Genomic DNA, 72,089 nt, shown 5'->3' with positions numbered 1-72,089 from the left:
ATCCAAATTATTTGCAAACTACCACAAGTCCAGGATATAGGAAAGCTAAAGGAGTGCAGGAAAAAAAAGAATATCTGAAATATTTCTGCTCTTTGAGATTAGTGACAGCACATGTCTTAGGAAGGAACAAAAGAATACAGGTAGAGCTGCCTACATGCCAATGATTGTTATAGTAACTGACATAGATTTAAAGCCACTGTCCTCTATCCTGAGTAAGTATATTGAATGACACTCCCCACCATCGCCATCCAGCATGGTGAGCCCCTTTCTGTTATCCCTTATAGATCTTAAAGACTTGGCTGTTTCTTCCAGACACTGAGTTAGCTAGAATAAGTGTCCCTTGAGTGTTATTGTGTTGACTGCTGAGGTATGTCCCTCAATTATCACCTTTATTTTTATTATAAGTCTTCGAAGTGTATACCACCTAGAATAATTTTGAGTTGAATGGCTTTATAAAAAGGAAGGGAGGGGGGTACAACTGGATGTAAGAGATTCAATTTCTGAATAAAATTAATCTATAAAATGTGATCATTAATCTGAAGTGATTTTGATAATATATAATTTCAGAATAATTCATATAGATTAAAAGCCTCACTTTTGTGACAAAAGTACTGTAGCTAGAATATTACCCTTGTTTTGGTATAAAAATAGTTTTGTTCATAATATCCATACATGTTCAAGAAAGCAAGTTCTCACTTTAGATTTGAAGAACATTGCCAATAGCAATCAAAAGGTGATAGAGATCATTTGTTATCTGAGCCCTCCATGGCAGATAATTTGCATATTTCCCTTGTTTTAATGTTAAATATTTTAACATGTTAGTTTTAATATATATTATTGCATTTAGTTGATAGGTGCCAATTATTTTCAACATATATCTACAAACAGGTTGTAGGCAGTCATTCTTTATAAAACAATCTAATAAGTATAACACCAAGTTTACCTCTAAGTAGGTTAAATGAAACTATCTTCTCATTAAATATCACAAATAATCACGTTAGAATCAAATAAAGCGGAAATAGACAGAAATACAAGAACCTTTGTCCTGATACTTCAGAATCATTTCTCCCAAAATCTGTACATGTGATCAAATAAAGGAATAGATATTTAGGCATGTACGAGTAGTCCTCAACTTACAAACATTTAATAACCATTTGAAGTCACAATGGAACTGAAAAAAGTGACTTAAGACCATTTTTCACACAACTTTTGCAGCATCCCTATGGTCATATGATCAAAATTCTTGGCAACTGGCATGTATTCATGACAGTTGCAGTGTTCCAGAGTCACCTTTTGAGACTTTCTGACAAGCAAAGTCAATGGAGAAGCCAGATCCATTTAACAACCCTGTTACTAACTGAATAACTGCAGTGATCCACTTAACAACTGTGGCAAGAAAGGTCATAAAATGGAGCAAAACTCATTTAACAACTGTCTTGCTTAGCAATGGAATTTTTGGACTCATAGTTGTAAATCGAGGACTACCTGTATAGCACAAAGATTCAGATCAGGGAAGGGTTCAGTAAGTAAGACTTTGCACGGCATGGCAAGAACTAGAATCCGCCCAACTGGTTTTGTCTGGCAGGGTTGGGACCCTCCTGGTTCTATCAGTTAATTCCAGGCCATCCTGTTGGGCCGTTGTTCTACTCTGTTCTTCTGCAAGACCCTGAGGAAGTGGAGTCTCTGTTGGGCCTTTCTGGCCACCTGGGTTGTATTAACTTTCCAGGTAAGATCTTCACAGAGGTAGACTCCCAGGAATTTAAAGGAGGAAACTCTCTCCCCCCATGTAAAGTGGGGCAGGTTCCTCTTTTCCTCTGGAAGTCTAGCACCATCTCTTTTGTCTTGCCGATGTTCAGGTGCAAGTTGTTCTCCGAACACCATATGGATAGTATTTGTACCTCCCCCCTGAATGCTGTTTCATCTCCACCTGTAATAAGACCCACCACAGTTGTATCATCTGCGAACTTGATTATCGCATTAGATGGTTCAGACGATACACAATCGTGTGTACAATGAATACAGGTAGGGGCTAAGCACGCAGCCCTGTGGCGAGCCGGTGCAAAGCTTCAGGGGGGTGGATAAAACAGACCCGACCCTCACTGTTTGTAGCCGGTCACTGAGAAAGTCTTTAATCCAATCACAGATGGAGGGGGAAAAATTCAAGTCAATAATAACAATAATAATAATAATAATAACAATAACAATAACAACAATAATAATAAGTTGGAAGGGACCTTGGAGGTCATCTAGTCCAACCCCCTGCTAAGGCAGGAAACCCTATACCATTTCAGGCAAATGTCAGGATCCCTGCTAATTGGTCGGCACAATTCCTAACCACTATCCCCAGCACCCCATCTGGGCCTGCAGCTTTGCTGGGATTCACAGCCTTCAGTACAGCTCTCACTTGGTGTTCACACAGGGTGAGCAGCTGAGAATCAGAAGGCCGGCCAGGAGAGGCTACGGGGTCTGGTCTTTTCACCTCGTAGCGAGTGAAGAAGATATTCAGCTCCTCTGCCAACGAGACATTGGTATTAACCATGTTCCTCGTATTGCCCTTGTGGTTGGTTAGGTGCTGCAGTCCCTGCCACACTTGCTTCGGATTGTTGTCTGATAGGTGGTTCCCACCTTGTATTTATATTGTTGTTTTGCCATCCTAATGCCTCTTCTGAGATTTGCCCTGGCCTCTCTGTATGTGTCCCTGTCCCCTGCCTTAAAGGCAGAATCCCGGGCTCTCAGGAGTGTTCGTACCTCTGCAGTCATCCAGGGTTTGCAAATGGTTATATATCATACAAATGGTTATATATCATAGTGATTAGGTTCAAACATTATTCTAGCTAACAAAACACTTCGTTGCTCAGTAAGATGTTTAAAATCAGCCCATGTGAAAGAAAGAGTGGAAAAAGTGAAACATGTAAAAACTGTTTGGAAATGTGAATTTTTCTTTGTTCTTCCTTAGCCCAAATTGTACATTTTTATTGAAAGGGCTAGAAATACACTAAGAGCTGCTCTGTACTTATTACCATAGTTTGTTATTTCATTGATGTATACAACATAAAATAAAATTGTTTTGGGTTGGCTTTTTATTTTCCCAGGAATTGAACATAGAAAGACATATATTTGCATCCTCTTAAATATGTTACTGATACTTCATACTACTTCAGCTAAAATTAAATATGACTGAATCAGCAATGGACTACAGAAGTTGTTTGAAAACACATACTGTACTTTAAGTGGGACATGCATCTAAAATATAGGCTGGGATCCTTGGCACATTCCTGATATGACAGATCTACTTTGTCATCACCACATAATTCCTAGATTCATACATCATGCTAAATCATAAGGACTAGTTTGTGAACCACAGTGGCTGGGTCCATACAGGTAGGTAATCCTCAAGTTACAACTGCAGTTGGACTGAAATTTTCATTGTTAAGCAATGCAGTCATAAAGCTTGATGTCATGTGACTACATCACAGTGGTTAAGCGAGGATCATGGTCATTAAGCAAGCAGGACCGTCTGCTGCCAGGAACGACTTCCCATCGCCCAGTACGCTCACACAGAGAAGGCCTCCTCAGGGTGCCGTCGGCTAGACAGTGTCAGCTGGCGACCCCCAGGGGGAGGGCCTTCTCTGTGGGAGCGCCTGCCCTGTGGAATCAGCTTCCCTTTGAGCTCCGGATGGCCCCGGATCTCCGGTCCTTTTGTCGCAACCTCAAAACATTTCTTTTCCATCAGGCTGACCTGGACTGACGATAGGTTTTTTTTTTTTAAATGTTTTTAATATTTTATCACTGGGGCTTGTTAGTTTAATCTTTTTTTTTAAACATTTGTATTATTGTGTTTTATTGTTAGCCACCCTGAGTCCTTCGGGAGATAGGGCGGCATATAAGTCCCAATAATAAATAAATAAATAAATAAACTTCTTTGTACCTTCGTTTTATCAACCAAAGTCAATGGGAAAGCTGGCAGGAAGTTGCAAGTCACAGAAGGTTCACAAGCAGGCTGTTAGACAGGTAAGTGGCTGCTGCCAGGTGGGAGAGGGAGAAAAGAGACACGTGGGTGACTGAAGCACTACACAAGCACTACCTGAGTTGGTTGCTGCTGGCTGGGGGAGGGTATGTGTGGTTGGAGAGGCACTGTATGAGCACAGCAGGGCTGGGGAAGGGTGTGTTGGTGAGTGGGTGAGGGAGACTTACTAGAGCAACTTATAACCTTCCTTACTGGCTTCCCAATTGACTTTTCTTGTGGGAAGTTAGCAGGGAAGATCACAAATGTGTGACCGCATGATGTTGCAACCATCATAAATGCAAACTAGTTGCCAAGCATCTAGATTGTGATCATGTGACTAGAGGAGTACGGAAACAGTCAGAACTTCAAGAATCACCTGTGACAACCACTTGTTCAGCACTGTTCAGACAGTTGTTGAATGAGTGGTCAAAGACTACCTGTATATCACAGTAAAATAAAACCAAGGATCTTAATGACTTAGCAAGGTATGTGAATTCAATCAAAGCATGAAAGAATTCTTAGAGAATGACAAAAGCAACACTAGTTAAAATCCAAAATGAAATGTACTGTTCCAGCTTCATTTGTTTCCTGTTAGGTGGCACCCTCTAATGGCTACATTACCCTACTATAGACTTCAAAGAACAGAAAACACATTTTATAGAAATGGAATGAGATTCCCACTTCCATTTCTCTGTGACCTCTGTGACAATATAAAGGAAAGGAAATATTTAAATCAGTCATAATAGCTTTAACGTTCGCAATTTCAATTTGCTACTTTGCCTCCTCTTTAGTAAAAACCCGTGTTTGCTACTATAATTAAATCAGAAAGCAAGAGCTACATCCTGTAATTGGAAGCTGCAATTCTACTTGAAGGACTAGTTCAAAACATACATGGTAGGCTAAGTCTAACAGTAACCTATTATTTGCATTAAAAATAAAATCAGTTAACAAAAGCAGTGTGAGTAGAAGAGGATCAAAGAATTGTACCGAAAAACATGATAATGTAAATCAGACTAACAATGAAACTCAGAATTCTAAAACAGCTTACAACTGAACTAGGACATATTTAATCTCAAACTAATAAGAAATTAATTTTGAAAATGACATAGAATTTTGGTACATACAAAAATTGGAAGAAATATAAATTCCAACAGTACATATTGCTAATTCTATACACAGTGGCATTCAAAAACTATGGACTCAATGTCAAAGACAGCATTATAGATCCAGATTCAAGTTAGTATTGCTTATACAGATAATCCTCAACTTACAACTATTCATTTAGTGACTGACGTTACAGCAGCACTGAAAAAAGTGACTTCTGACCATTTTTCACATTCTCAACTATTGCAGCATCCCCATGGTCATGTGATCAAAATTCAGACACTTGGCAACTGACTCATATTTATGAAGGATGCAGTGACCCAGGGTCATGTGGTCACCGTGTGCGACCTTCTGACAAGCAAAGTCAATGGAGAAGCCAGATTCACTTAACAACCGCATTACTAACTTAACTGCAGTGATTCACTTAACAACTGTGGCAAGAAAGGTCATAAAATGGGGCAAAACTCACTTAATAACTGTCTCACTTAGCAACAAAAATTTTGGGCTCAACTGTGGTTGTAAGTCAAGGACTAGCTGTACAAGAAATTTAGAATGACCTAATTAGCTCACTGTATAGATGTTCAATTTTGATGGGCAACTACTAAATGTACACTTTTAATTAAACTAGTAAATATACATGTTTCTGCCTTCTACACTGCCTGGGCTTTCAAGATGTGAAATGCAAGAGGATACTGTCATGGAATTTAGTGTCTATATTAGAGATCCTACTTTGTATAAAATAGTATGAGCATGCTTGGGGTAAAGCTAAGTTCTTTTCTTTTTCTACTTGTGTGCCATATTGGCTGAAATGTGCCCAAACTGGACCCATACTGTATTTACTATTAGTGGGGAAAGTTGTATGTGACATTGATGTAAAAGGCAATGTATGGACAAGATGGAAATAAATATAGTTTGCAAGGATAGAAGGTATAGACGCATATAGTGAAAGGAGTTGATGTAAACTAACTATAGTTATATTTCCTTATGTCATGACTTTAATTTCTTCCTTAGTACTATGATGGGTATTTATGTGTGTGTGTGTTTGTGTGTGTGTGTGTTGTTTGCATGTGTAGAATCTGTCAACTCTCTTCCTCAAGCATATTCTTGAGTCCTTGAGAACTAGTAGAGAGTGCGAACACTAATGGCATTGAAGAGTGCTGACCCCACTGAACAATTACACTGTCCCCCGCTGGGCACTAGGACTAGGGCAGGGGTAGGCAACCTCAGCTCTTTTATGACTCCTGGACTTCAACTCCCAGAATTCCTGAGCCAACTGGCTCAGGAATTCTGGGAGTTGAAGTCCACGAGTCATAAAAGAGCCGAGGTTGCCTACCCCTGGACTAGGGTAATCAGAAAAATGTGCCCTGGTGTGCTTTCCAAAACCCTGCTCTGCTTACTGTACTTCTCAGCATTTTTCTTGTGAGATTAACGTTCCGTTTTTTAAAGATACATGTAGTGGGTGGAAGTGGTTAGCAACTTTATCCAATGTTCTAAAAGACATGTATCTTTCATAATACCATTTGTTGTTAGTTGTGAAGTCGTGTCCAACCCATCGCGACCCTATGGACAACGTTCCTCCAGGCCTTCCTGTCCTCTACCATCTTCTGGAGTCCATTTAAGCTCACGCCTACTGCTTCAGTGACTCCATCCAGCCACCTCATTCTCTTGTCGTCCCATTCTTCTCTTGCCCTCAACCTTTCCCAGTATAAGGCTCTTCTCCAGTGAGTCCTTCCTTCTCATTAGGTGGCCAAAGTATTTGAGTTTCAACTTCAGGATCTGGCCTTCTAAAGAGCAGTCAGGGTTGATTTCCTCTAGGACTGACCGGTTTGATCGCCTTGCAGTCCAACGGACTCACAGGAGTCTTCTCCAGCACCATAGTTCAAAGGCCTCAATTCTTTGGCGCTCAGCCTTTGTTATGGTCCAACTTTCACAGCCATACATTGCAGCTGGAAAGACCATAGCCTTGACTATATGCACTTTTGTTGGCAGGGTGACGTCTCTGCTTTTTAGTGTGCTGTCTAGATTTGCCATGGCTTTCCTCCCCAGAAGCAAACATCTTTTAATTTCTTGGCTGCAGTCCCCGTCTGCGGTGATCTTGGAGCCCAGGAAAATAAAATCTGTCACTAACTCCATTTCTTCCCCATCTACTTGCCAGGAATTGAGAGGGCCGGGTGCCATGATCTTGGTTTTCTTAATGTTTAGTTTCAACCCAACTTTTGCACTCTCCTTCTTCACTCGCAACAAGAGGCTCTTTAGTTCCTCTTCACTTACTGCCATTAGAGTGGTATCATCTGCATATCTTAGGTTGTTGATATTTCTCCCGGCAATCTTAATTCCAACTTTTGATTCATCTAGCCCTGCCTTTCTCATGATGTGCTCTGTATATAAGTTAAATAGGCAGGGTGACAGTATACAGCCTTGCCGGACTCCTTTCCCAATTTTGAACCAATCAGTGGTTCCGTGTCCAGTTCTCACTGTTGCTTTCTTGGCCCGCATATAGGTTTCTCAAGAGACAAATAACATGGTCTGGTACTCCCATTTCTTTAAGAACTTGCCACAGTTTGTCGTGATCCACACAATCAAAGGCTTTAGCATAGTCAATGAAGCAGAAGTAGATGTTTTTCTGGAACTCTCTAGCTTTCTCCATGATCCAGCATATGTTGGCAATTTGATCTCTAGTTCCTCTGCCTCTTCAAAATCCTGCCTGTACTTCTGATAGTTGTTGATCCACATACTGCTGGAGTCTAGCTTGTAGCATTATAAGCATTACTTTACTAGCATGTGAAATGAGTGCAATGGTGTAATAGTTTGAACATTCTTTGGCACTGCCTTTCTTTGGAATTGGAATGTAAACTGCTCTTTTCCAATCCTGTGGCCACTGTTGAGTTTTCCAAATTTGCTGGCAAATTGAGTGTAGCACTCTTATTGCATCGTCTTCTAAGATTTTGAATAGCTCAGCTGGAATACTGTCACCTCCACTAGCTTTGTTGTTGCTCAGCTTTTCTAAGGCCCACTTCACTTCACATTCTAGGATGTCTGGCTCGAGGTCAGTGACCACCTCATCTGGTTATCAGGGACATTAAGCTCGTTCTTGTATGGTTCTTCTGTGTAATTTTGCCACCTCTTCTTAATCTCTTCTGCCTGTTAGGTCCCTGCCATTTTGGTCCTTTATCATGCCCATTTTTGCATGAAACGTTCCCTTCATCTCTCCAATTTTCTTGAAGAGATCTCTGGTCCTCCCTATTCTACTGTTTTCTTCTATTTCTTTGCACTGTTCATTTAAGAAGGCATTCTTATCTCTTCTAGCTATTCTCTGGAATTCTGCATTCAATGGGTGTATCTTTCTTTTTCTCCCTTGCCTTTTGCTTCCCTCCTTTCCTCAGCTATTTGCAAAGCTTCCTCAGACAGTCATTTTGCTTTCTTGCATTTCTTTTTCTTTGGGATGATTTTAGTTGCAACCTCTTGTACAATGTTGTGAACCTCTGTCCATAGTTCTTCAGGCACTCTGTCTATCAGATCTAATTCCTTAAATCTATTTGTCACCTCTACTGTATATTCAACAGGGATATGATTTAATTCATACCTGAGTGGCCTAGTTCTTTTCCCTACTTTCTTCAGTTTAAGCCTAAACTTTGCAGTGAGAAGTTCATGGTCTGAGCCACAGTCAGCTCCTGGTCTTGTTTTTACTGACTGTATAGAGCTTCTCCATCTTTGGCTGCAGAGCACATAGTCAATCTGATTTCTGTGTTGACTGTCTGGTGATGTCCATGTGTAGAGCCGTCTCTTGGGTTGTTGGAAAAGAGTGTTTGCTATGACCATCGTATTCTCTTGACAAAATTCTATCAGCCTGTGCCCTGCTTCATTTTGTACTCCAAGGCCAAACTTGCCTGTTATTCCGGTTATCTTTTGGCTTCCTACTTTAACATTCCAATCCCCCCGATGATAAGTACATCATTTTTTTGGTGTTAGTTCTATAAGGTGCTGTAGGGCTTCATAGAACTGGTCAATTTCATCCTCTTCAGCACCGGTGGTTGGGGCATAGACTTGGACTACTGTGATATTGAATGGTTTGCCTTGGATTCAAACTGAGATCATTCTGTCATTTTGGGGATTGTATCCTAGTATTGCTTTTCCTACTCTTTTATTGACTATGAAGGCTACTCCATTTCTTCTGAGGGATTCTTGCCTGCAGTAGTATACCTGATGGTCATCTGAATTAAATTCACCCATTCCTGTCCATTTTAGTTTGCTGATTCCTAAAATGTCGATGTTCAGTCTTGTCATCTCTTGGTTGACCAAGTCCAGCTTGCTTTGATTCATGGATCTTACATTCCAAGTTCCTATGGAGAAAAAAATCTTTACAGCATTGGACTTTCCTTTCACCACCAGACACATCCACAACTGAGCGTGCTTTCAGCTTTGGCCCAGTCGCTTCATTCTTTCTGGCGCTACTAGTACTAGCCCTCTGCTCTTCCCCAGTAGCATATTGGACAGCTTCTGACCTGAGAGGCTCATCTTCCAGCATCATATTGTTTTGCCTTTTGGTACTGTCCATAGGGTTTTCATGGCAAAGATACTGGAGTGGGTTGCCATTTCCTTCTCCAGCGGAACATGTTTTGTCAGAACTCTCTGCTATGACTTGTCCGTCTTGGGTAGCCCTGCATGGCATAGCTCATAGCTTCCTTAAATTACGCAAGCCCCTTCACCACGACAAGGCAGTAATCCATGAAGGCGTATAATACCATACCAAAAGCAAATACCAGATATTGCTGAACATACAGCAAGCCTTAAAGCAAGCTTATAACAGAAGAGCATTTTCCCCCCTAAAATAAGTCTCGTTCCAGTACGCAGCATGTACAGACTCAGATAAGACAGTCTTCCTAGTTTATCTACCAATGACATTGCAGTAGACCTAACAGAAGCAAGCCAGTGTTTGGGAAATCATTCAGATTTTTTCCATTTCTTTACCTTTAGCCGAGCAATTTGAAGGCAATAATTTCCCAGTTCACCTGGACTGACCGATTTTAAAACTGGGCTTTTAAAATTTGTATCTCAGAGCACCAAACAGCTTGAACAGTCAGTGTTGGGTTGGCTGCACCCTCTCTATTGCTTTTTTCATAGAATGCCATCTGGTTATGCCAAGTGCCAAGAGCCCAATGCATTTTTCTCCTCTCCACACAGGCATTTTAGGCAGTGACAGAGAATAAACAGAAGAAATTAGTTATCAAAACAAAAACTGGCAATATAATTTACATAAACCTCTGGCTAGCTGAGAAGGAAAGGCTTTCTCTTTCCACACAATTTTTTGGTAATAAAAATAACAAATCACAAAACAGTGATGTGAATCATCTACTTTCTTTTTTCCCCGTTACACAGTCTTTAATAATACCAATCCATGAATTCAGCCATTTCACATAGAGGTTAGTGCGCTGTTCTTTGACACCAATGTAAAGCTTTTTGAGTAGTCCCACATCCTCCATCCATTTCTCACCCCGCGCAAGAGAAAAGGGGACAGCGGGGGTCCTGAAGTCAAACGAGATGTCCTTCAAGTTTAACCGATTTAAAGAGGACAACTGTTATTTCCTTCCTTATAACCAGCCTTCTCCTAAAGCACGTTCCTTTTGCACCTCTGTAAGAAACTGGATGGCAAAACAGGAGCATTTATTCTTCTTTTGCAGACCATGACTTCCCCTGAAGCTTTTGAGGACTTCATGCCTGAGGAATTCAGGGGAGGATGACTTTGGCAAGGCTGCACTGCCGGATTGCAAGACTCGAAGGCATAAAGTGGAAAAGGAGTTTTGGTACAATTAAGGTGGCGCAGAAATTTGAGTTGTAGCAATTTTGCCAGTCTTGGTTTTCTTTGGAATAAAGCTTCCCGATGCAGCGGGCACTCTTGGAACAGGCTACTGAGCTACTCAAACATAAACCTGGGTGTGATACAAGCAGTAATGTTGCATCATAAAGACAATGTCGAAGATGATGGAGAAGAATCATCTACTTTCACTGACAGTTGGAGCATTTCCTTAAATCTTAAATACGGAAAAAAATCAATGCAGTCTAAAGGATATCATGTGCATACTTTTAGGAAAATAAAAGTTACTATTATTAAAGTCAATACAGGTGATCCTCGAGGCTGTTTGAGGGTTATCGACATTTTCCAGTGCACTTTGGGGAAGAAATCCCTGAGGTTGGAATTGGTACATTCCAATGACTCTTTGACCAACTGCCTTGCTCTGACTGAGGAAGCTGCCTCGATGGGCAGTGAAACATCTCACAAAAATTAGTCCAGTTTCAATGATTCGACCTTCAGATAAAATCTTCAGACAACTCTACTTGGATGACCGAGAATTTTCATTGACAGGTGATCCTCAACTTACAACCATAATTGGATCCTGAACTTTTGTCACTAAGCAAGGCATTTGTTAAATTATTGTGAATCATCGTTGACTTTGTTTGTCAGAAGCTTGCTGGGAAAATTGCAAATGGCAGTCATGTAACCTGTGGATCCTGCAACTATCATCAATACAAACAGCAAATGCCAGTTGCCAAACATCTGAATTTTGATCATGTGACCATGGGGACATTGGGATGGTTGTGTGAGGATTATTTGTAAGTTACTTTTCTCAGCACTATTGTAACTTTGAACAGTACTAAACAAATGGTTGTAATTTAAGAACAACATCTAGTTTGGAACCATTTTAAAAGGGCACAAAGTCCAATAAAGTAGTTTTCGATTTATGACCACAATTGAGCCCAAAATCTCTGTTGCCAAGCAAGGCAGTTGTTAAGTAAAATTTGCCCATTTTACAACCTTGCTTGCTTGTTAAGTGAATCACTGCAGTTGTTAAGTTAGTAACACGGGTTGTTAAGTTAATCGAGCTTTCCCATTGATTTTGCTTGTCAGAAAGTCACAAAAAGGGATCACATGACCCTGGGACACTGCAACCATCATAAATATGAGTCAGTTGCCAAGTGTCTGAATTTTGATCATGTGACCATGGAGATGCTGCAACAGTCAATAAGTGTTAAAAACATTCTAAGTCATTTTTTTAGTGCCATTGTAACTTCAAGCGGTCACTAAACAAACTGTTGTAAGTCAAGGACTACCTGTATTTTTTAAACTTTTTTTCTCTCAGGACTGCTTCCCATTTTTAAAAATTAAAGAACCCCAGGAGAGCTTTTGCTTATATGGCTATGTTTATCAATATTTACTATATTAAAAATTAAAACTGATGCATTCACTGCCAATATGCTTCTCATAATTTTTTGATGGGATTTTAATATTGTATTATTTTTCAGCATAGGCTGGCAAATTATTTTTATTTTGTGGACCTCTCAGAAGGACCACACCTTGATAAACACTCAGATGGGCAAACGTAACTCGATTGGCATCTACTAGATGACAATAAAGTTAACTGATAGTGTGCTTTCTGTAAGCTAAAGTGGTAATGAAGGCCTTCATAATCCAATGATTGTTTTTAAAAATGATGCATTTCAATCACACAAAAAATACCTCACCAGCAGGATTTTCCAAAGCTGTAATCTGCCCCCCAACAGCCTGCCCAGGCTTTTATAATAGCTACAGTAGCTGTGGCCTCATGAATAATTCAATCTAATGCTTTGCTCAATTCAAAGTTGTATATCCTGTTCCACAAAGATAGTGTTTTTCTCAGAAAACACTATTAAATGTATTTTTTATTTAAAAGACTAAAAGGCTATATCTTGATTATATTCAGATATATGGATATATGATCTAGGAATGTGATATTGACATATATAGGTATGCAAATGTATAGCGGATTGAGCATGATATAACATAATTTGTATAACAATTGTGCAGTTTAATTGCATACTATTATATAATTATATAATATGTTGAGTTTGGGAACATAAATTATAATTAGGCGTTGGTGCTACATTTTTTTAAAAAGTGCTCAATGTCTATAATAACTACATATACAATATATCAAATATTTGTATGCAACCATATTTAAATCCAAAATATTCAAAGCTCTGCCTTTTAGGTTATTTTTTAATGTCTGCTCAGCCATTTTATCTTCATGCAGTAAATCTAGACATTATAATCAGCTACAGTTTTTCCTATTTTTTCTCAGTTAAGTTTTTCTTGCCATAGGAAATCTATTTAAGAGGAGAAAAATAGAATACCAGGACATATCTGTACATGACATATATGGTGATAGATTAGGCCGCTATAGCTTCCATTGACTGCACTGGCAAATGACAGACTGATGGTACAGTAATAAATACTTAGCAATTTGTTACAAACACAATTTGCCATTTAATCTGTTTCTGATCATAATCTAATCAAATTCATTTATTTAGTTTCATATTTTTATTTATTTATTTTTATTTATTTTAATTCCATTTATATCCCGCCCTTCTCCGAAGACTCATCTAGGCTAGACATTTATTCCATTGATTTTACATGCTTGTCAGTTGGGCTATTTCTCCACAGGACAAAAGAGAAACAAGTGATAATATATGCAGCAGAAGTTAAAGGATTTCAGCCAGCAGGATTAGAATGAAATCTATGGAAATTCATTCAGAAAAAAAATGACACATAAAAAGTTCTCTAGTGCCTTGTATAAATTACACCGAAATTATTTGCATCAGTGCTTGAAAATGATAATATCCACCAACTATATAAAACTATGATTTATAATGAAGGGGGAATAAAAGAATGCCTTATGAACTATTGATTGCCTGAATTTTCCAAATATAGAAAAAAGATAATCAAAGAATTAAGCAACTTTGGCTTGTAAGGAATAAATAGCTCTCCAGCTATTTGGATATAGCTATGTAGCCCTTTTTACCGTAATATTGCAAGTGCACCAAACAAGACTTCTTTAGACTTTTTGATATTTAAATTGCTTGTAGTTATTTTATAAGAGTTAAAGTGCGATAGATTTAATATTTTATTGTTGTTTGCATAAGGTAGACTATGATTGTTTGTATTTTTATACCCTGTATTGAGCTCTGGGAAGTCGGGGAGGGGGGAGGGGGAGGGGAGGGAGGTGTTGGGGAGGGTTGGGGAGAGGGGAGGGGGTTGGGAGGGGTTTTCTTTTTAAAAAATGTATTGTAAAACTTTTCAATAAAAAAAATACTTCTTTAGACTTTTCTTAAGGAACTGAACACCTTCAGAAAAATCTACAGTGCGCTGGACTAAGCAGCAAATAAGTGCAAAGGCTTACAAAGGTTTTAAATGGTGGACACAGAATTTCAAGCTTGCAATTGCAAACTCCTTACCCTACTATTCCTAAATCCGTTCTACCTGGAGACACACAGGATCTCCTTTCTTATTTTTCACATCCCAGAATAGCCAGAATGCAGTACGTCAGCCCTTACTGTTGCCGTTGTTGGCCTTGTTTTCTCCACGGGGCATGACTTACTGAAGTGTTGTTTTTTTTCCTGCTGCTTTTTCTCTACCGCCAAATACCTACCCGAGGCAAAACAACTTGCTTCTGGTTCCGTCACATTTGTCACGTGATCCCTCTGCAGTGTACGCAAGAATCGCCCGCGGGAGGTTTCAAGCTCGCCCCCTCTCGCCTCGCTTTACGCGTCTTGTTTTTAAACCCACAAAAACATCCATTTTAAAGAGGCAGCGAAAGCTCCTCGAGCCCCTCGGCCGGAGAGACCCCAGAGCAGGGGTCTTCAAACTTGGCCCTTTTATGACTTGTGGACTTCAACTCCCAGAATTCCTCAGCCAGCAAAGCTGGCTGAGGAATTCTGGGAGTTGAAGTCCACAAGTCATAAAAGGGCCAAGTTTGAAGACCCCTGCCCCAGAGGCTGGGGAGGGGGGGGGGAAAGAAGAGTCACGTATTATGCAAGGGAACGTGAAATGTCACTGTGCGGCCCGCGATAATTTGGAAGGCGTCCTCGGTTCTCCCAAGTCCCCATTTCCGACTACGGTCGGCGGCGGCGGCGATCCATTCATAAAAGAGAGGGGCTTCGTCACGGGCATTCCGGGGTTAACCAGGAGGCTGGCTGAAGGATCAGATAAGCGAGCCTTCCTTCTCCCCCCCCCCCCCCCCAGCAATCGTCAGCCTGCCGGGGAAAGGCTTGGCACGGCTGTGGCGAAAGAGGGCGGGCCAACAGGCCGAGAGAGGGGCGGCTGGGAGTAGACCTATTTCCCAGCCGCCGTGAGCAAGGAAGGGAGACCGAGCAGGGGACGACCGTGTGTGTGCGTGCGTGTCCTGGGTGCCCGAGCGGGAAAGAAAACGGGAATCAGCAGCCCAGACGTGACAAGGGGCTCGGAACAGCCGACATGCCTGCCTCGGGAGGGGAGTAAGTCATCTGAGCGCCGGAGTCGGCGCCTTCTCCTTTGCCACCCTACTCTTGCTTCTTAAGGCGAAGAAGGCTGCGAAGGGGAAGGGGCGTTCGGGGAGCCGGCGCTGATATTCGTCGGGTCGCTTTCGGCAAACCCGTCCCCTCTGCGTCGCTTTGGCTTTGGAAAGAGTGACGGGGTGGATGGGTGGAGGAAGCGGACGGGAGAGAAAACATTCGGGAAAGCTCGATTTGGGGCCTGAGCCGACACTCGATTCAGCCCAGAAAAGTTTTGACAGGATCTGGAAACTTTCCCCCCCAAGTCGAGAGGTGTGAGCGGCTTGCTCAGCTGGGCTGGGATATTGGCAGCTTCTTATACAGCAGGAGTCTTCAAACTTGGCCCTTTGGTGACTCGTGGACTTCAACTCCCAGGATTCTTCAGCCAGCGTGCCTGGCTGAGGAATTCTGGGAGTTGAAGTCCACGAGTCACCAAAGGGCCAGGTTTGAAGACCCCTGTTATATAGGCTTGAGCGAATGCTGGTGGGGTATTGAGCCCTTGATTCTCGGGATGAGTAGGAGATTTTCTAAGCAGGTTGTGGGCCTTTTTGTTTTTTTTGTTTTCCTGCCTCGCTTCCCTCTTAAGTTGTTTGGGGAAACCCAAGCAGGGGGCAGCTGACGTTGATATCCGAGAATGATCACACAACAGGAGCACGGAGGAGGGTCAGCACGGTCCGGTTATTTATAGGTGCAGGAATGCGCCTTGGAGTTGAGACTTTAAAGTAATACGACCTGCCCCGAAGCCTTGAGGTTATTCTTCCCTCAACTTTTGCGGGGGGGGGGGGGGGGGGGACGGGACCGCACAAAGTCTTGTCAACTCCTGAAGGCACTTTAATTGCACCTACCCACCTAAAGTGAGATTTCACTTTATCTCAGTATCGCAGAGTGGACTTTTGTCCATAAGTGCTAAAATAAATATTTGTTTTTTTTAAGCTGTTGCTTCCATCGGATGGTGGTGGCTACCTTTGGAAATTTGCCATGAGAAGCAAATCTGTGGTGGTTTCAAAAGGTGGTTTATTTTGTGCAGTTGTCAGCCTTAGCTGTGGATTATTAGAGGGGCCCAGAAATATCCTCTTGTTCCTACCCCTTGTTTCCTTACTTTTTCTTTCCTAATGACAAGCAAACAAACAATCACTTATATTTGGAAAGAATAGCTGCACAAAACATTTTGACTGGTAAGCTGTACCTGAAATAGCCTATTCTTTTTGCTAGGTAACTAGTGTTTAAGCTGTCAAACCACTCAGCAGTAAGTGCTTAGTTTTTGTGACTCTTGTGCTGAATCCAATGTTTTTCTTTAATGTTGCATTTTTGGGGAGATAACTAATTTCCCTAGCCTTCAAATCATCATTCCAGCAGCAACTTTCATTGTTTGGATTGTCATATTGTATACCATCATATATTTAATTTGATTGATTAATTGATTTTAATAAATGTATAAACCCACTTGTGATGATTTATTGTTATGAAAACTAAACTATGACAGTCAAAAAATTGGTTAAAAATTCTGGCTTAGCATAATATATTAGATACATTGTGGTTATCAAAGTCATCTCTTGCAAAAAGCCTGCAATATTTAAAACATGAATTTGGTTGGAGAGGGGAGAATTCTCTCACAGACACATATCATTTGAATTTCAAGCTATATTTATTTCTTAGGTAAAGTAATAATAGATAATTGTTCCCCACCTAAGTTTCTTGCAATACTTATTGTGAAAAAATAATCACAATAAATATTGCTGAGATTTGTTGTTTAATATGTTGCTGTCAATCTTGCCTTTAAAAAATATTTAGGTCGTAAAGTAGTTAATATCTGTGTAGTGCCAGCTTTGGAGATTCAAACTGAAATCTACCTTCTGTCTTCATCAAAGTTCCCTGGTTGCCTCTGGGCCTGTCACTCTCCCTTAATTAGCTTTCTTCATTGTAATGTTGTGGGGGGGAAATACAAGAAGGTGCTGTACACGTTAGCTTGAATTCTGCATTGAAAGTTAGGATAGAAATGTAATGAATAACCAGACAAGCCAAGACCTATTGGGTGATCGTTTCAGATACACTTTCTTACCTAAACAGATAAACAGCATGACTGTGGACAGATAAAAAAAACAAAAACGAACCAGTGGGAGTGGGAGCGACTTCTGACTTCCCCAACTGACTTTGCTTGTGGGAAGCTGTCAGGGAACATTGGAAATCCCAATCACATGACTACAGTTGACAGCAATGGCACTGTAGCAGCCACATATTTGTCAATACAACTGTTCTGAAGATCCTTGAAATTTCAGTCCCGTGAAGTAATTGTCCCAGATTTTGGACACATTCTGTAAGTCAGCCCATTTGAGGTACAATGAGTCAAAAATATTGTCTATTTGCCCAATTGAAAGTTACAAACAGACAATGGGAGAATGTTATTACTATATAGAATATTGATGTGGTGGTGATGATGTTAATGATGATAAATAATGATCTTCAATAATGCATTTTATATCAGATTCCCACATGGTTTATGAGATCACAGGCTTCTGTGGTCTGAGTATCTCTTTGGCTTAGGTATTTTTGTAATTAAAAATCCATGACTACATTCATCCAACTTCATGAACCATATACTAGCCAACCACAGTTTTGCGTAGCATGTCATGCAAACCCAACCTGGGTGATTAGCTTATGATTAAATTAAATATGGTTTAGCTAACTCAGGATTATAGATTTATATAACACTGAACCATAAACTACCTATAATGGCTCCATCCATTCATTACGTGTGGACAATATGCTGAGTTAAAATGTGGTTGGCCAGTTTGTGGTTCAGCGTGATATGTGAATATAGCCTGCAGAGAACCTTTTCTCCATCATAACATCCAATGTGTGCATCTAAATCTCTTCTCTTCTGCAGCCCCAAGGGAGAGGATTATTCCACAGCCATCCTACGCCAAAAACATCGTCCTAATCGCCTCGTTGTAGATGAAGCAGCTAATGAAGACAATAGTATTGTGAGTCTGTCCCAGGTAAATTTAAATCCATTGTTCCATTTTTTAATGCCTTCAGTAGACCAATTTCTGCCCTATATTCCAATTTCCAAAATCATTCTAGACCAGTCTTCCCAATCTGTTGCTTGCAAGATGTGTTAAGTCAGCCCTTTCCCATAAATATTTACCTTTGGCCAAGATAACTGAGAATTTGGAAAGTGGCTATCCCAACATATGAGAAGAATGAAAGGGTGGGGAAGACAGTTCTATCGTCATATTTATAGCCTACCTCCAATATTCTACCCAACAAACACAACATAAAACAATCTATAAGATATTTAACTTTAAAGTTTATATTTTTTTTATCAAACTTGGTTGGTTGTGGTTAGATTACTCTTAACCAACCCTCTCTTAAATCTAAAATCACCTCCTAGCATTTTAAGCAAGTTATTTATCATCCCCATTGGTGTTTTCATCATGTATGCCCATAAGCACATACACGCATGCACACATATCCTGAAGTGTTTAACTATCCTCAGTATTTCATGCGTTTTGCAGTTCTTGATAGGCCTTGTTTTACTTCTCTTTTTTTCTTTTTACCTTAACAAAAGCTGTCTTTGCATGTCTGAAAACATTATCACAGACAGCATTACTGTAGCCATTACTGTCCAGCACAAAACAACAGCACTGAAAAAAATGAGTTACAATCAGTCCCTTGACTTACGATTGTTATAGCAGTCACATGATCAGAATTTCTGTGTTTGGCAATCAGCATATACGTACAATAGCTGTAACATCCTGGGGTCACACGATCACTATTTTTAACCTTTCCAGCCAGCTCCCAACAAGCAGTCAATGAGGAAAGCTGGATTTCCTTAATTACCATGTGGTTCACTTAACGACTGCAGAGAAGAAAGACTATAACATTGGGAATGACTCATTTAACAACCACCTTCCTTAGCAACAGACATTCTGGTTCCAGTTGTGGTTCCAGGTGGAAAACTACCTGTACTCAGAAAAAAAAATACAGAATAATTTTAATGATTCCTATAAGTTGCACTAGGGACGCGGTGGCTCAGTGGGTTAGGACGCTGAGCTTGTCGATCAGAAGGTCAGCAGTTTGGTGGGTCAAATCCCGAGTGCCGCGTAACAGAGTGAGCGCCTATTACTTGTCCCAGCTTCTGCCAACCTAGCAGTTCGAAAGCACGTAAAAATGCAAGTAGAAAAATAGGGACCACTACGGTGGGAAGGTAACAGCGTTCCGTGCGCCTTTGGCGTCTAGTCATGCCGGCCACATGACCACTGAGACGTCCTCGGACAAGCGCTGGCTCTTCAGCTTTGAAACGGAGATGAGCACCGGCCGACTAGCATGCATGTGCGGGGGAACCTTTACCTTTACCTTTATATAACTTGCACTAGTAGCTGCTGAGGTGCTACAAATAATTTCCAGGCACTTCTCAAGGTAGATCCATGTTCAGAACATGGCAACAGTTAAGATGGGCTATCACAAAAGCAATGCCAAATATTACTCAGTCCAATCCACTTAAGAAGGATCACAGTGATTACACCAGCTATATTTACGCAAAACCATTCCCTGACATAGTTGCCACTTGAAAATCTAGCAACAGTGGCATTTTAAAAAAGCACCCCCAAAATGTGCAATGTGCCCATTGAAAACAAACATCTCAGTTCCAAAATCCAGCCCTTTCTTTATCAATAACATCTCTATCTTGTCTGAATTTAGTTTCAGCATATTTTCCTTCATCCAGAACCATTCCTGAGATTAAGATATATTCAAGGGCATTGGGTTGTGGAGGGTTTTTTTTTTAGATTAATAAGATGCAAGGTAGCTTAGTGTTTTCAGCATTCTGGAGCTTCAAATGAATATTGTAGTGCAGGGGTGTCAAACTTGCAATATCACGTGACGTGTTATGATGTATCGAGACTTTTTTGCCATTGCCGGCAATGGGGTGGGCGCGGTTTCGCTATGATGCATCAGGCCCACGGGCCAGCAGTTTGACACCCCTGTCCGTTCATGTAAATGTTGAATTATGGAGCCAACAAGATCCAATCTGTAGAAAAACTATACTGTAGGTCAGAAATCTGATATTAACAGTATTTTCCCAGTACAGGTAGTCCTTGTTTAAGCAACCACAATTGGGACCAGTAACTTGGTCATCAAACAACACAGTCCCTAAATAAGAGTATAAGTTTTCCTTTTCTTTACAGACCTGTGAAGGTCATAAATGCATAACTTGGTCAAAAGTTACTTTTTCATCAACATCATAACTGTGAATCGTCACTGAATGGTGCAGCCACTAAACAAGGACTACCTGTATCACCTTTTGGAAATATCTCAATAAGAAAGATAGGAATCTGTGCAAAACAGCGCCTCGTAAGTTCCAGTTCAACTAGATATTTGTGGAGAATATCATGGCGTTCAAGGCTTTTGAGAAGTCCAGGATAATTTTGTCAATTCCCTAGTTAGTTTTCAACATAAATCAGCTACCAAAATAGTTAAAGCTGTCTCAGGATCATATCATGGATGAAATACTGGTTGAAAATTATTTATTTATTTATACATTGCCAATTGCCTCTGAGTGGGTTACAATGTAAAAACAAAACAACAATATGCCATAAAAAACCCACCTCACATTAACAATACAGGCCACAACACACATTTATTGACCATTCATAAAGGGCTCCAACCACCATAACTCGATGTCAGAGGTGGAGCCTGGTCTTTAGGGCCCTCCAGAATGCCATCAGGATCTCAGGGAGAACCTCACTCCAGAAGATGAGTCCAGAAAATCAGAATGTGGAGTTGCAAAGCCATACACTTGCCCTAGAATGGACTAACTTGGAGAATGGCCTAATTAGAGATTTTTAGTAATCAGGGGAGGACTTTCTCAGCACAATTCTTACAACAACCTTTTTCAAGCTATGTTTGGGTGACTTAAGATAACATAAGCATTCTCTGAATATGTTGTCTGTCCTATAGCACAGGGGTCTCCAACCTTCCCACCGTAGTATACATAGGATTAAAAAGGCGGACTTTTAGATTGGGGCTGTCAAACATCTCTGGACATTAGACTGCAATCTGTAAAGAAGGGAAGCCAGCCAGCTTTCCTTTTCCAGAATCAGCCAAATTGCATTCTTCCACCGGCTATCCAATTGCCTGTCACTACTTTTTTTCCCAGCCAACCTCTATTTTCCATCGTCCTACCATCTCTGTATATATAGCTCATAATGCTAAGTAACAATCAGGAAAATCAGCAAAGCGAGACAGTTCCTCATCTGCTGAAAACAGTGCTCTTAATAGTAGTATATAATGACCCACCCTCAGGAGCAGCCCCTTTTGCTTCTCTGCACTAGCAACAGCCCATTGCCCTAGGACAGCTTTTCTTTTAACTTTGAGATCACACAAGGCAACATCTCTGGGCAGAAAGGCTTCGGTGGAATTTTGAGCAGCCCTGAGTCCACAAAGAGCCTGCAACAGATATAACTTCACCTCTGGTGGATGCTTGTACATCCCTAATAGCCTAGGTGTGCAGTGATGCCACTGTGTGTTCTGAACTAACGACAGATTCTCATCGTTTCCCTTTGTCCACAAATAATGATTTGCCCTAGTGTTTATACAAAATGAGCACGTTATAGTCTTCTTTGTACCGGAGGGTCCAAACCCAAACTATTTTGGTTCTCCTCAGGCCAAAATGGAAGAACTGCACTTGTTCCGTGGAGATACGGTGCTTATGAAGGGAAAGAAACGCAGGGAGACAGTATGCATTGTTCTTACGGATGACTCTTGCCACAGTGAGAAGATTCGAATGAACCGTGTCACCCGTAACAACCTCCGTGTGCGCCTTGGAGACGTGGTCAGGTGAGGACATCCCCAAATAGAATAGTGGTGGGAAAGGAAAGACTGCCGGTGGAAGAGAAAGCTAAAATGCAAACATGCCACGGTTTCGTTTAGGCTCAGAAGGAGGAGGCATCAAACAAAATGTGGGAGTAAATATGGAGATTTCAACAATTTAGAAGGAAACAGCCTTAACAATAGTTTTCCTATATACTGTACGTGTGGTGAAGTGGAATGTTGGACTAAGATCAGGGATATTCAGATTCTCTTTTTAGACATTGAAACTTTTTGAATAATTTGGCAAGGTCACCATTTTAGTATAACATATCTCATAAAATTATCAAGTGGAAAAACGGGATGAGGAGACATACTCATCCATGCTGCCTGGGGGGTCTTGAAGAAAAAGCAAAACTACTGTATATAAATAAAAATATTTTAGAAGTTCTCCAGGTAGAATTTTGGGATATTGAATTTGACAAGAACACTCAATAAGCGCTATGGTGACTTGTCCTATAAATCCAGGATATTTGTAAAGCAGTGCTGGGCAGCCTACAGTCCTAATGCTGCCTTGGCTTTACTTGAAAGGCCTTGAGTGTGAAGTCAGCTGAGATCTTGGATAAGGGTTTCTTTTTTCTTCTCTGCGGCTTGCTGCTGGATAGAGAAATTGGGTGTTAGGAAGAGGGGCGGGGGGAAGAGTGATGTGGGAGAGAAAATAGATATCTAGATGTTCTGGTTCCATCTAATTCTTGTTTCAGTATCATTCATCATGGGAGCTTCCTTAGCTGAACATCGGGGGAATATGTGTAAGCAGTGGATGTGTTTAGCACAATGCTGACCTCAGATGAGGCCATCTGATTCTTTCTATTTTTAGTGTACAGGCCTGTCCAGATGTGAAGTATGGAAAGAGGATTCACGTCCTCCCCATCGATGACACTATTGCAGGGTTGACTGGGAACCTCTTTGATGTCTACCTCAAACCGTACTTTCTGGAAGCCTATCGTCCTGTACATAAAGGTGAGACTGACAGACTGGCAAGGTACGTTTCTCTGTTTCACTTGTGCAGTCGTACCTCCTTACTGATGGAGAAATGGAGCCATTTTCTCAGTCGCCTCTACGTTACCTATTGGATTGGCCTGAAACCAATCGGGCTGGCAAAACAGAAGTCAGAAGCACCCAGTAGAAGTTGTTCATACATCATCCCACTAGGCCTGTCCTGAGGGAAAGGATAAAGAGAAGTAGAGCTGGTGAGAGACTTTTTGAGATAGAGAAGACGAAAACAGTGGTATAGACACCTCTTTATTAACTGTTCCTGGTTTGATGGGATGAATGCTTTGCCTCACAAGCTACCAAGTTCCACCCAAAGTTTCGTTTGTTTGTTATTAGTGCTTTTGAGTCAGTGTTGACTCCTGGCGATTGCCTGGACAAGTCCCTGCAGTTTTCTTGGCATGTTTTTTGGAAGTGGTTTGCCATTGTCTTCTTCCTAAGACTAAGAGAGAGTAATAGACGCAAGGACCCAGTTGGCTTTGTTCCTAAGGCGGGACTAGGCCTCATGGTTTCCCAGTCTCTAACCTGAGTACTAGTTGTTTTTTTCCTCACAAGTTATTTTTAATTCTCAAGTACTGCTAGCTGCTGTAGTTGCAGTCAATACCGTCTTTATAACCCTCTTTCCCTTAGGTGTCTTCCTCCATCTCACACAGCATTAAGGGCTGAGGTCATAGGCCATAAGAATAATGAAAATGGCAGCAACACCTGCTTCCCCCATAGCTTCTCTTTACGACACTGGGCACATACACTGGAATTGCCCCCCTTTTCAGCTGCTCTTACTCTTATTTAGTCTCTTATTTATTGGTTACATTTATATCCCACTTTTCTCTCCGTACAACATTCAAGGCAACTTGCAGCAACCAAAATACAGATTGTAGAACAAAAAAAAAATAAAAACAATGTGCTGTAGTTAAAATCAGATAAAATTAAAATCAGTACTATTAAAATCCATCTAATTAACAGTTAAAAGTTTGATGGAAATGATTTTTGTCATTTTCTAGAATTATGAGGGAGCCTCACCAGAGCAAGAGTGCTTCCTACAACAAATAGGAACTGTGGACCTGATTTAGGTTTTGCAGCTGGTCCCACTTTAAAGTGCCTTTACTAGCTAAAATTTTACCTTTTTGTTTGTTTGTTTGTTTCACCCATGTCGCCAAGCCCTAATTGTTATCATGGGACATCACTTTGATTTTGTGGTTCAGTTCTGAGGAAGGTAATGAATTGAGCTAGCAATGTAATTTCTCTGCTCTTTCTAGGTGATATCTTCCTTGTACGTGGTGGAATGAGAGCTGTGGAATTTAAGGTGGTGGAGGTAGATCCCAGTCCCCACTGCATTGTTGCTCCTGACACAATTATCCATTGTGAGGGGGAGCCCATCAAACGAGAGGTATGTGGGAGAGCTAATGAAATCCATCTCAAGAATGGGAACCCTGTAGCCAGATCTTGATGCTGATCATTAGAGGCTCTTCAGCAGTTTCCAGTGGGAATAGTGCAGAGGTGTAATGGTCTGTGAGAATAACCTTGGGGAGGAAAAGCGACAACTTAGACCACTGTTGTGCAGAAGGTCTCTCAGCTCACAGAAGGAAAAGGGAATATGGGAACCACCTCACAAGGGATACTCCCTAATTTTCTGGAAAGTAAAAGTGAAGGAGGAGAGAACTGCTTTTAGCCTTGCAAGATTCTGTTTTATTTTGTTTATCAACTTCAGAGACCACCCATCTCATTCTCAAAGTGACTCTGGGCAGTATGCAATTAAAAACAATTCTTGCTGTAGCAAAACTGGTAGCATTACCGTAGGATTACCGTAGTATTTATGGCTTGTGTTTCTTGTCTGGACTATCTCGAAGGGCAGACAAGAGGGGTAAGATTTTAAGAGCAGCTCTGCAGTTCTTCCAAATGTTACCAGATAGGAGCATAAAGACTTTGAAGATATGAGACTCCAGTCCAATTGTGACTGTATATATGCACTGTTGTCCCGGTTGACAAAGAGAAGCTGTGATTCATTGTGAGGATCTTGTGGTATGTTTTCTGTGTGCCTTTTGTTAGGATGAAGAGGAGAACCTCAATGATGTTGGCTATGATGACATTGGGGGCTGCCGTAAACAGCTGGCTCAGATCAAAGAGATGGTGGAGCTGCCATTGAGACACCCAGGGCTCTTCAAAGCAATTGGAGTGAAGGTAGGTACAATGGAGGGCTAGGAATATCGCAATCTCCATATTATTGTTCACCGTCCTTGTTAGTTTTAAAATATGCCATAATATTTTATCCTTGGCAGATGGACATTCTGTTTCAGTTTCTATTGATTGTATTCTCTCCATCTTTCTTTCCAAGCAGGCTATAGGCCTTGTGATGTAAACTTTTATTGCTAAAAGAATGAGAGAATGCTGGGGGCCTCTACGGCTTTTAGTATATCCTCACCTAATTTATTGCCAGGTGAACCAATTACCTATTAGACGTTCATTTGATGTGATTCCTCTGCTTTCTCTCTTCCTTCTTCGTCAGCCTCCAAGAGGGATTCTTCTTTATGGCCCCCCTGGCACTGGGAAAACACTTGTGGCCCGTGCAGTTGCAAATGAAACTGGAGCATTTTTTTTCCTTATCAACGGTAAGAAACACGGCGTGATGTGAGTCTTACTGTGTGAGTGTCATAGGAAAAAAGGGGCTATCCTGGATATCCATATTCTCCTAGCTGCCACATTTCTATATGATGATCATAAAGGAATCATTGTATATTGTAGAGTAGCATAACGACATAATGGGAACCAGTGCAATGAAGTTTACAGCTCTGGGCAATGACCAAACAAGAACGAAAAGTGGCGATCCTAAAGCCAGGTAGCCCAATGGGTCCTCTTTTTCTGGACCCTGATGATTGTTCAAGAGTCCTTTCTGTCTTGCTTCTTCAGGCCCGGAGATCATGAGCAAGTTGGCCGGGGAATCTGAGAGCAACTTACGCAAAGCCTTTGAAGAGGCTGAGAAGAATGCTCCGGCTATTATCTTTATTGATGAGCTGGATGCTATTGCTCCTAAGAGAGAGAAGGTAAGGGGTGGTTTCTTGAAAGCAAAGAGGAAATCTCGAAGAAACACTCATGGTCTCTGAGACTGCATTATTACTTCAAATGAGTCCGTTCAGTTGCCCCCACCTCAGATGTTGGTAGAGACACAAAGATTAGCCTCGGAGATGACAACATTTCATCAATGGGTGAAACACTAATTTATAGAAAGTCCTGACCTCTTTCCTCAGTACTAATGTGCAGAGCCAGTCTTCTGAGAGATAATGCATCTTTTTTCTTTGGTGAGCTCCATGAAAAAGCAGGCGGGACTGCTGTACACACAATAAAGTTAGAAAGCAGGAAACCTATCTAGAGGAGAACACGGTCATAGGAGTAAAATTCACACCAAGGTGAAGGGGTTCATAATGGAGGACTGGGCTGGTAGAAACCTCTACCCTGTTAAGCGTTAAGAATAAGTGCTGTCCTAGTCTGATGACAACTGAAGTCATACTATAGAACAGGGGTGTCAAACTGCCGGCCCGCAGGCCGGATGCATCATCCAGAAGCTGCGCCCACCCCATTGCCGGCAATGGCAAAACTCTCCCAATACGTTGCACGACGTTACGTGATGTCACGAGTTTGACATGTCTGGTATAGAAGAACTAGCAAGAAACTTGCTATAATTTGTGGTCAGTGGACAAGGTGCAGCTGAACAAAATATTAGCTTCATTTATAAATGAATGAATGGATACTTGTAGTGTACTGTATTTTTCCTGTTCAGGGGGTGTTATATGTGGTTTTCTGTCCCCATGTTTTATTTTCACAATTCTCTGATTATAATTAGTTGTATTGGAGGACAGTGATGGCCCAAGGTCACCCAGTGAGTTCCTTGGCCAAGCAGAGAGTTGGACTTGTTCAACTCCAATATCCAAATAAGGCAAGACTGCAAATAATGCATCTCAGACTTTCCAAACCATTGTTCCTTTCTTACCTCCACTAACAGTCTCATGCAGTTCTTCCATTAGGGGGTGCTGTACTCACAATCTGAAATCTAGAATGGCTTCTCTAGCATGGCGTTATTGCTGATATTTGATGATTCCGTGGTACTTCTTTTCTGTTCCCATTTCAGACACATGGGGAAGTGGAACGCCGGATTGTTTCCCAACTCCTCACCCTCATGGATGGCCTGAAGCAACGGTCTCATGTCATAGTTATGGCTGCCACTAACCGACCAAACAGTATTGATCCTGCTTTGCGTCGATTTGGTAAGAATCTGTCCCACGTTTTTCTCTTTCTACCCCTGCCTTTCTCTTGCCTGAGATCTGGTCTTATATGCCATTCATAATGATATCATGTAACAAGTTGCTTTTAGCTATAAGCTAAAAAAAAACCCCTTCTGTTATGTATGGGGTGTGAGCAGCAGCTCTGCAGGTACCACCAGGTGGCGCTGTGCTGTGGCCGGATTGGCTGAAGGGTTTTCGGCGGGAGATACAGTGGATGGATTGGCCAAAGTGTCACCTGGCTAGGTATATAAGGGGTCCAGGTAACCCCCTTTGTTCAGTACGCGCCTACCACTAATAAAGAGCTGACATGCGGTACTCATCTGCTCATTCATTGCCATGCGGTCCAGAACCCACAACACAATACCTTCAGTCTAAAGATGTTGACTGTCATGCCTTAAAAGTGTCTGCCACTCATGCTTAGCCTATTAAACAAAGAGAAGGCAAGCTTTCTGCATTTGAGGACTGCATTCTCTCCACCTCTTTGTCTATCTAACAATGCCATTGTTCTCAGTCTCGAGCTTTGGAGTGCACTGGGGACAAGTAGGCATCATCTCTTTTCATCAGTCAGCAAGCCAGTTAATGCCTGATACATATAAAATTTGATAGTTGTGTGGACAGATTATCTGTTCAGGACTGGACAATTTTGTTTACTCACTGCTTTTATGCAGGGCGCTTTGATCGAGAAATTGACATTGGAATTCCAGATTCAGTGGGAAGACTGGAAATCTTACAGATACATACCAAGAACATGAAACTGGCTGATGATGTGGACCTGGAGAAGGTAAGGACAAAGAATAAAGGGTTCTAAGGGTTAAGGATAAGCAAAATTGTACTTCATTCAGCTTATTCTATGAATTGGGACTACATAACTAAATATCTACTGTACAAATGTTAAGGATTCCTTGATAGTAGCAATAACTTTTCTTGGTAATTTTATTCAGAAGGCACTCATGTTGTAGTTACATTGGACTGAGTTTATTTATCATGGACATGTAAGACTAACTACATATCTGAATGCACATTTTTATTTTGGGAACAGTTAGTAAATTGTAAAAGCTACATCGTTAACAACTGGCAGCGTAAACTGCTTCCAATAGTTAGAAAACTAAACATGCAGCTGTCTTGGATTCTGGGACCAAGGCCATGATTACATTAGCTTTATTAGGGTACACAGGCCAAATGAGTATCTCATTAAGAATTAGCTGGAATCAAAATTGAGTTATGGGAATTAGGAAAGATACATTCAAACAAAATTGCAGAAGGATGGGGCAATCAGGTGCCTCATCACTCTTACAGTGTTACGTTATTTTACAAAAATGAAGAGTGGAAAGAATGGAAAGGCTTAAAAATAGAAATTCAAACATGCTATCTTAAGGAGAAGTCACAGATTAAATACAGCAGCTGCAACTTTCACATAAGCTTGACCTTGCCTTTCATAGTTGTGATTTCTCCCCCAATCTGCTCTTAAAATAAAGCAATACCACCACAGTCAAAGAGCAATTTTCCCCTCTGAATTTTTTATCAGCAGAATTCCAGGATATTTGGGGGCTACAAATGGGATGCTGAAGCTCCCAACCGGTGGAATATCATCCCTCTCTCCTTTCCCCATGCAGTTGGCTCAACTCTCTTGGTCTTCCAGAGGGCTCTTAAACATGACCCGTACCAATCGGGTTTCAGGCCCGGGTACAGCACGGAGACGGCATTGGTCGCGCTGGTGAATGATCTCTGGAGGGCCCGGGACAGGGGGCATTCCTCTGTTCTGGTCCTATTAGACCTCTCAGCAGCTTTCGATACCATCGACCATGGTATCTTGCTGCGGCGTCTTGGGGGATTGGGAGTGGGAGGCACGGTTTTACAGTGGTTCTCCTCCTATCTCCACGGACGCTCGCAGTCGGTGTTGGCAGGAGGGCAGAGGTCGACCGCGAGGTCTCTCATTTGTGGAGTTCCTCAGGGGTCGGTCCTCTCGCCTCTCCTGTTCAACATCTATATGAAACCGCTGGGTGAGATCATTCGTGGTTTTGGAGTTGGGTATCATCAGTATGCTGATGATACCCAGCTTTTCTTTTCGACCCCAAACCACCCCAGTGATGCCCTCACCGTGATGTCCCGTTGCCTGGAGGCGGTTCGGGTCTGGATGGGGAGGAACAGACTTCAACTCAACCCCGACAAGACCGAGTGGCTTTGCATACCTTCATCCCGGGTTTATTCGGACATTCCACCTCTTGCTATGGGGGGCGAATTATTACCCCCTGTAGATAGGGCTCGCAACTTGGGAGTCCTCCTAGATTCACGGCTCACCCTGGAAGACCACATAGGAGCTGTGACTAGGGGGGCTTTCGCCCAGGTTCGCCTGGTGCGCCAGTTGCGGCCCTATCTAAGCCGGGATGATCTATGCACAGTCACTCATGCGCTCGTGACCTCTCGACTAGACTACTGCAACGCTCTCTACATGGGGCTGCCCTTGAAGACCACCCGGAAGCTCCAACTGGCACAGAATGCAGCCGCGAGAGTTGTGTTGGGAGTTTCCCGATACTCCCATGTCACACCTCTGCTCCGTGAGCTGCATTGGTTGCCAGTTGTCTTCCGGGTGAGATTCAAGGTACTAGTCATGGTGTTTAAAGCCCTACATGGCAGGGGTCCGGAGTACCTCAGGGAACACCTGCTGCCGGCGTCAACTTCCCTCCGCCCTGTGCGTTCCCACAGAGAGGGCCTCCTCAGGGTGCCACCGGTCAGAGAATGTAGATTGGTGGCCCCCAGGGGGAGGTCTTTCTCTGTGGGCGCCCCGGAGCTATGGAACCAGTTACCGGTTGAGCTCCGGACGGCGCCCGATCTTCGCTCCTTTCGCCGCGATCTGAAAACATACCTGTTCGAACAAGCCGGCCTGGCCTGAGGGGGGATTGGTGGGGTTTTTACTATCATTTTATTGGGGTTTTATTAATGTATTTATTGTTTTTATGGGCATGTATTTAATTACTTTTTAATTTTTGTAGCTTTGTGTTTTATTCTTGCCCTGTACACCGCCCTGAGTCCTTCGGGAGAAGGGCGGTATAGAAATATTAATAAATTAAATTAAATTAATTTAATGGTTTTGTCAACTAGCTTGGGCGTCCCAGGATAGAGCAGAGCTTGTTAGATGGTTATATGATGGCTAACGGCATGCACTCTGTGAGCATTTTCCTGCCATTTTATAAATTTGTTTTTAATCTGGTTTTTATTTTGATTTAAATTCTTTTGGTGCCTTTTATATACCTTGGGTTATTATTATGTATGCCAGCAGAGTTGCCAAGTGTGATTAGGAGTTATACAAATAAATACTGGGAGGATCCCAGGTGGGCTGCAGGAGTCTCCCCATTAAATGTTCTGATTTACCTGGACTGTGGTTGCAGGTGGCCAATGAGACCCATGGTCATGTGGGTGCTGATCTGGCAGCATTGTGTTCTGAGGCAGCACTCCAAGCAATCCGTAAGAAGATGAGTGTCATTGACCTGGAGGATGATACAATCGACGCCGACATCCTTAATGCTATGGCCGTCACCATGGATGATTTCCAGGTAGGCTGGTTCTGGACATCCAATGGCTGAGTACTTTTTTCTATAATAATTTACTTTTGCTTTTTTAGTTCTTGTCAACAGAGCCCAGTTTCTCAGAAAAACTAATCCCAGAACACTCTGCCTCAAATGCGGAGAAGATTGCAGTCTCACTCCTCCAGCCCTTTCCTTCAGTGTTACTGATTTATTACATTTCTGCTTTTTAACCCTTAAAAAAAGATTACAAACGAATGGACTCAACATTTTTCTAAATATACACAACAGCATCTTGATTTTTGCAAAGACCATTTCCTTTATACAGTAATTACTAAATAGCTTCCAACTGTGTTTGTTCAAAGTGCAGATGTTGATTTAATTGGTAGTGTGTGTCATTATCTTGTTACCTTGTGTTGGAATAATTTTGTTATTCATGTCATACATCTATGGCAGGCATATGCATGGTTCTTCTGCTATACATTCTATTATATATTTTGATTATAATAGTAAAATCTAATACTAAATGAAAGAAAAGAAAATAGAGAGGAGTAAAGAGTGCAGGAAAAAAGAAAGAAGAAAAAGAGAACAGTAAGAATATAGTAAAAAAACTATGGATATGATACTTCATATTTACTTCACCATTTGAAAGATGTTTATTCTCAGGGAACTTGCAAAGATACCTTCAGTTCTATTAAAAAATTTGGTATCAGGTTTTCATTGGAGTGTATACCCTTGCGGCCCCTGACCCGGTGCAGATCCCAGCGAGCTCCATGGTTCTCCGCGGAGCTCCGGGAGATGAAGCGTCGGAAACGGGGCCTAGAGAGCTGCTGGAGGTCCAGCCGATCTGAACCCGACCGATTGCGGTTAAGAACCTACATTAGGTCTTATCTCGCTGCGATGAGGGAGGCGAGGTGTAATTACTTCTCCACCCTCATCGCGTCCGCAGATAATCGCCCGGCCGCCTTGTTTAGGGTGACTCGCTCCCTTCTTACTCAGGAGGTGAGGGAGGATCCCTTGCAGGGTCGTGCCGAGGAGTTTAGTCAACATCTGTCAGATAAAATCGCTCGGATTCGGACCGGTTTGGACTCCAGCTGGGCAGAGTCTGGCGATCAGGACACGGGCGGTCCTGTCAATGTTATCTGGGAGGAGTTTGATTCTGTGACCCCTGATGAAGTGGACAGGATTATGGGGAAGCTGAGTTCCACCACATGTTTATTGGATCCGTGCCCTTCTTGGCTGGTTTATGCAGCTAGGGAGAGGACACGAGGCTGGCTCCAGGCGGTTATATCTGCTTCTTTGAGCGAGGGTTATTTCCCCACCGTCTTGAAGGAGGCGGTGGTGAGACCTCTCCTCAAGAAGCCTGCCTTGGACCCAGCTGTATTGAACAACTTTCGTCCAGTCTCCAACCTTCGCTTTCTTGCGAAGGTTGTTGAGAGTGTGGTGGCGCATCAGCTCCCTCTGGTCCTGGATGAAGCGGATTATCTGGACCCTTACCAATCGGGTTTCAGGCCCGGGCACAGCACGGAGACGGCATTGGTCGCTCTGGTGAATGATCTCTGGAGGGCTCGGGATAGGGGATATTCCTCTGTCCTAGTCCTATTAGACCTCTCGGCGGCTTTCGATACCATCGACCATGGTATCCTGCTGCGGCGTCTCAGGGGATTGGGAGTGGGAGGCACGGTTTTTCAGTGGTTCTCCTCCTTTCTCCTGGGACGCTCGCAGTCGGTGTTGGCAGGGGGGCAGAGGTCGACCCCTAGGACTCTCGCTTGTGGAGTTCCTCAGGGGTCGGTCCTCTCGCCTCTCCTGTTCAACATCTATATGAAACCGCTGGGTGAGATCATTCGTGGTTTTGGAGTTGGGTATCATCAATATGCTGATGATACCCAACTTTTTATTTCGACCCCAAACCACCCCAGTGATGCCCTCGCTGTGATGTCCCGTTGCCTGGAGGCGGTTCGGGTCTGGATGGGGAGGAACAGACTTCAACTCAACCCTGACAAGACTGAGTGGCTGTACATTCCGGCTTCCCGGGACACCTGGGATGTTCCATCTCTTTCTATGGGGGGGTGAGCTTTTACCCCCTGTGGATAGGGCTCGCAACTTGGGAGTCCTCCTAGATTCACGACTCACTTTGGAGGATCATATAGTGGCCGTGACTAGGGGGGCTTTTGCCCAGGTTCGCCTGGTGCGCCAGTTGCGGCCCTATCTGGACCGGGAGGCCTTATGTACGGTCACTCATGCGCTCGTGACCTCTCGCCTAGACTACTGTAATGCTCTCTACATGGGGCTTCCCTTGAAGACTACTCGGAGGCTCCAACTGGTACAGAATGCGGCCGCGAGAGTTGTCTTGGGAGTTTCCCGGTACTCCCATGTTACACCTTTGCTCCGTGAGCTGCATTGGTTACCAGTTGTCTTCCGGGTAAGGTTCAAGGTTTTGGTTATGATCTTTAAGTCCCTACATGGCATGGGTCCGCGATACCTCGAGGACCACCTGCTGCCGGCGTCGACTCCCCTCCGCCCTGTGCGTGCCCACAGAGAGGGCCTCCTCAGGGTGCCTCCGGTCAAGGAATGTCGACTGGTGGCCCCCAGGGGGAGGGCCTTCTCTGTGGGTGCTCCGGCATTATGGAACCAACTGCCGGTTGAGCTCCGGACGGCATCAGACCTCCGATCCTTCCGTCGCGGGTTGAAGACCCATTTATTTGAACTAGCGGGTCTGGCCTGATGGGGGTATATGGGTTTTTATAGGCTTGTTTTATCATTCTTGTTTTAACTTGGGCATTGATTTAATTGTTTTTTAATTTTTGTATTGTTATTTATATATGCCCTGTGAACCGCCCTGAGTCCCCTAGGGAGAAGGGCGGTATAGAAATCTCAATAAATTAAATTAAATTAAATTAAATTAAAGTCTATAGCTACTGTCATGTTTTTTCCCCATCCAATTTGAGGTGCTTCCTTCATCCCATAGTTCTCAAACCAAATGGCAGCAGTTATCAAAGTCTTCATTAGGCTCAATATCCACTTTTCCCAGACTGGCCCATTTCTATATTCAAATTTCTTTTTACGCTGGAATGAAATCCAGCTTATTATCCTCTTTAATAATTTGGCAGGTGATTAACTGTGCCAGTTTGAATTATCAGAAGAGAAATATGTAGGTCACCCAGGTGCAAAGCTCTCGGTGGTCTCCTTTACTTGTAATGGGGTTGCGGTGAAAGTTACAAGACTTAGATTTTGCAGAATCCATACAAAAGAGCATTTTACCATTTTTTCTGGTGACTGGGCCAATTAGTGCACACCACAGAATAGGGTTCATAATTTCTTGAATTATGCCATATTCGTTCACTTTTTAAAAGTTCTGTATGCATTTTTTAAAAAAACAGAGCACTATGTGAAGTGACATTGGGTTGTTGTGTGTTGTTCATGGCAAAGTTTTTTGAGTCAAGTATGGTCCATACACTTGCAGTACAGTATCTCTAGTTCATTTTTTTTAATCCTATCTGGATCCAAATGCAGGTATCTTGTACTTATTCCTTTATTACATATATATTAATAATTGAGGAGGTTCTTTTTGAATATTTACTGTATGCCTGAAAAAAATGTTTCATATAGTCCAGATTTCTAGTTGGACTAGGAAGAGTAATCTGTTTCTTTGATAATTTCTCTAAGGGCCTTTTTCAAAACAAATACTCAAGTGTCTTATTTGAAATTAAGGTTTGTACCACTGGTGGAAAATAATGTTTTCATATACAGTAGGTTCAGTTTCTTCACATACAACTCCCTCCCCACACCCGAACACTCCTGCCAATTAATCCTTACAAATCAGTGTTAGTTTATGTACCATTTACATATGGCATGCAATAGCAACATCTCTCACTTAGATGTTTCCTGTAGTGCGCTCCTCAGAGGTGGGACCCAGTTCTCTGTGTGGATGCCGCTTCCGGAAGTCCATTCTGAGCTGAGCAACAAAAAATCTGTCGAATTGGTGCGAATTGGCTGAATCCCACCACTGGTGCTCCTTTAGCATTATGAGGTTTACCCCATTGTGTACCAACAGACAAGGGAGCTGGTTCTTTTGTGTCTCCTTAGAATACTCTAGACTACTTAACTTGGGCCATCTTCAATTTTTTTTCCTTTTCAAAATGGCTACCATTCCTCCTCCTCACATCTTACGGAGAAGAGGTAATATTTTTTAAAATTATTCCTTGTATATCTGTTCTCCAAGCCACATCACTAAGTTACGTGCGATGATGACCGTTGTCTCACGATGGTAGGTTAAACTTAAGTATTTGATTTGATGTCTTGTGACAAATTCCAGAGCTTCTCATTTGGTGTCCTCTACAGATCCAACATAAAACAATTTTTGCACACTAGGTAAGACCTAGTGCAGACACCTAGTATTATAATCATTCCAAACTCCCTTAAGAGCTTCTGTGCTCTACAAAATAGAATTGCTAAGATTTTCATCATTTCCATCATTTTTCTGGTGAACTAGTTATTATTCATTAGATATCACCTGATTCCCAGAAATGGTTAGAAAATTCTTCCCAGCGTAGATATGAATATTAATGAATACAGTGAAACTATTAGCTCCTTGGTAATAGGGAGCCCTGGTGGCACAGTGGTTAGAATGCAGTACTGCAGGCTGCTTCTGGCTGCTAGCAGTTTGGCAGTTTGACTCTCACTGGCTCAAGGTTGACTCTGCCTTCCATCCTTCCAAGGTAAGTAAAATGAAGACCTAGAAGGTTGGGGCAATAAGCTGACTCTGTAAACCACTTAGAGAGGGCTGTAGAGCACTGTGAAGTGGTATATAAGCGCTGTTGCTGTTGCTATTGTATTCCTGTTGCACATCCGTGCCACCAATCTGAATATAGAAAGGTTTATTGCTTTGGGTGGGCATGTTGTCTAGCCTCATGGAGTGCTAGGCTTGATTACAGGAATGAAAGATGAGCAAAACGATGAACTCTCTAGGGGGCAGTCACTGATCTCAGGGCTTTGTGCTGTCATACGGACTGCGGTGATGACCATGCTGCCTTTTCCGCTTTCCAGTGGGCTCTTGGCCAGAGCAACCCTTCTGCGCTACGGGAGACGGTAGTGGAAGTGCCGCAAGTCTGCTGGGATGACATTGGGGGCTTGCAAGAAGTAAAACGCGAGCTACAGGAACTGGTGCAGGTCAGTCATTCACGCATGTAGTGCAAACAGCTCAGAACGTATGTGTATATAGTATAAAAAGATAAAGGACAATGCAAATACGTTAACTATGCTGCGATCCAACCCTTTTGAAAAAAACCTCAGTGTGTCTCGCTCGTAATAGCACATCCATTTTGGGAAATCAAGGCCAGGGAAGGAAAAGTTCCAAAATGGAGGTCTACAGTCTCAGAGAACCTTGAGGAGATTAATTCGGTTGAAAGCACATTATACGGCATTGCCATTAATGAGAGCTCTCACTGGCCTAAAGAGCAGCTCCGAGTTACAGTAATGCAGTGGCCTCCTTTAGCAACTGGAAAAATCTACGGATACATTTTTAGGGACAAAAAAGCAATATTTCAGTAGGAAACGAACAGACATCTGCCAGCATGTTGGATCATTTAACCTTGAAATCCCCCTTTAGTCCTTCCTTTAACAGGCCTCTTGATTGTAAAATCAAGGGCAACTTCAGTCCAAATATATCACCACTGAGATATGCAAAAATCAGTGATTCAGAAATGGAACATTCTGAAAAGCATTGCCTATGGAGCATGCCAAATTTCTTTTGAATTATGCCATTCCAGTGCATAATCATTTGAAAGTAAATTTCCTAAACTAAATCTCTGACACGGGCAAACAGAATGTGCTAGAATTCTCTAGAAAATTCCATTGCTGAATTTTATATATTTCCACACCACAGTATTTATACACAATTTCTGTACTCATTGATCCCATCTCTGCCCTGGGCAAAAAAGCAACTAAAAAGCAGACAAGATTTTTACTTGCTTTGATATATTAAGAGATGAGGTGGTGATAAGGTAATGCAGATTGCTTCCAAATTGGAAGCTTAACCAGAAGTTGTGCTCTTGATATCTCTCCTCTCTAACAATAATGAATTTAAGTTTTGGTGCTTAATGCTTGAAGGACACTGACAGTATCATTTTCATCATAGACATCCTTGATACTGCTTCTGTAAATGTAAAATATGTATTAAGTTCACATGCGTACGTACAATTTTGTCTGTGTATTTGAGACCAGCCATAAACCAAAGGGAAGAGTGTTGGTCAGCTACATCTTGTGTGTGCACTAGTCCTCTTGCTTTTTAACACAGACCTCTGGCACCTTTAAGAAGTTGCTGGACTTCCCCACCTATCCCTTCCCCACCTATCCCTTCCCATCAGCATGACCAGTCATAAGAGGAATTAGAATACTGTATAAACTCCATTGAACCTGTCCTCAGATTATGTAACTCCCATGGAAGTGAGATACTTTTTATGGTTCATCTCTGTTCCAGATTAATAATGGGTGGTGTACATATGGAGTAGGCAGTGATGACAGAAAATGAGGATAAATCCACTCTCTTTAGCTAGTCTTTACAACCCAGCCAATGAAGAAAAGTCGGAATGTACTTTTTCAAGCAGAAGTAGTACTAACTTTTATAAAACGAATGGCTCAAGTTTCTTAACTCTTCGCTCTCTCGTCCTCATCAGTTCCCAGTGGAGTATCCGGACAAGTTCCTGAAGTTTGGAATGACACCGTCACGAGGTGTGTTGTTCTATGGCCCCCCTGGCTGTGGCAAGACCCTCCTGGCAAAGGCTATTGCAAATGAATGCCAGGCCAACTTTGTCTCCATCAAGGGTCCTGAGCTACTCACCATGTGGTTTGGAGAGAGTGAGGCCAACGTCCGCGATGTTTTTGACAAGGTACAGAGTACAAAGTTGACAGGGGGTTTGCCATCAACTTTTTGTTCTAGTCTCCAAAGTAATCCACAAACCTGGTATTCCCTGGAAGTCTCCCATCCAAGTATTCACTAGCGCAACCTCGCTTAGCTTGAATCCAGACAAAAGTGGCCAGCTCTTGCCTTCTGTGAGGTCCAGCCACTCACAGGAGAAAAATGAAAAAGCGAAAGAGGTTAGAATGAGCTCCCACTTTATTTTGAAATTCTAAATGTGTTGTGGAATAATGGCACTCATTCCAGAGCTTTTATTAAAGAAAGCCATTGGAGAATATACTGTTGTTTGTCCTGGGGTAGACATCCCATTTTTAGCAGCTGCTCTCATTTCATTGTCTCAGGACACTGGTTTAGAATCCACTCGTTTTCCATGGCCCATTGGGACTATTCAGTCCAGCCTGCACTTTACCAAAGGATAGTCCTGTAATTCAGGCATCATAATTGAAATTCATTAGCCTGGAAAGGTGGAAGGCCTTAGAACACAAGACACGCATTTTGCCAGCCCTATACTTCATTATCTAACTCATGTTGGTCCTTCTGTTCCTCAGGCCCGCCAGGCTGCTCCCTGCATCCTATTTTTTGATGAGCTGGACTCCATTGCCAAGTCCCGAGGTGGCGGAGCAGGGGATGGTGGGGGCGCAGCTGACCGTGTTATCAACCAAATCCTCACGGAAATGGATGGCATGACCAACAAGAAGACAGTATTTATTATAGGTGCCACCAATAGGTGAGAATTTAAAGAAAGGAAGGTCCAGTTCTGTGGGCTGTGGAGATCTATGGGCAATACCCACCTCTTTGTTCTGCTGCCAGTTTAGCTATTCCTCCGCCAGAGTCCCTTTTACTCAGCTGGTCATTGAGTCGGGACTGAACTAAGAGGTCACTGAGAAAAAGTTAAATCAGGGCCCCTTTTTTGGAAACCAGGGTGACGTGACCTTCAGATCTGCTCTATGGTCCCCTTTGCCCATAATTTCTCCAACCTGGTAGATTGAATCCTGTCTTTGAGATAACAAACACAGGAAAAGTATCAGTATCAACTTATTATAGTTGAAAACAAAACTTCCTGCAAAACTTTTTTTTCCCCCCCCATGGAATATAGTCTCACCAACTTTGCAGTCTTTTGTCCCCTTGACCCCCTGTTCTTGCCCACTTCTGCTATAGGGCTGCATTCCTGTTAAAAAAGCATCTTGAGTTGAGATGCTGGAGCCATTCCTAGAGGAAAAGCCATCCATGAAACTTGCTGTTGTCTCTTTGCCAACTCTTTTCAGACCAGACATCATTGACCCAGCCATCCTTCGTCCAGGACGTCTGGACCAGCTCATCTACATCCCATTACCCGATGAAAAGTCTCGCATAGCTATCCTCCAAGCCAACTTGCGAAAATCACCAGTTGCCAAGGTCAGTCAAAGCAGGCAAAGAATTTATTTATTTATTTATTTATTTATTTAATTTGTATACCGCCCTTCTCCCGAAGGACTCAGGGCGGTGTACAGGGCAATAAATACCAAAAATACAGAATACAAAAATTAAAAACAGATTAAACCATTGTGCCTGAATACAATAAATTACTTAAAAACAGTAATTAAAACCCCAAACCCATCAGACCAGGCCGGCTTGTTCAAATAAATAAGTTTTTAGATCACGTCGGAAGGAGCGAAGGTCGGGAGCCGTCCGGAGCTCAACCGGTAAACGGTTCCAGAGATCAGGCATGCCCACAGAGAACGCCCTCCCCCTGGGGGCCACCAGCCGGCATTCTCTGACTGGTGGCACCCTGAGGAGGCCCTCTCTGTGGGAGCGCACTGGGCGGAGGGAAGTTGACGCCGGCTGCAGGTGCTCCCTTAGGTACTCCGGACCCATGCCATGTAGGGCTTTATAGGTCATTACCAGAATGGACATGTAAAACTAAATCAGCAATGGATGTCAAGATTCAGGCAGTAGAGGAGGATTGTTTGTGACAATCTTTAAAGGGGGTGTGCGGCTCAGTCTTCCCTGAAGTTCTTTAGTGTCACACTGAGGAACAAGATGGCAGAAGAGCCATGATGGTGCAGGGGTTGTAATGCAATATTGCAGGCTAACTCACTGCTCATTGCCAGGAGTTTGTTCCTGACCGGCTGAAGGTTGACTCAGCCTTCCATCCTTCCGAGGGTGGTAAAATGAGGACCCAGATTGTTGGGCGCAATAGGCTGACTATGTAAACCACTTAGAGTGGGCTGTGAAGTGGTATATAAATCTAAGTGCTATTGCTATCACTGCTCATTCCATACAGAAAATGGGACCGTGGCTCCCACTGCTTCCTATGCTGATTCACCATGGAAGGCTGAATTAATTGGCATATAGTCAGCTCCTTAAACACATTTTTGCTGCCCCTCAGCATTCCCCTCTCATTTTTGTCTTATTTTGCTAACTTGGGCAGGTAATACTTTAGCTTGTATATCTTTTCCCAACAGGATGTAGACTTGAATTATCTGGCTAAGATCACACATGGCTTCTCTGGTGCTGACCTCACCGAAATCTGTCAGCGTTCCTGCAAGCTTGCCATCCGTGAGGCCATTGAGATGGAGATCAAGGCAGAGCGGGAACGCCAGCGTCAGAAGTGCGCTGCCATGGTATGGACACAATATTTTCCCTTTTCCATCGAAAGCCAGACCCGATTCCTTCCCTTATCTCAAGCAATGTTCCAAGAGTGTGTCCTCCATCTCGGGGCTGCAGTGTGCCTGACAGCCTTTTCTTCTGTATCTTGTAACAGGATGATGATTATGACCCGGTGCCAGAGATCCGGCGGGATCACTTTGAAGAAGCAATGCGCTTTGCACGCCGTTCGGTCAGTGATAATGACATACGCAAATACGAGATGTTTGCCCAGACGTTACAGCAGAGCCGTGGCTTTGGCAACTTCAGGTAACATTAGAAGAAGCTTGTGCTTCTTCTATCCCCAAGCAAATAAAATAAAGGCACCACAGCATCAGGGGTGGGGATGGAACAGGGGGAGTTGCATTCCTGATCCAAAATAGTTTATAAAATCCTATAGACAGAACAAGCAGTGTCTGGAACAAAATGCAGCAGTGTGTAAAAGTGAAGTCAGGACGCCAGCCATGTCAATCTCCCATTCCCGCCCAATTTCCCTGAATGAAAGACGGGATATAAATCTACTTATTTTTTTTTAAAAAACATTATTTTTAAGAGGGATATAAATTTAATAAATACTTTGGTATGCTTGTGCAATACTGGACTACATGGTCTTTTTACTTTCGTATTAAGAACCGCATCCATCTCTTGGATGTTGTGCTTTTTAAAAAGTGCAATGCAGCAGGCATCTGAGGGTGACTGCAGTCCTTTGATTAATCCAGGACCACATTCCTGAACAACTAGTTGTACCTGAACACTGTGATAATATATAGCTAGTTCCAATTAAGATGTCCATTCATTCAGTAGAGCGAATAACTCATGGTTTCTCCTGAACTGAACTAGCTTTCCCCTTTCCCTCCCCACAGGTTTCCATCTGGCAAGCAGAGCAGTGGTGGAGGGGGCAGCAGCGGCAGCAACAGCGGACAAGGAAGCCTTTTCCAGGAGGAGGGGGATGACGACCTCTATAACTGATTGCCCCCTTATGGTGGAGTGGACGGTCTTTTGTCCTGCTCATATTATTGTGCTCTTTTAATGTAAGGACTGGTGCTTGAGGCCCTAAAACCTGCCCTCCTCCTTGGTTGCAAATATGCACTGCTCAGCACAAAAAAAAAACCCTCACGCTTCATTTTGATGAGTAATGTTGGGGATGCCACTTTCCTTGTCTGGCTTGTCTGTGGCCAGGAATCCCTTGGTTTTTCCATTCTTCTTGTTTTTCGAAGATTAAAGCAGTACCTGTGGTAGTCAGAAAGGGGAGCCAAAGCTTAAGCAGCTGTCACAGGAATAGAATCATTCTCCATCAGACCAAAGGTCCATTTATTCTAACATTTTGCTTTCCATAACAATCAGGAAGCTGAGATGCGGGATTAAAGCTTCCCATTTACCTAGGCCTGTGCCCCCAAGTGCATCAGAATGTTTCACACCAGTACCTGCTCTTGCATTGCTTCCAGTTTAGAACACAAAGGAATGGAGGAGGAGCAGTTTTCCAACCTTGCTTACAAGCCAACTTGTTCCTTTGGCCCCTCTTAGCCCACAGCAAAGCCTTTGGACTAGTAAATAAGGTAGATTCCAACAAACTCTGGTCTGTGTTATTAGGTGACAGAGACTCCTGAATGTGTAATAAACTGAAAGCGCATGCATCTTGCACTAGGAGGAATTCTATGAAGGCTGCAGAGAGCAATACCTGCTCAGGGAAGTGAGAGGTGGGCATATCTGTATAACATCCTTCCTTGGGTGTAAAGATGGCTGTTTCTAAAGGATATCAGCACACGGTTGCCTGTATCTCGCTCTCTGCCTGCAACTGGGAATTCTTACTCTACTCTGGAATTCTTACTCTACTCTGGAATTCTTACTCTACTCTTGCCTCCAGACACTGCATACGGGCATTGTGTAGTGACACTGTGTATCTTGCACTTTCTGTAGCCTACCTTGTGCAGCTTTCAAAATAGTTTAGAGCTACCATACTGATTCTCACAGCAATTCCTCTTTCTCAACCTCTAGAACATATCTAGCAGCTACAGAGACTCAAGACAACCACTAAATGGCAGTCAAGTAATACAGAATCACTACTTTTTGCTGCCACCGGTTGTCAATAGTTAAACAGTAAACCTATAGTTTCAAGGAAATTTTTAAAAATTCAATCAGGCAGTAGAACAGAAAAGCAAAAATAGCGCATGGAGTAATCAGTGTTGTGTGTGTAGCAATGGAATTCCAGCCAAGGCACCACCAAACATGGTCTTTAGAATGTTGCACACAAATAAATAATTTATTAAAAGGTCAATGAACAGCAGAGACCCATTTCAGCTGCAGCTGTGTCACATGAGTGCAGCCCACTAGATAGTACAGGAACATAGCAAAACAGCTGTGTGTTTACAAACATATTGAAGGATAGGGTTGGCGGGGCAATACCAGGTGTGTAGATTGGGGCAGAATATTTGAACCTGGAGCAACAGATCTCCAACTTCACCTCTTTTTTCCAACTAATTCCCACAACAGTGATCATTTTCCTTCTGCTGTTTGATCCCACTTGTTTGTCAGCTTTCAACCAGGATTCTGCAAGCTCGATTTTACGTGCTCCAGCTGCCAGATGACCATAAGCAGTCACTGAATGAAAACAAAACACATGGGACCCTGAGGCCGACTAGATTAGTTGGGCTGGCACAGGCTGCTGACAACAAGCATGTGGGAAGCATGTCAGGGACATGAAGAAAATAAAGCGTGAAGGCCAGAATACCCCACTGACGTGCTTTATTGTAGAGTGCCTGGTGCTGATTAAGAATTCCCACAGGGTTCGGCTATGCCACAGCCAGCCCTACAGATCAATCATTTCAGGACTTTCCCATTGTCCTTTGTTCTTCACAGCTTCCCAGAGCTCAGAGCAGCAGACAGAGGCATCCTCTTGCAGTCTGTGGGTCAGTCTCACCAGTTCCCAAAGGATATTATTTTACAGAATCGTCAGCAAAAATTTGTTGAAATCCATTCTAGGACAGAACTCTTGCAGATCTCTTCTATGAGAAAACAATGCTATGAATCTACTTACCCTTCTGCAAGGTGCTCCTGACATCACATTTTTCAGCCTTTTTTTAATCTCTTCACGATGCCATGAAAGGGTTCTCTAGAATTTCTACATTCATGTTTAAATTAAAGGCCGCCCTGAAGCACAAGCACATGCCTTTGTTTTCTCCACTGCAACTGCTGTGCAATCTATATGCGATGGTGAGACGAAGCGATACGTTGCATCAGATTCCTTGTGTAGCAGCACGGCAAATGTTAGACACAAATTCCTTTACACACTGCAGTAACGCAGCAGCCTCAACATTGTGGAAAATCTGCATCACAGGCTTCTAGTATCCAGGTCGTTTCTGGCAGCACGTTAAATAGCCAGCCCTGACAGGGTTGGACTTGAATGGCTACTCTGGCTCGGGAAGTGCAGCAGGATGATGGTCTACCTGAACTGAATGTCCAAGGAAGGATGCTACCTGGGATGTCTTCTCACCTGATGATTCACAAGAGCAAGATTCACGCTCTTGCTCTTGTGCTATACAAGAAAGGCACAGGTAACATTCTTCAGCTTTGGAATATAGCCTGAATAATTTACCAGGCTGTTCATTGTGCAGGAAGGAAATATGGCTTTCAAAATGCGCTAAATCATTGTTTTCCTATCAAAACACACTGGCCTGCTTTCATTTACCTGGTCAAGAACCGTCTCCTTTTGATGACTATTTGGGAGCAGAGTTCTTTCTCAGTTCTGCTTTACTGAAAGTATTAGGAATGTATAATGTATTCTTTACCACTGAGCAAAAGTCTCCTCCCCAGGTGTCCAGTAAAGCCACCGTATCAAAATGAATTCATGGGCATCATGACTTTTCATTTGCATTATGATACATTTATTCTCCTTCACCCAGGAAGATCATGTATCTCTCTCTCCCTCCCTCATAAGTAAGTCAGAAACATGCAGGTGCTTCGAAACATTGAACTTCTTATCTGCTGCCAAGATTTGAAACTGCCAATTTATCTGTGGCATTCCCTATACCAGCCGCTGCTGCCCACTTTGCTGGATTCTGAATTCCAGGAAGGTTCAAAGTGCTTTCAAGTAGATCAACTCTTGTTCTCTCCACCCAATACTAGATGCGACCAGCAGCAACGCTGCGCTCGGAGCTCTGGAAGGAGCTGGCCTCCCAGCGGTCAAAGTTTGTTGTTTTGAGGTCAGGGCGCCTTAGGAGTAGCGCCAGAAGCTTGCGCAGCACGGCACGGCGCAGCAATATATATACCCACGGGTCCAGGATCTGGTTCCAGGAGGCCAGCCGCACACCAAGGAATAGCAGCTGATCATAATTCAAAGCTTTATGAGAGTTGCTCACTGATAAGATGACAATGACCTGGGAACAGCACAGAGAAAAAAAGCAGCAATATGACATCAGCAAATGAGAGACGAGATATCAGACAGTAGGTTTTTATGGTCCAATCCTTCCCAGTGACCCTAAGAACTTAGAAACGGGTATTAACTCTGTGTACATATTAGCTCGGCCCACATAATAAATATAGCATTCACAACACAGCCCTTTATTTGTGCGCTGATAAGGGCTTCCCAGAATCAATTGACTGATTCAGAATAAGATAGCTCGGTTCATTCTTTGGGCTATTACACCCAAGCATAATGTCAATTTGATCCAAACTTTTAACCTCAAGAAGTTTTCCAGTTTAACATTCTCGCCCCTCTAATCAAATAGTTTCTTCTATAATCAAGGTGCTATGTTTCATATGACCATCAATTCCAAGAAGCTTCCTAACGCACAAGGGCACCTTGTGCTACGTTTACCCGATCTGAAGCTCTCCATATATTTTAATGTCATTTTTAGCCACTGTGGTAGAACAATCAGAGCCCTTTAAAATAGACCAGACCAGGAAGCAAAATCGTGTAGATCAGTACTGCATTTATTGCAGAGTTATAACACCGTTTTCCAAGTCTGAATATATTTCCCTTTGCACTCCGGCTTTATGGGAACTAGGGAAGGGTTTGTTTGATACGTGCCAACTCCCCACTTATTTTGTGCCTCAAAATACAGGCTAAGCACCCTACATGTTTCCATTGCCCCTTTTCTCCTCTGTTTTTTGGTACTCACCAATAATGGACTCCAACAGATACAGGAGACCACCATGATGCCCACGAGCTGTACAACCATTTCAATGTCATGAGCTTTGGCTCTCCGCTGACCACATTTGCGCTGACCACGGAGACGAGCTCGCACCAGGATGAGCCCACTGAATGTGTTGCAAATGAGAGAGGCCACCAGGGAGGTCAAACCCAAAAGGGAGAAGAGCAGGGCAAAAGCTATCTCGGACCATTCTTCTGCCTGTCGCACCTTGATAAAACACCAAGTGTTTTGGGCCTGGACAACATATTTTCCAAAACTGCAGAGAGGCATCAGGGCAATGGCAAGAGCAGTGGCCCACAGTCCTACCAAGGAAAGCTTCGTTCGGCCTGGCGTGACCACTGCGGCGTGAAGCAGAGGGCGAGTAATTCCAATGCAGCGCTCCACCGCCATCATGAAGCCCAGAAAGAGAGGGCACAGTCCAAAGAATACCATGGAAGCACCAAAGAACTGGCAGAAAGCTCTGGTGGGATCCATGGATGTCCAACCGCGCCGTGTGGCATACAGTTGCAACACAAAGGAGCCTGGGATGACATGGCCTGCTAGGTCTGTGATAACCAAGCTGCTGGCAAACAGCAGGAACGTGGCCTTGGAACGACGCCGGAAGCGGGTGTAGGACTGCACTAGGATTACCAAGGCCACAATATTAGAGACTGCCCCCAAGGTCATGGAGAAGATGGGGGCAGCAGGAGAAGAAGCACTCGGTGGAGTCTTCACCAGCTCTGTATGATCTGAGGAGGAACTGTTCACCAGATGAATGGCAGGTGCTTGAGAAGCATTGGGAGGGTGCATAGCAAACATCCTGTCAACGGCTGCTTCCAGGCTCAGGCATCTGCAAAGGAAAAAAAAAGAGGATTAGCCCCTCCATTTCTGTCCCTAATTCCCTACTGACTCTCCCTACTTCCTCTCTTGCTCCCAGCCATCAGCTCTTGCAGAACCCAAAGGCAAGAGAGGCCAATTTTCTGTACGGATTTAATGTAGCCTCTCCTAACTTTCCCTTTTGTTTTGCCGGTTATTTCTCTCCTGCCTTGGCTGACTTCTCTTGCATTTTGAAAAATCTTTTCTTAAATTTACAACCTGATTTGGATTACATGTTTTATCATAGAACCCAACATAATGTACTTTCAATGAGGAGGAGAACTAACAGAAACATGGGGAAAAGAAGTAAGGCTTTCATGAACAAGTAGTCAAGTAATTTTCTTTTAAAGAGGGAAGGAGACTTAAAATCCAGAGGGCCTTAACCTCCTAGACACCTCTCCTTCAACCAAAAGCTCAGCTCAGACTATTAACAGTGCAGTCACTTTCCTGGAATTAAGCCCCATTTACCTCAGAGTAGCTCACTTCTAGCCAACCAAAAGTATTTAAGTATTCCCTATTTAAAGTAAAATGGGGCAGGTACCTTAGGGTATATTTTGACTATAGGTGGTCATCAACTTACAACAGTTCACTTAATGATCATTTGAAGTTACAACACCCCTAAAAAAAGTGACTAATGACCTTTTTTCACACGGCTGTTGCAACATCCCCATGGTCACGTGATCAAAATTCAGATGCTTGGCAACTGACTCAGATTTATGACCATTGCAGTGTCCCGGGGTCATGTGATCACCTTTTGTGACCTTCTGACAAGTAAAGTCAATGGCGAAGCCAGATTCACTTAACAACTATGTTGCTCACTTAACAAATGCAGTGATTCACTGCATAACTGTGGCAAGAAAGCTTGTAAAATGGAGAAAAACGTATTAACAACTATCTCCCTTAGCAACCAAAATTTTGGGCTCAACTGTGGTCATAAGTCAAGGTCTACCTGTATTACCAAGGGAAGCCAACTGTTTGTTATTTAACATACTGTTATATTTCTACTAGGGGACGCGGTGGCTCAGTGGGTTAGGACGCTGAGCTTGTCGATCAGAAGGTCGGCAGTTTGGCGGGTCGAATCCCGAGTGCCGCGTAACAGAGTGAGCGCCTGTTACTCGTCCCAGCTTCTGCCAACCTAGCAGTTCGAAAGCACGTAAAAATGCAAGTAGAAAAATAGGGACCACTATGGTGGGAAGGTAACAGCGTTCCGTGCGCCTTTGGCGTCTAGTCATGCCAGCCACATGACCACGGAGACGTCCTCGGACAAGCGCTGGCTCTTCGGCTTTGAAACGGAGATGAGCACCGGCCCCTAGAGTCGGAAACGACTAGCACGCATGTGCGGGGGAACCTTTACCTTTACCTATATTTCTACTGTTTGCAATCTGTTGCCTCATGTGCCAGAGTAACTTCTCTCACTCTGATTAAGATGAATGTTGATTTGGTGCTAATCAGGCATCTGTTTATATCTCTTCAGCCAGGCACAGCATTGCCTTATTGGGGTCCTTCTAAATGGCAAAGATAAAATATCTTCACAATTTATTTTTAGCACAACCAAGGAACTTGAGAACAGTTTTGTAATTCTGTGAAAGAAACCTTAAGATTAAGGATATTTTAATAATAGTGACAAACAGGTAAGAGAGTTATAGGGGTAAACAGACAGAACTGAAAATGGAAAACTGTCATATTTAATATTTTTATAACAAGTTCTTTGTTTTAATTCATAATTACATTGTTCTTACTGTTATTTTTTGAACATATAAACAGGAATTTTTTTAGTCTTGAAATTTACAGCATAGACCTGTCTAATTTAATATTACCAATACAATAAATCTTCCAACTCATGTTTTAGATTACAGAAATCATCATGAAATTTAAGAAAGAACAAGCTGATGAGAACAAGTTGGGCTTATTTCTGAGAAATTAGCATCTATGCTACAAATAGCATGTACAATAGAAAAGTATTATTAGATTTAACTAAATGTTCCTCAAATAATGTCAACATGCTTCTAGAACTTTACAATAAACAATATAGTAGAGATTGAGGAAAATGTATATTGTAGCATGTAGAGCAATTACTCAGATTTTACACTGTTTACAAAACCCAGGAGAATAGCTTTATTTCATTCCTATAGATTTAAATCTAATCCAAGAGTCTAATCTGACAGCACAATGCTATGTATGTTTACTTAGATCAAGATCAAAAGGTTTACTCCTTGATTATGTATATGTAGGATTTTCCCCAAATTTGCTAACATGTCCTGTCCTCCAACTTAGAGTAACATTTCTGTATCCTCTGACCTGAGACATCTCAATTGGATTTACTTCAGAATAAAAAAAAAGTCAAGTTCAACTCCTGTTGATGTCATGGGAGTGCCTCTCTAGTTTTCATGGTAAAAATATGGATGTGGTTTGCCACTAGTCCTTTCTGATTGGTGGTTTGTTTGGGCCCTGGGATTTCATGATAAACTCCCACTGGTATTCACCAGAACCGATTATCAATTACATGCTAACTAGCTATACAAAAGTGCTAATATTTATACAGACACCACAACTGCAGTATTACCATCATGCTGATTTTTTTTCTCCCAGTTACTGTCCTGTATAATAATCACCTTGGAAAAAATGGTTTCTAAACCCTGAAAGATTATTTCTATTTTGTGGAATTTTTATTGGCGTTAATATAGGTATTATTGTACTGTGCCTTTTAAAATTTCCCTGCACAAACCAACAAAGAAGTCTTTCATTTATGTATAGTTTGCAAGAGAAGCAAATTCTTCTGATGTTGGATAATAGACTAAATTCATTTGGTAAAACCAGAAGCAAATTGTATTAGTCTATAGCTATCTGTTCACTTTTGCAGCAGGCATGCGTGTTTAAATAAGCATATCTTTTGCATTTATCATAGGTACTGCAGCTGGATTGCTCCATTAAAAAATGTATTGTCTAGCTGTAGTAACCTGGGGCTATATTCAAAATCAGATGATACCAAACCATTTAGTGTTCCTGAGATTTGAGAAAAGTGGATTTAATCCATATTAGGGAGAGTGAAATCATGATCCAGAAGGTGGAAAGCTATTTAATTTTATTTTAGTGGTAGTGTGAAACACTAATAACTTATAATGCTGACAAACTACAATGCTTAATTCATTGATAAATTCATCAGTTAAAATGTTTAACAAAAAAGTTATGAGAAATTATTTAAAAATCATTAATGTATTGCTAAACACCGTACAGGGAAGCATTAGTTTAAAAGCCATTATCTTCCTCCACATAACTGGAAAGAAAGACTTTTTCAAAAAAAAAATAGTTCTTGTCACAACTTACACTGGTATTAATCAAAACAACATAAGAATCTAGCTTCAGGAGTAAAAAAAGATCTACAAGTCTAATCAATCAAATAAATTTTATATTATTACTCAATTTTAATTGGATACACCCACACACTGGTGTTGTGCAGGAGTAAATAACTTGTTAGGTTCACAATACTCCTTACTTACCCTTGCACAAGTTGGGTTCTTTGGCTGCCTTGCTTTTCAGCTAAACAAAATCCCACTCCCCACACCTACACAATCAAAAGCCCCTTCGGCTAGGAGGTTACAGAGACACAAGTACTATACAGTTGTTTAGGCAAATTAGAACTGCCATGTTCTAAAGTACTTACAAGCTATTAATAGGGTGGTGGGAGTATTTCCCCTCTATTCACTACTTGAACTGGGACATGTGGTAGAAGGCAGGGAATAACTGCCTTCTGGGAAGGCAGAACTGGGAATAAAATAGTGTCAGGTCGGGTTTAAACGTCACTCCGACAGGTGTGGAGTATTGGGGGGCAGACACCTCACGGCTCTATTGGAAGAGCTTCTGAATGACCATTTTTCGCCCAGCTACCCGGATTCTTAGAATTAACAGTTCCCGATAATACTTACGGAAAGGGGGCAGCTGTTTTTGCTTCCCTCCAGGACTTTCTGGGTACTTTCCCCACGGAATAAGAAAGCCCAAACAATTCGAGCTCCTGCCTTCTACCCCCATGTTTCTCCCAGAACGGCACAGATACTTCTGGGTGCTTCCATCCCTAAGGCAAGTTAAGTCACTCGGAAGGCAGCTCAACTTCGCGAACACTAAATATCCCCCAGTAATATTCTTCGACCACCAGCCTGAGCGCACCAGGGAGGACTGTACTCTAGGACGATCCCTTGCCCGGAGATGGTAGACCGCCCGCTTCTCCCACTAAGCCTCTTGGCCATCGCAACTCATTGGAGGCTCCCAAAGGATCCGTTTCATAGCACCTACGCCGAAGCCCCAGCCTTCGTACCTGGGACCGCTCCTTTCCTTTCCTCCAAGCCCCGGGTCCCTCTCCTCGTCCCAACGAAACTGCTGGAAGAGTTACTGATCGAGCTCCTCGGAGCCTGATTCACCGTTGGCTCCCAGCGCATCGTACCTTTGCGGCTGTCTCCGTCGTGGTTCCCCAGCGTCAGAGGGACCGACTTCGCTGCGCCCGACTTCGCCTCACCCTTTCTGGCTCTGCCGTCGGGGACGGGGACGGCATTCCCTCCGTCGGCACTAGGGGGCGCTCTGAACTTCCCTTCTTCCCCCTCCTCCTCTGCGGCAGCCTTCCAAAGAAGGATTTCTTCCTCGGGGCCGGACTTCTCCCCACCCCGCCCGCCCGCCACACTCTGCAGGAAAAGTTTTCTCCTTCATCCCTCCAGTACGACCCGTCCCCACCTTCGGAAAAGCAGCGGACTCTCTGAAAAAAAACTAAGCTTGGTGGTCGGAGATGGGGTGCGGGTCTGTGTGAGCCTTTTATTTCTCTCTAGCTACTCCAGCAGGGGTCTTCAAACTTGGCCCTTTTATGACTTGCAGACTTCAACTCCCAGAATTCCTCAGCCAGCATGCCTGGCTCAGGAATTCTGGGAGTTGAAGTCCGCAAGTCATAAAAGGGCCAAGTTTGAAGACCCCTGTACTACAGGGATTGGGAAGGGGAGATATATCGATCGCTCTTCTGGGGTCCCAAAGTTGCTTTTTCCTTATCCCAAAAGCCCTCTGCGAGGGAAGCGGTGCTGGGAGAGGTACTATTTTTCCTTCCAGAGAGTTCCAGGGTGTGTGAGTGAGAGTGAGAGTGAGCGACACACCTCCTAAAAAGAGAGAGGCCAAGGAATGCCCATTAAACAGTGACATACAGGGAGCCCTCGGCTTACGACCACAATTGAGCCCAAAATTTCTGTGGCTAAGTAAAACGTTTGTTAAGTGGCTGCCTCATTTTGCGAGCTTTCTTGCCACAGTTGTTAACTTAAGTGAATCTCCAGAGTTGTTAGTCAATCTGTTGCTAAGTGAATCCGTTTTCCCCATTGATTTTTGCTTGTCAGAAAGTCTCAGAAGAGGATCGTGTGACCCACAGCAACTGTCATAAATATGGGTCAATTGCCAAGTGTCTCAATTTTAATCACGTGACCTACAATGGTCGTAAGTGTGAAAACTGGTCACAAGTCACTTTTTTTCAGTGCCATTGTAACTTTGAACCGTCACTAAACAAACTGTTGTAAATCGAGGACTAGCCATTTTTGCGCTTCTTCGTGTTTCAGCAGCCCTGCCCCTCTTGGTTTTGAGGGCTAATAAAGTGGAACATTGTGGTAAACCTTGGTATTTTCAGGGAGGGGGTGATCAGTGTATGGGGGCCAAAGGCCACTGAACATTTGGAGGGAATCTGGGTGGGGGGGGGACTAAGAGAGTGAAGCCATATTGCACAAACTGGCAAGATTTTGGAGGTCTACAGCTGTTTCCTTCTTTAAAATGGTGGGAAATTGCCTTTGGCTTTCAGGTTCTGTTATCAGAGGTAATTCCCAGAACTGGAAAAAAAGGTATTGGGGAGCCGGGGGGGGGGGGGGGACATAGGTGCTATGAAGTGCTTGAGCTGTTTTGCTGCCCTTCTGTTTTTCCCATCCACACAAAATAGACTATGCCATCATATAGTTTATTGGAGTTTGCCTTGTATATTACAGGAGTCTAATCAGTTGGATTTTACTGAAGAAACTATACTTAGACAAAGCATGCTGTATGTGAATCCAGTTATTACAGAGCCTACTGTCAGCCACTCAAGCATAGCAACATCATGTCATCACTATCCCTCAAATAATATTCAAAAAAAACCTGTTTGGAGAAGTTTTCTTTCAATTCAGCTTCGAAGTAAATCTCTTGAACAAAGCAGGGGGGCAAAACTGCTCTCTCAGAATCCAATCCATGGGCAGTTTCAGATGACGAAGTGAACATTTTACTTAAATTTGATAAAGTGTCAGGTAGAAAAGTCTTAGTCATTATGAAATTTTAGACTTGTTGGGCACCTACACTGATAACAACATGTCTCTATCTTCATTTGTCCTAGAGTACATCTCAGCAGACGATATGAGTTGTTCTGCTGCAAGGTAAGGAATCCTGGTTTTAATAAAGAAGCCGCAAGAGGCTAGATAGAGGCTCCATTTCCACAAAAGCCTACCCAGACCAAGAGATTATGAAATCTTCAGGGTTATGAAGAGGGGAGAGTTATGAAAATTCTTTGCAGCACTTTGGTTAAGATTACCTAATAGTTTAAAAGTTGCTCAGATTAAGGAAAGCACTTCCTAACATGTGCAGCCCTTTAGGCAGTCCAAGATGTGCATGTGTCCACGAAAAGTTTGGTAGAATCCTTAATGCAGAACTGCCTCCCCTCCAAAACTGGGATATAGGAAAATAAAGCAGTGTTTATAGTGCACGTTAAAGGAGAAAAGAGATAACACTCAGAGCCTTGCATGAGAGAGCAGAAAGCATTAGCCAGTAATAAACCTACCAAACCTGTTGCCCATTGGCAGACAGTAATGAAACAAGAGATTGGATAGATGTCTCCTTCCACTCTAGTAGAACAGAAAGACAGGCCTTAATTCTTCAGACACAATCAAGCGAGTTGCTCAACTGGGAAGTGTAGGTAAAGAAGCAAAAGGCTGGAAACCTCAGTGCTTTCCACTTCCTCTTGTTCTAGTTCCTAAGAGTCAGTGTGGATTGCAGGAAGGAAGTCTAATGAGCATGAATCCGGGTAAAGTACAGCATAAGTACATACATGCTCTCTACATGGGGCTTCCCTTGAAGACCACTCGGAGGCTCCAACTGGTACAGAATGCGGCCGCGAGAGTTGTCTTGGGAGTTTCCCGGTACTCCCATGTTACACCTTTGCTCCGCGAGCTGCATTGGTTACCAGTTGTCTTCCGGGTGAGGTTCAAGGTCTTAGTGATGGTTTTTAAGTCCTTACATGGCATGGGTCCAGAATACCTCGGGGACCACCTGCTGCCGGCGTCAACTCCCCTCCGCCCTGTGCGTTCCCACAGAGAGGGCCTCCTCAGGGTGCCTCCGGTCAGAGAATGCCGGCTGGTGGCCCCCAGGGGGAGGGCCTTCTCTGTGGGCGCCCCGGCTCTGTGGAATCAACTGCCGGTTGAGCTCCGGATGGCACCGGATCTCCGCTCCTTCCGGCGCGGGTTAAAGACCCACTTATTCGAACAAGCTGGCCTGGCCTGATGGGGAGTTAATTTAGGGTTTTAAATATTTGTATATTTTATTGTTTTATTTTGGGCATTAATTTAATTCTATTTTAACTTTTGTATTTTTGTATTTTTATTATATGCCCTGTTCACCGCCCTGAGTCCTTCGGGAGAAGGGCGGTATAAAAATTTAATAAAACTATAAACTATAAACTATAAAACTATAAGAACAAATGGAACAGGAAGTCCCTAGCAACAGTTTCTTGTTGTGACAGTGCTCAGAATTCAGGAAAGGATTGTAGGTAGCAGCAACATCTTTTTTATATCGTGGTGACCAAAACTGGATGCAATATTCCAGGTGTGGCCTTACCAAGCCATTGTAAAGTGGTATTAGTACTTCACGTGATCTTGATTCTATCCCTCTGTTAATGCAGCCTAGCACTGTGTTGGCTTTTTTGGCAGCTGCAGCACACTGCTGCTCGTATTTAAGTGATTGTCCACTTAGGACTCCAAGGTCCCTCTCACAGTTACTACTATTGAGCAAGGTACCACCTATACTATATCTGTAAATTTGGTTTTTCTGCCTAAATGTAGAACCTTACTTTTTTCACCATTGAATTTCATTTTGTTAGATAGCACCCATTGTTCAAGTCTGTCCAGATCCTCCTGTATTTTAAGCCTATCTTCTGGAGTATTGGCTATTCCTGCCAGCTTGGTGTCGTCTGCAAATTTGATGAGTTCCCCATCTATCCCCTCATCCAAATCATTGATGAAGATGTTGAAGAGCACTGGGCCCAGAACAGAGCCCTGGGGCACTCCACTACACACTTCCCTCCATGTAGATGCAGTTCCATTGAGGACCACACGCTGAGTACGGCCGGTCAGCCAGCTACGAATCCATCTGGTGGTGATGCTGTCTAACCCACATTTTTCTATATTATCAAGTAGTAGATTGTGATCTACTTTATCAAATGCCTTACTGAAGTCCAAGTAAATTATATCCACAGTGTTCCTCTGGTCCACTAATTTTGTCACTTGGTCAAAGAATGCAATAAGATTTCTCTGGCATGATCTGTTTTTGACAAACCCATGTTGACTTTTAGTAATGACTTTGTTTGCCACTTGGTGTTCGCTGATTTGTTGTTTGATTATCTTTTCCAGAATCTTCCCAGGTATTGAGGTCAGGATGATAGTTTCCTTTTTTTGAAGATGGGAACTACATCAGCTCTTTTCCAGTCCTCTGGTAGTTCCCCAGTGCTCCAGGATCTTTGAAAAATATAGTTCAGTGGTTCTGAGATCGCATCTGCCAGTTCCTTGAGAACCTTGGGTTGTAATCCATCTGGTCCTGGTGATTTGAACTCGTCTAGGCTGGACAGGTGCTCACTTACCATTTTCTTACCTATCTTAACTTGTGTTTCTAACCTGTTTTTTATGGTACTGTTTTTGATAGGTTGGACTGTTTTTTCCCTTTGTGTAAAGACAGATGCAAACAACAAGTTAAATAGTTCTGCTTTCTCCCTATTGCTTGTCACCTTCTTGCCACTTTCTCCCACTAATGGACCAATCATTTCCTTAACTTTTTTTCTTGTTTTTTACATGTTGACTCTCACACGTGACAGAAACATCTGGGCTCTTCTTCAAAGAACAAGTAGGAATTTGCTTTGGTTTGGTTTTGGGGCGGTCTTCAAGTCAGTGTTGACTCCTGGGGACTGCATGGATAAGTCCCTGCATTTTTCATGGCAAGATTTTGGAAGTGGTTTGCCATTGCTTCTTTCCCAGGGCTAAGAGAGAACGATTGGTTCAAGATCACCCAGTTGGCTTTGTGCCTAAAGCAGGACTGGAACCCACACTCTTCCAACTTCTAGCCTGATGCCTTTACCACTACACTCAGTTGGCTCTCTAAAAACGTTTTACAGTGAATTTCCTATCTAGGGTAACAGCAAGACTGTTTTAAAGGGAAAAGAGGCAGGCAAAATTAGAGAGCAATAAAATACAAGCCATTTTTCCTCTAGTCATGATTATATTTGTCTTGCAGCTGCCATACTGGCATAATTATACTGGCCGAATTACTTTGAAAGGTGCTGTGTGACTAATGGCTAAACAACATTTCAGCTACAAAAACAAAATACACGCTGTCCGTCTGCCTCACTCTCTTTGAGTCACTATTTATTCCTAGTGACTGCCTGGATAAGTCCTTGCAGTTTTCGGAGCAGAATTTTAGAAATGGTTTGCTGTTGACTGCTTCCTACGGTTGGGAGAGAGTGATTGTATAAGTCAGACATGTCAAACACAAGGCCCGGGGGCCGGATCCGGCCCGCAAAGTGGTTTCATGTGGCCCGCGAAGCCATCCTGGAAACAGTGAGGGAGCAGCCCCCACTGCCTTGGCCCTGGCCCAGAGACCCTCCTTCTGCCAGAGACCCTCAGATCTGTCCCACTCCTGCCCAGGCCCCCATAGGCACCCTTGATGCAAACGATGTAGAGCTGGCCATGCCCACCCAGTAGGCCATACACACTCTAGCCACGCCCACCCAGTAGGCCACGCCCACCCTGGCCATACCCACCTGACCCCCTGAGGGCAACCACAGTGCTGATGCGGCCCTCAATGAAATTGAGTTTGACACCCCTGGTATAAGTAGTCTATGAAAAAAACAAAGCTGCGGGCTGTCATATCTGGATGGCAGAAATCCAGATGACCACAAGATGGCAACATACAAATACTGAAAGCTCTACTGCTTGCTGCCATTTAGAAGCCGTGTATCACTTTTGCAGCCAAATGTAATAGCTCTCATCAAGGCCCTGCCGATTTCTCTTCTAAGCACAAAGCAACTCTAATGCTGCCTAACTGACTAGTAATCACCTCCTACTCCAGGTTGCAGGAAAGATAGGATGACAGAGCTAATGTCCAGTAACAGGAAGGGCAAGGACCATGCTTCCCTGGGCTGTTGGAATTGGAGTCCGTCCACCAACTTCTTTTTTGTAAATCTACTCAAGTGTAAATTTGCATGAAATCAAATTAACTGAGGCACACAATACTCTGGTTAGCTGCAGTCTGTGTCCTGTTAGTCATGCTTCAGTTGGGGATATTGCCATATTGCTGAAGACAACATATTTTTTAAACGAGTACGAATAAGCAAAGGAGGACCGGGTATCGGCAGCAGGAGGACCACACAGCCAGAAAGGAATTAAATTCCTCTATTCTGTGGCCAAGAAAACTGCATGGATGCATTTATGTAAACACCAGAATCGGAGCCTGAGTTGAAGGGGACTTCACCATAATAATGTATATAACAGATCTATCCTAGTTCAGATCTCATTTCAGCCATCAGTTCAATGCATGACCGTAAGGAAGCGCTATTAGCCTCTTCTCTGCATTTTTTTTTTGGGGGGGGGGAAATAAGTGTGATTCACTTCAGTTAAACTTATACTGTTGCATAAAATGTCCACTTTTCTTTGCCCAGATTTCTCCTTGTTATGCTCCTTTATTGGCTTTGGTTTCTGGGTTCCATTCAATTTCACTTTGTAGTTTTTGTCTCCAAATCACTCTCTCTCTCTCTCCCTCTCTCTCTCTCTCTCTCTCTCTCTCTCTCTCTCTCTCTCTCTCTCTCTCTCTCTCTCTGTTTGTCCTCCAGCTTTCTTGAGCCATTCTTCTTCTTAAGCTACTCCCTTTATGTCCCATATAGAAGTCACCATAAAATGTATTGAAAAACTTTTCAATAAAAAAAAAGAAGTCACCATCGCAGGAATCTGGTTTTTTAAAAAAAATATTGCTTAATATGGCAATTATGACTACCAGTTATTGCATGAGGAAGTAACCCAGGAGGTCCTCCTCTGTAGACATGTCCTGGATAATCACCTTGAAAAATAAATTGGAAAATGTTCCTCTGAAGAAAAGCTCTGGCGGCTCTTGGGATGAGTCACTGGCTGCTGGTAGCGGGGACTCTTGCCTAAGAATAACCATTCCTCACTGCGGGGTGTAGCGAATTCCCAGCAAGGCCGGGATAGGCTTTCTCTGACAAGAACCATTGCAGCCAGAGGTTCGTGGGTGAAAAAGCGCTTGGCTGTTGCAACCTTTGCACAACATCTGCACGGCACTTTCTCTTTCCAGTTGCAGCTCTGCGGAGGGCTGCCCTGCTCACTTTCTCATCAGAAGCTACAGTCCTTCTTGGCCCCATTAGTGATAATGATGATGCCATAACTGCTGAGTGCTTTAATAATGAGATTGTGGTTAACTGTGGAAGCCCTCTAGGGCGAATTCCCAGCAACAGCTATACGCCTCCTTTCCTGTGAAGAAGGATGAAGCTGCTGCTTGTCCCAGATGTCATTGAATTGGAAGAGTGTCCCGGGTGCTTCCCTTCAACCTTCATCATAGCGCTCTCCATATCCTAGAAATACATGTTGCTGTATTTCAGCTTGCCCTTCCTCCTTTAATTCACCTTTTCGGTCTCTTTTTCTCCCAAGATTTGCATGCTTTTGAAGGCTTGCTTTCTAGGTGATAATTCCAGCCTTGCTTTGTTCTGCTGGGCCTAAGAGACAACGGTTGCTAATTATTATGGCTTTATTCCAGCAACCTGATATTAAAAACATAACTTTTGCTCTTCTTTACTGATAATAGGACATTCAGCTGTTATAAGAGCCCGGGTCTTCCCACACTTGGAATTATCAGCACGGCTAATGTTTGAGAAATCTTGTTTAAACTGCCAGTAAGGACAATTATGCACATGATGTGCAGAAGTATGTCAGTGTGTGTCTGGTAAGTATCATCTGTCTGAGAGACGTAGCAGTTTCCATTTCCGTAGGACCCTCTGGAAGCTTAAAAAGATGATTAAAGACTCAAGCAGCAATGGAGTGTCCGGTGATGCCTGGTTGGGGAAATCAAGGTGGTAGCTGTAAGTCCCACCTCTAATTAATTTTGTGATTGCAGAGCTGTAGCCATCATCTTGACTTGACTTACTCCTTCCTGCAGTAGAGCAGAAAAGGGTATCTTGCCAGTCCAAAAGGAAAACACCACTCTCACAAATAGTTTAGCCATAGGAAGATTCTGTGCTGTTGGCCTCCGTTAGATTAATTCTGTCTTCTGGGAATGAAGAAGATGCCTAAGAGATGAGGGGATTTTAGGTCAAGGATTTATGGAACTGATATTGGATCAGCACCTTACTAGTTTTTTTCAGAACAACAAAAAGTCATTTCAGTTTGGGAGATGAAAGAAAGTGTTGTTCCATATTCATATGTGTAGACTGCCAGAGGATAGCATTTGTACCAATCTTAATTTTGGCAGTTCCAATGAAATATTGAGCAGTTGGGCCTCTCAGTAATTTTTAAGGCATTTCATTTGGACCGAGATACCTCACCCATCAAAAATCATCTTTATCTTTAATTTTTCATTAATCTATATTCTTTGTTTCTTTTTTTTCCTTTACATTTGTTTACTTTCTTCCTGTTTGCAACAATCATTCTCTTACAGATAGACCTTGCTTACCAACTGCTTTGTTCAGTAGCTATTTGAGGTTATGATAGTCCTGAAAAAAATAACTTTGTGATTAAGGAATGTTTATGATCTTCACTGCATCTCAGTCAATATGCTTACAGTCAGTACATGTTGTCTTGTGCCTGGCTCATTTTTTTTCCTTCCTCACAGATCAGAAAGATTGGAAGAGATCACAAGACATACAATGGGGAATACACATAGAAAGGAATACGAGGTGCTACCTACTTACCTAGCACATTTGGGGAAGGGAGCCATGGGTGCACTAGGCAAGCAGCTGGTGTATTCCCCATTGTAAGCCTGCTTACTCTCTTATAATCCCTTCCTCTCCAATCTCTCCACAGTGTGAGGGAGATAAAAAAATGGTTCAAGTGCAGGAGAAATTGCCTAAAGTCATTGCTTGTTTAGGCAATCTCTCATGTGATTTACCCATTTTTTTCTTTCCATTTTTCAGAGTGGGAAGATTGGAAAGAAAGGGATTGCAATAAGATTAACAGGCACATGCAGTGGCTGTTTATCTAGTGCCCCCAGCCCCAAGTATACTAAGGCAAACAGCAAACACCAGTGCATTCCTTTGCATGTGTGTGTCTTCTTACTTTCTTATAATCCCTTTGTCTCCAGTGAACATAAATACATTATTTCCCTTCTTGCTAATTATCCCAGTGCCAAGATGAGCCTTCCCAAGTGTGGGGAAGTGGGGAAAAAGGAAACCTGAAGTAAAATCATAACACAGTTATGGTCATGTGATTTTCCACTTGAACAACTGCTTCACTTAGCAACTGAGTTACCAGTCCCAATTGCGGCCACTAAATGATGATTACCTGCATATGTTTTCTCTTCATTCATAGTCTTTTTCATCATAGCATTCCAATTAGCATTCCTTTTGCTAGCTTCCATTAGTGTATCTAACACCATAAACTTCTACAGTGCTTCATAATATATTTTTTTCTCTTCTATTTCAAGCAACTACCATATCCTCTTTTCTTACATCCTCATTCCATTGATTCTAATGGAAAATTATATTGTTTTCTACAAAGTGTTCATATAGCTTCTTTTTTAACTTCTTTCCTATCCTTCCGTGTCCATTCTCCAAGTACCTCCTTTTGATATCATCAAATAATGGTCTCTCCCACATTTGGAACCTCTCATTAATTCTTTCAGACTTTCATCATAAACAATCAAATCAGTATGCTTTTAAATTAATTCTTTTGCCCTGTGTATGTATAAACAGACTTATGCTTAAGCCACAAACTCAAAACAAGCAGATCTTTAAACAGATACTCACCAGAACTCACCATTCATATTCAATCTTGGGTCTCCAAATGCTCCGATTACATTTTGTGTTACCACTTGTCTCATTCTCATCCATCCTTTCATGTCACCTAACAAAAAGACTTGAGTGTCATAGAGTTTTTCTCAAAATGAATTCCTCATTTCTTCCTCATTATCACAATTCACTGGATAATACAACTATTGTAGGTCTATGAATTTCTACTTTCATATGCATCTACCATAATTTGTCTGGCACATATTCATATTTTCTGACATACATACTATCCTTTTTGTTAAAAAAAGACATACTAAACCTCTGCTGTCACCCTCATGCATCTTTTCATTAACTCCATAATAGCAAACCATCTGTAGGAGAAAAAAAGGTATAGTTGGGAGGGGTGGAGTCAAAAGAGGATTCAGTCTCAAATCGTTATGTGTCTGCAAATGCTCCAAGTCCAGCCCCCTTTGAAGTCTGTTAACTTTTATCTAGTGCCAATTTAATGCTGATCATTAGTTGATTAGATTCCTATGTATAGGCTGGAATGATAAATCATCTTAACTGGAACTTAACGTAGGTTTGGGACCTGGAGAACATACTTCAGAAAGGAAAGTTGATTGCTAATCTGAAAGTGTGTGCTACTTGGATTTTATGAGAATGTTTCCTTACTATGCTCTGCAATGTCAAATTTCATCAACTTTCGTTCTTTTTAATTCTTCTGAGAAGATGAAGTAACATCCATTTACTTACTTTCCTCTTAAATTGTTTGCTGTGTAGGGGGATTCCTGTTGTGCAAGGATGAAGGAAGAGACCATCCTTTTCAGATTTCTGTTGCTAAAGAAGCTTCCCTAATGAACACTTACTTACAAAAAAATACTTGCCCCTACAGTTTTGTCTAATTTGGAGTGATGAAATGTGCCTCTACCTGCAAAAATGAGAGAGAAGCAGCTGAGTAGAATATAGCCAGCAAGGGAGTATCAAAGCTAATACTTGCTGAAATAAAGTGATGCACTACTGATGTTTCTTGAAATACCATTAATACTAACTGAACATCATTTAATGTTATGCGATGTCACAAGCTGGTTAATGAAACAAAACAAAACAAAGTACAAGTGAATATTTAGAGCAGCATTAGCAAACCTATGAGAAACGTGTCAAAGGTGATATGCCACAATGTTTTGGATGACATGCCTTCATTCACCACAGCCAATAACTATTCTCAAAGGCACGACCTATTCTCACATTATTTGGGGGACGGTGCGAGAATGGGGTTCTTACGTGGTTTCCAGAGCCTCGAAAATTTGTGCAAGAATGGGTCATGCTTTGTTATCGTTTGCAGAGGCTACGAAGACTGCAGAAAAGCAAGTGCCAAGTGCTACTGGCCTAGATGGGGGGGAGGGAGGAGATTTCCCCCCCTTTTTTGTTTGAGGGGGACTGTGACATGCCAATCAAGTTAGGCATTTTCCGAATTTTCAACACATCAAGTCCAAAAGATTAACCTTCACTGACCTAGAGCAAGCTTTTTCAGATCCGGTTCCACAGAAGCTGAAGATTCCAGCAGAACCTGAGTGGGTTTTGTGGAGAAACTAATCTGGGGCAGAGAAACAACAAAATTTCACAGGAACACCACCCTAGTTCTCTCTCCTCTGACGCCCAAGTGCTGACCCCCCTCTTGTTTTATCTCACGGTTTTCCATCCAGTTCCATCCCAGACAAAATACACCCACACATAGCAACAGTTTGTTTCACAGAAAAGGTCTGTTTGTACTATTAATAAAAAATAATAATAACTTCAGACGCAAACAGCAAAATATAGGCTTAGCTCTTAAGACAGGCCTCTGTTACCACATACTCAAGGTGGATAGCTATGAAGGAACTTTATTTGCATACTTTGCTTGCAAACAAAATAATAAATATTGCTTCATCAATCAGTAGAATAATGTAAGGTTGTTAAGGTTTAATCCTTCCTCTCGTAACTAATTGCAACATATAAGATTTACAGACAAATGCTCCGCCCGTGCCTACTTACGTAATTAAATTGTGGCTTTGGGGTACTTCACAAGGAAAAAAAATAACACTTTGTCTCTTTTCCCTGTTTAGTACATTTCCGTGCTAGGTTTTCGTAAAGAATTGTTTGCTCCCTACATCCAAAGAAGGAACTGCCTGCTCAGAAGCTCTTTTTACATTATTTTAACTTAAAATATACTGTAGGTGCAGTTATTTTTCTTCAGTATTCCTTAGAGAAATGCTGAATTCTCTAAATATAAAGAATAAGCAAACTAGAACAGGGATAGCCAACCAAAGTGAAGAAAGCACAGTTGCCTAACCCTGTTTTGTTTTTGTTTTTTAAAGAAAATCTCATTCTTAGAGCCAGTTCTTACAAATTGTCACTTATTCAGTACTGGAGAACACAGTTGTCAAATTGTTGTCCACCTTGTGATCTAAGGTGGCATGATGAATTGGTCATGGACATTCATACAGGCTAATTGCTTGATGAAACAGTGTACGCTGGGGACTTCCGGTGGCTGCGCGGCGACGGAGACAGCCTTCCCGGGCTGCCCGCGGCTCAGCTGAGTGATTTTTGCCCGAAACAGCGCCGATCAGCTGTTCGGGCGAATTTGAAGCCCCCTCCTCGGGAGAAGAGGAGGGGGTGAGGCCCCAGGTAGGGGTTGAGTTCTCCGGGGCCGCCTGAGCTTGCAGCTTGGGCGGCCGAAGGATCGAACTCCCCCGTAGCCTGGGTCGCTCCCAGCTGGCCAGCGCCTCTGCTCCTGACTTTATGGAGCAGAGCCAGGCGTCTGCGACCACCCCTGCCTGAAGGAAGGACTATGGAATAAAAAGAGCAGGCAGAGCGGTACAAGAGGAAAAGGTGAAGAGGATTATTTTATTCTACTCTCGAGCTTGATGGACTTTTTAAACTCTAAGTGAAAGTGCGTCACAATTGAAAGTAAAAGATGGCGGCTAAACCTCCCCCAAAAACTCTTCGGAGTGCTGGAACTTCCCCGGTGCAACAATCATCATTGCAGGCATTGCATCCTCCTGATGTAGTGACATCGAAGGACTTACAAGATGCTCTTGAAAAACATACCCAGGTAATTTTGGAATCAATTTTGGAATCAATGGGTGATAAATTTGCACAGATGGAGGAGAAATTGAAGAAGTTGGAGGAGAGAATGGAGGAGAGGATGGAACAGAAGTACAGGGTGATGAAGGTAGACATTTTGTCTTCAGTGTATAAAGTGGCTGAATGTGTGGAAGATTTGGATGAAAAAGTCAAAGATTCGACTCAAAAGAATGCCATATTAGAAGCAAAAGTATTGGAGAATGAAGATTTAAGAGACAAAATGGATAGAGAATTGAGTCTTGCTCAATATTTCCAGATGCAGTTTGCCATTAGAATCAGAGGTTTAAAGGAGAATATTAAGGAAGATCTAAAGCAGCTGGTTTCTGAGGCTCTCGAAGTGGTATTGAATCAGCCAGCATCTGAAATAAAAGGAGGCATGGATAAAGTGTATCGTGTGAACTCATGGATTGCTAGACAGAGAAAGTTGCCTAGAGATGTGGTGGTTTATTTTGCAAAAAGGGAAATTAGAGATGAAGTTATACAAGCTGCCTATGATACTAAAGTTGTGATTGCTGATCAAGAAGTTCTGGTTCTAAAAGAAATTCCTCCAAAGATTTTAAGGAGAAGGAAGGATTTTACATTTCTTGTGCAAGAGCTCAAGCAACGAGATATAAGGTTCAGATGGGAGATTCCAGCTGGGTTGATGGTGATGCATGAAGGTAAAAGGTACCGTCTGGTTACTGTGATGCAAGCGCGTGATTTTTACAATAATGTTTTAAAAGCAACCCCATTAACACTTCTGGAAGCTGCAAAGGGATCTGGAGAAGGAGAATATCAAGAGGCTGAAGATGGACAGACAGAGGAGAATGGTGCTGGAGGAGATCAAGTTATAACACTTTTGGATGATCCCAGAGAACAGAGGGTGACGCGTGCTGCTTTAAAACGATCAAAAAAGATAAAAGAACAAGATCAGCAGAAGTCTATGGAACTTTCACAACGTACTTACAGCCAAGTAGTGGGAGGTGGGAAAAGATTTGGGTGAGGAATGTAAAATTTATATAAGTTTGAAATCTAAGAGAGAATTTTTACAAAATGTTTTATAGATGGTATTTAGATTTTAAAAAGCTAAGCATGTATCTGAATTATTAGCCTAAATGTTGAAGGTGCGGTGATAAAGACGTAATATATTTTCATATTTTTATATATGGTAGACTTGTAAAAAGGTTAAGGCTTTTTGGATAAAAGTCTGATGGAATATACTAAGTTGATGTTGAATTTAATTACGGCAGCAAGACTTTTGATAGGATAGTACTGGAAAGAGGAACTGCCGGCCATAGAAGAGTGGATTTTAAAGGTTTCTGACCTGGTCGAAATGGTGAAGATTTCGGCCTATTTGAAAGATTACTCGCAGGAACGCTATATTATGGAAGGGAGAAAATGGCTTGAGTTTATTCAGAATAAGTATAGGGTTAAGAAGTTTTATATTTGAATAAGTCTTCTTTCTTTGTTTTTTTTTCTATATTAGTTTTTTATATATATATTTATATATATTTAATATTACTAAGGTTTGTTTTATCCTATATAAGCTAGAGAGTGATAGATGTTAGAGTTTATGGTTGTTAGTATATGGTTGTTTATGATTGTTTTTTTATATATATACCTTGTATTTAGCTCTGGGAAGTGGGGGGGGAGGGGGGGAGGGGGGAGAGGAAGGGGGGGAGGGAGAAGGGGGGGAGGGGGGATTTTTTAAGGGAAAAATTGTATGTTAAAACTTTTCAATAAAAAAAAAAAGAAACAGTGTACGCTGTATTATACATTGCTTCACACATACATTTTATCCCTGCCCTATTGAACACTTTGTCGCTAGTACTAAACCCTTAAAGTTGTTGAGCAGATGCAGTGACCTCTGTTTTTAACAGTAAAGCAGTATGTGGAAGAGAAACGCAGGACAATCCGTTTGCCACAGGCAGGCCGCACGCAATTTGCTCCCAACCCTGAATTTTTCTGATGAGAGCCAGTGGGCCCAACTAGAAGGGAAATGCTAAGAGTGAAGAGACTGCAAACATTTCATCCTTTTTTCTCTCTGATTCTTTTTGGTTACTGAAGATAGAAACTCTCCCTTCTCTTTCTACAAAACTGGGAATAAACAGTGTCTGAATGCGTATCTATGGCTTCATGTCTAATACAGACCCATTAAAAGTGGAATCTGCCATCTAGAAGGAATGACTCGGATTATGAGAAGATTTAAGTATTTAAGTTTAAGGTATTACTGTGAGGGATAGATGCACTCTATTAAATGTAAGCTTGTGGGCTGAAATAAACAACTAATTCTTCTGAATTCACAAACAATGAGCTATGAAGAGAGACTCAGATCATGAATCATAAAAACAGTGCTCAGTGACTGATATTTAACCTTTTAACAACTTTGCTATGCATGGTATCACTAACACATTTTTGTATATTTTCTTCTTTCCCACTCTAGCAACTACTCAACCCTTTGGATTTATATGAATTCTTGTTACACTAATTCTATTTATTTTGTGTAAATAAAGAATGGTATAGTGAAGGATTTAATGGAGCACCTGAAAAATAAAACGATGGGAGTAAATGGAAAGTTCGCTTGATCTTCTCCAATAACAGCTAGCCCAGGTTTGACAGAAACCAGAACAGAACATATCTTTTTATTTTGGCAGTAGTTTGTGATATTCTTGTCTTCCCATTCAAATAGTTTATACATCTGTCCAAGATGAACAGGACAGATTATAAGAGGCGGATTGCAAATTGGGAGTTTTAAACTGTAATCCTGCTTGTGTCTATTTGTGTCACATTGCATTGACAATATTGCAGTTCCTTTCTTCAGTGTGCGTGACCCAGCCTTCTGCAATCAGATGCCTTTAATATGTATTGGAACTGCATGTCTATGCTGGCTGAAAATTTTGGGAGTTCTAGTTCCAACACATCTGGAATTTGCCAGTTTGGTAGGAAGTTTGCCTACAAAAACTGATCCGTGATGACGAGCCTATAACACACATGTCAAAGGTGAAATGCCACAGTATTTGGGTTCCAAGTTCATCAACACCTGACAATAGCTACTCTTCAAAGTATGCTGTATTCTTGTGTGAACTTTGGAGGCTGCAGTGACCAGGCAAGAATGGAGTGTGGTTTTTTGCGGGTGTCAGAGCCTCTGGCAGTCGCGCAAAAATGGTGCATTCTTTCACCCAGTTTCTGCAGGCCTCAGAAGAGTGTTCTCTGAAGCTGTTTTAAGAACAGAGGCCTCAACTGACCTGGAGTAGCCTCATGTAGGCTGTAGGGGCCTGTCAACAGAAGAAGAACACCATCTGAAGATGAGCAATATGTGGGAGGGGTCCTGGGGAGGGCTGGGCTGGGAGGGGGCAATCCTGATGTTCCCCAAGGCTCATGTCTTTTGAAGGCAGTGGTGACATGGCAATTAAAACTACCAGGCTTTGGACTCTTACTTTAGGCCCAATTTCACTGCAGCCACCAAGTGTCTTTGTTGAGGATGCCCCCCCAAACCTTTTGGGCATCAGAGACTGGTTCCATGGAGAGAGGTTTTTCCATGGACCGAAGGGGTGTGGTTTCGTGTGCTGTCTGCATCCTGCGGATGGGGCTTTGCTTGTTTGCACGGACCGATTTCTGGCATGCCACGGCCTAGTGCTGGTCCACAGACTGGGGGTTGGGGATCCCTGGCCTAGAGAAAGGTGGGGGGGGGGTAGAGAATTGTTTCATTTTTGTTCGGGGGAGAGATGACATGCCAGCAGAGCCAGGTTTGGCATTTTCTGAATTTTTAACACAAATGTGCCCAAAAGATTTGTCATCTCTTTCTCTATTCTATTGCATGATAGCACTTTCAGTGCTGATCTTTTTTTTGCAAGTTGGTAGCAATAGTAATCTTCAACACTTCTAATAATCCACTGTTCATCCTACTGTTGAAGCTGAATTGCATTTAGGGATATAAATCTGGAGCCAAGTCAGGAGGTGGCTAGAACTAAAACTAAAACCCTAAAAATAAATATAAAAGAAAACCTAGCAGCAGGATAGGAGTTATACCCCAAGCAGGCCCAAGAATAGAGGAACACAGCTGAATTAAGAAGGTCCTTAGTTATGAAAATTATCTTTTCATTCTAGAGTAGTATTTTTTACCCTTAACAAATTGAAGACATGTGGACTTCAATTCCCAGAACTTTCCCCCAGCATTCTGGCCAGGGAATTCTGGGAGCTGAAGTCCATACATGTTCAAGTTGCTAAGGTTAAGCAACAAAATTCCTATTGTTAATATATTAATTTATTTAATATATTAATTTATTTAATACACACACATATCAAAATGAAATAGATTTTTCCCCCCTTTATTTGCACAAGACTGCTAGGGACATATTGTGTGGGAGCCGGCCAATATTAGAAAGAGGCAGGATAGTTCTTTGAAGGATTCATGCAATGTTTCACAGTCCATAGTTCTTTGTGACCTGTTCCCCCCCTCTCAAAATCCTGGGCTGCTCAAATTGTAGTTTTTAATCTGAAAAATAAGGAAAGTTAATTAATAAATGAGTACCATCAGTTCTTCTAAATATGGCTGGGCATCACCCACCACTTTGTCCTGGCCAGGCCCATAAGTTAGTGTGTGTGTCAAGTGCAGGAAATTGAGAATCCAAACAGCTAAACAAATATAGGTTTATCGTATGCTAATGCTCTTTACAAGAATTTGGACTACTAACCATCAAAGCAAATTGGCAGAGATAAGAGTCAGTCATGGAATTCAAGGTGGGCTGGACTTAGATCTCTCGTGGGTGTGAAGGGACTTGTGACTGATGATGCATTTGACCCCTCCTTCAGGTTCAGCCTGGTCACCTCCTACATCGTGCCTCCCAGTATACCCATAAAAGGTCAAATGTTGCCTTTGTTCCCCCTCCCCCCAAAAAAAGTTGTGCATCCCAATCCTAAAGCACAGGGAAGAGGAAAGAAAAGCAGTTTTTATTTTGTTGATAGCCTCATTCAGTGCTTTTTTTGTAAAAGAAAAAGGTGCCGGAACTCCCACATGTCACACAATCTGCCTTGCCTACCCTACAAGGTTCCATCCAAAAAAGGTGCCGGAACTCCATTCTGAGCGTTCTATGAGAAAAAAAGCCCTGGCCTCATTCCTGACAAGTTGGGTGGTGATGATGCAATGTAAAAGATTTGAAAAAGATCAAATAAAGGAGGGAGCATTCAGGAAATCATCCTGGGTTCCAAAATAATGTGACAATGTCAGGGATGGGGAGGAAATCACAGGGATAAAAAACCTTACTGTGTCTTGCTGCAAGTCTGTAGCTAACATTCAAAGAAGATTACTTAGTCTCAGTGTAATCAGCGGAGAGCATATGTACTGGGGTGAGAGAAGATGGAATGGGATCCAGATAGGGTTATCAGAAATAGAGAAGAGAAATTTTTGCAGACTTTCCTAGAGAGGCCTTCTGGTTGTTTTCTTTGGGTGGTGTTTAAATCCCAGCCAGCCCTAAAATAAAATTACTCCATAATTTACTTTACGCCAAGAGCACCTGCTATAAACATATTCCCATGACCGTTAATGCAAGGCTCAGTTGTTTGTGCCATGGGCACTTTAATTTATTTATTTTATTTTATTTTTATTACATTTATATCCCGCCCTTCTCCGAAGACTCAGGGCGGCTTACAAGCTTAGCAGTAGCCTTCATTCTCTGTATATGCCTGCTTATTAGGGCTTTCGCGCCCCCCCCCCCAAGCGGCATTATTACAAAGTCAGCTTAATTGCCCCCAACAATCTGGGTCCTCATTTTACCTACCTCAGAAGGATGGAAGGCTGAGTCAACCTTGAGCCTGGTGGGATGAGAACCTGCACTAATTGCAGGCAGCTGGTGTTACTTAAGGAGGCATTAGCCCACTGCTCCACCAAGGCTCTGATATACTGACAATATATCAACACTACGCTGGTGGGAATCTCTGCCTCATTATAATCTATCCTGTTACAGAAGAGAGGAAGGAAAGAAACCTTCTCATGAAGAAAAATACTTGCCAGCAGCAGTTTCTACCTTTGACACAGCACTTCCTCATCTGCCAACCCGCACCCCACCCCATATAAGAAGTTTTGTTTAGAAATGTTTAAATTACCAATTTCAACTCAAACTAGAAGTGTTACAGTCTCCTGCAATACCAGCTAGCTGGGAAAGAGCAGTTTTCTTTTGCAAGATTTGGTGACATGAACCTTGGATTGGGAAACACCACAGTACTTTGCAATTTCCACACATCTCCGTTGTTTGTACCAATTAATGTAATAACAAGAGAAAGCGATCTCTAAGATGATGAGGCTTTGCTGACAGCACTGGACCAGTTTTATCAGTTTGGGAACATTTACTTAACACCTATTGACCTCCTAGTGATAATTTGACATTTAAGATTGAGCAACTGTTGCCTCAACCTTTTAAAATTATTGCTCCTATGCTGACAAATCATTGAAAATGTTAGTATAATAAGTCTTATTTTTTAAAAAAACTGGAAAAGAGGGAAAAAAATAGGATTAATTATATTTAATTATTAAGAAAAGATAAGGTGAGAAAAGAGGGACGCGGTGGCTCAGTGGGTTAGGACGCTGAGCTTGTCGGTCAGAAGGTCGGCAGTTTGGCGGGTCAAATCCTGAGTGCCGCGTAACAGAGTGAGCGCCTGTTACTCGTCCCAGCTTCTGCCAACCTAGCAGTTTGAAAGCACGTAAAAATGCAAGTAGAAAAATAGGGACCACTCCAGTGGGAAGGTAACAGCGTTCCGTGAGCCTTTGGCGTCTAGTCATGCCGGCCACATGACCATGGAGACGTCCTCGGACAAGCGCTGGCTCTTCGGCTTTGAAACGGAGATGAGCACCGGCCCCTAGAGTTGGAAACGACTAGCATGCATGTGCGGGGGAACCTTTACCTTTACCTTTTTAAGGTGAGAAATTCAGAAAGTGGAGAAAAGGAAACTCTATGGGAACGAAATGGGAGGAATAGAGAGATAAACTTGATCTTTATTGAAAAATCTACAGCTCTATCTATGGTGGTTAGGAAAGATTGTTCCATCCATTGCATTCCAAAGTCACATTCGGACTGCACTAGTACTCACTGTTACAGTCTTTAACTATCTGTTTTAGAGTACAGTTTTGACCTGTAGAGTCAAAACTTTCAAAGATTTGCACACGTTGCTGCTTGTTTACGTCATTGTGTTTTCCCCTCAAGGTTATTGGATTATACTCTGAATTTCTGGGGATCTTTCTGTATGGTTGCACACATTTTGTAAAAAGAGATAGGAAATGTAGAGGTCTCCTGCTATAAATTTAAGCAGACATTTGCCCCGAGTGAAGAAAAACAGATCCTGTTGTGGATGTATTTTCTATGGAGCAATGGTGCACTTGGGGAAAAAAAATCCTAAACAGCCAGTTAATCTTCACTTTGCCTTTCACATATAAGCAATATGGCACTATAGCCTCTTGAGTACAAGTAACAGAGGACACTTGTGGGATCAGCACAATAGTCTGCAGGTTTGATTTTACTTGTGTAAAGAGTTGGACGTGCAGAAATATAAGAACAATAATAAGTACAGGTTGTATATATATTGAGATTCAGGCAATTTTGCTCTGCACATGGAAGTATATTGGTTATAAAGTCTGTCCTTCCAAAGTACAAGTAGTCTTCGATTTACAATAATTGGGATCAGAATGTCTCACTAAGCAATGTGGTCATTAAGTGAGACACACCTGACTTTGCAAGACTTTTTCTCACAGTCATTAAGCAAATCATTGTGGTTGTTAGCAAATCATACAGTTGTTAAGTGAATCCAGCTTTCCCGTTGACTTTGCTTGTTGGAAGCCCTCAGGGGGGAAGTCGCCAATGGCCATCGCATAACCCTGGGATGCTTCAACCCTCATAAATACAAATACAAATTCTGATCACATGACCAGGGAGCACTGCAATGTCATAAAACAAGGACCAGTCATAAGTTACTTTTTTCAGCGTCATCATAACTATGAAGGTCATTAAACCATTATAAGTCATAAATCAAGGTCTACCTGTAGCTGTTCAAATCATGACCAGGAATAAATATGGATCTGCCACTTGAGGTATATAGAGGTGCAT

The 72,089-nt window shown here is 42.4% G+C and overlaps 2 protein-coding genes and 1 long non-coding RNA gene across 3 annotated transcripts; 2 read left to right on the top strand and 1 right to left on the bottom strand.

Moving 5' to 3' along the window:
• Positions 1-15,185: 15,185 nt before the first annotated feature.
• On the top strand, positions 15,186-42,707 carry LOC308663330 (transitional endoplasmic reticulum ATPase-like). Its single transcript, XM_081319660.1, has 18 exons — positions 15,186-15,415; positions 18,336-18,447; positions 22,116-22,288; positions 23,136-23,278; positions 24,565-24,695; positions 25,355-25,486; positions 25,812-25,914; positions 26,213-26,346; positions 27,429-27,564; positions 28,251-28,363; positions 30,969-31,133; positions 36,150-36,272; positions 37,778-37,990; positions 38,568-38,746; positions 39,285-39,414; positions 40,464-40,622; positions 40,763-40,914; positions 41,508-42,707. The coding sequence occupies exons 1-18, from the start codon at positions 15,396-15,398 to the stop codon at positions 41,611-41,613; spliced, it is 2,424 nt and encodes an 807-aa protein (XP_081175786.1). The 5' UTR covers positions 15,186-15,395; the 3' UTR covers positions 41,614-42,707.
• A 169-nt stretch (positions 42,708-42,876) lies between these two features.
• On the bottom strand, positions 42,877-60,964 carry PTGER1 (prostaglandin E receptor 1). The gene is made up of 3 exons (XM_081319661.1): positions 60,923-60,964; positions 45,762-46,623; positions 42,877-45,017 (listed from the first exon to the last, which is right to left on the bottom strand). The coding sequence occupies exons 2-3, from the start codon at positions 46,590-46,592 to the stop codon at positions 44,763-44,765; spliced, it is 1,086 nt and encodes a 361-aa protein (XP_081175787.1). The 5' UTR covers positions 46,593-46,623; positions 60,923-60,964; the 3' UTR covers positions 42,877-44,762.
• On the top strand, positions 55,386-61,900 carry LOC308663332. Its single transcript, XR_014025364.1, has 4 exons — positions 55,386-55,521; positions 55,765-55,793; positions 58,758-58,895; positions 61,675-61,900. It is a non-coding gene; the product is annotated as an uncharacterized lncRNA (long non-coding RNA).
• The last annotated feature ends 10,189 nt before the right edge of the window (positions 61,901-72,089 follow it).

The sequence above is a fragment of the Vipera berus genome (assembly GCF_964194415.1).
Source record: "Vipera berus genome assembly, chromosome: 2".
In the NCBI taxonomy this organism is placed as follows: Eukaryota; Metazoa; Chordata; class Lepidosauria; order Squamata; family Viperidae; genus Vipera; species Vipera berus.
This window is presented reverse-complemented; position numbering and strand designations above follow the sequence as displayed.

Coding starts and splice junctions, on each gene's coding strand:
- LOC308663330 (XM_081319660.1), top strand. CDS start 15,396: ATGCCTGCCTCGGGAGGGGA. Junction 31,134..36,149: donor TCACCATGGATGATTTCCAG/GTAGGCTGGTTC, acceptor TCCGCTTTCCAG/TGGGCTCTTGGCCAGAGCAA. Junction 40,915..41,507: donor CGTGGCTTTGGCAACTTCAG/GTAACATTAGAA, acceptor CCCTCCCCACAG/GTTTCCATCTGGCAAGCAGA.
- PTGER1 (XM_081319661.1), bottom strand. CDS start 46,592: ATGTTTGCTATGCACCCTCCCAATGCTTCTCAAGCACCTGCCATTCAT. Junction 45,018..45,761: donor TCTGTTGGAGTCCATTATTG/GTGAGTACCAAA, acceptor TGCTGTTCCCAG/GTCATTGTCATCTTATCAGT.